Genomic DNA, 72,089 nt, shown 5'->3' on the forward strand with positions numbered 1-72,089 from the left:
TATTCGTTGTTAAAAGTAACCTAAGAGTTGGCGGTATGTGGTGATGACTAAAGTATGGACGGCTAGCGCAGATAGCCCTCGTGTAGCTCTGCGCAACATCCAAAAACAAACACTTTGGTATATTAAACGTTTTGGATTACGTTTCAAGACTGTATTACGTGTATTCTTCTGAATCCAGGACACTTTAAATAATCCATTTTACTGTATTTCGCGACATTGCGTGAAGAACAGCTTAGTCCGAAACTTTGTATTTAACAAAGTGGTTCGCAACTTTGTAAAGCCGTGACAGCGTTACAAGTGTGACTGTCAGATCCCACAAAAGTTGACGGTGGGTGCTTTGTTGACTATCCTGCTTTTCTCCCTCTAGTTTATCAGTTTAGAATTAGGGATGACTAGCACAGACCTCCACTGGTAGAATGGCAAGCCTGAAGGCTTATGTCGCTGATAACCGGCTTTCGATACCCCTTGTGGGCGCAGCGTAGACAGCCCTTACATATGTGTTGTTGGAAGAAAAGATCTCATGAAATACTTGTATTAATTTAAATTTTTAAATAAATTTTATTAACTAAAGACGAAATAGTTTGGAAAATCGATTAAAATATGTCCGTTTATTTGTATTTTAAAATACGAGAGTTTGTTTTGTTTGGACTTGCGCGAATCTATATGGAGGTTATCTGTGCCCTAATTTAGCAGAGTAAGACTAGAGGGAAGGCAGCTTGTCATCACCATCCACCGCCAACACTTGGACTACTCTTTTTATCAACGAACAGTGGAACTGGCCGTTAGATTATAACACACCCATGGGCGAAAGGGCGAGCATGTTTAGTGTGATGGGGATTGGAATCCGTAAATTGTGAGTCGAGCGCCCCCTAACCATCAGACCTTTAAGATACGAGAGATGTATTCAGTTTTGTTACGGAACGTGAGCTGGGGTTAGACCGTCGTGAGACAGGTTAGTTTTACCCTACTGATTTAAATTTTTACGAGTTTTATGTGCGCTTGTGATGTAGTGGTTATCACGTCCCCTTCACACGCGGTAGGTCTTGTTCGATCCCTGACAGGTGCAGGTGTGATATTTAATGACGGCTAACGCAGATAGCCTTCGTGTAGCTTTGCACGAAGTTCAAAACAAACAAACGAATCACTTCGTGAATGGTCTTAATCGAATCACTTAGTGTATGTGATACTCAGTGGTCGGTGCTGGTCAGTTTTCTGATGCTGCTTGTTTGCCTACAACTTTAAATATAATGTAATTTAACCAAATCAGGTATTGAGAATGTTTGTGTGTGCGCGTGTTTTTAAACGAGTTCGAAATATTTAGATCGCCGAAAAATCACCACCACGTGCGTGGCGAAGTGAAAGGAAATTTCTGAGCGCCCCCGGTTATGTCTGATACTCCAGCGTCGGCTCGAGGACAGGTAACTTTAAACCGAAACTCGTGCCACGTTCTCTCCTCTCTCAGGTTTGTTCAGTTACTCTGTGGACTGCCAATAAAAACATTTGGTTTGTTGTTTTATAAGTTACAAGTTTTTCTTTTTAATTTGCTCTATTACCCTCGTCAACGTGTTCTCTCACTGTTCGCTTTGATAGTTTTTGTTGTTCGTAATTCATTATAGAGTGCACATTATGACGTCATGGGTGCTATTTGGTAAATCCCATGCAGTATTTTAAAATCCACCCACCCGATATTTGCTCAGTGGTAACATTTGAAGTCTTATAATGGTAAAATTTGGGTTTCGATACCTATGGTAGGCACGGCATGGATAAACGGCCATGTAACTTTGTGCCCAACTAAACCAACTAACAAAGACAACTATAATACGATATCAACCTTTCCAAGACTGTTTAATTACATTTTGATTATTTCTTTACAAGTAAGCAAAAGCTGCGCAAGGCTATTTGTGCTCTGCCCACAGGTATCGAAACCATATTTCTAGCAGCGTGGGTCCACACACATACCTCTGTACCACTGTTATGCTTTGAACTTAAAATATTGTACAAGTAATGAAACTTCAAATTATTATTATATCTTAAGATTTGAGACGGGTTGGATGACATATCCTTAATTGAATACAATAAAGAAATCAAATTGTGTCATAACTTATTCATGTTTCATTTTCAACTTTATTGTTGTTTATGGTCAATAATTAGATTGACTGAGAAATACAAACTATTAATAAATATATATTGTAGCGATATATGTAATTGTCCATATGATGGTGGTAATAGAATTAGATACAATATCCTCGAATCTCCCAAATAGTTATTTCAAAGTTGCTTTGGTTGCTTCTCTGGACTTTGGAGTTGTGGGTGTATTTAGAATGACGTTCAAATTGTGTTACTCCTCTAAACAAGAGTCGTTAGCACCTCTTTAGCCCAAGTTGGAAATTAAGGACGGCTAAACGTACGTGTTCTCGGACTTCTTCATAGGTTATCAACTAACCGTATCCAGTAGTTATTGTCCTGCGACGGGTCATCTACAAATGTGAGGGCTTATAACGGAGAAAAGTGGGTTTCAGTGACCTTTGCGCTTGGCGGCTCTTTAGCTGACTTGTGTTTTTCATTTCCGTTATCGATTGCTCAGTGAAACCGAATTAGTTTGACACCCATATCTATCTGTGTCAAACCGAATTAGTTTGACACCCATATCTATCCGTGACAAACCGAGTTAGTTTGACACCCATATCTATCCGTGTCAAACCGAATTAGTTTGACACCCATATCTATCCGTGTCAAACCGAATTAGTTTGACACCCATATCTATCCGTGTCAAATCCGTGTCCTGAATTAGTTCGACACCCATATGTATCCGTGTCAAACCGAATTAGTTTGACACCCATATGTATCCGTGTCAAACCGAATTAGTTTGACACCCATATCTATCCGTGTCAAACCGAATTAGTTTGACACCCATATCTATCCGTGTCAAACCGAGTTAGTTTGACACCCATATCTATCCGTGTCAAACCGAGTTAGTTTGACACCCATATCTATCCGTGTCAAACCGAGTTAGTTTGACACCCATATCTATCCGTGTCAAACCGAGTTAGTTTGACACCCATATCTATCCGTGTCAAACCGAGTTAGTTTGACACCCATATCTATCCGTGACAAACCGAGTTAGTTTGACACCCATATCTATCCGTGTCAAACCGAGTTAGTTTGACACCCATATCTATCCGTGTCAAACCGAGTTAGTTTGACACCCATATCTATCTGTGACACTTGCGACACGTCATCAAATTTTTCTCTTCTACAAAACTGTCAAGTGACTGACCTCCATGTTTACTGTAATGTCAAAATATTACTTTAATAAAACTCAAACTGTGTTCTTAATTAATATTATCATAGATTTGAGTTAAAACTTTTTCTTGCCTTGAAGATGAATAAATCGCTCAGTTTAACCTGTTTGTGTGCACCAGTTTCTGTGAAGAATGTTACCTAACTAGACAAAATAAAAATCACGTTCTGTGTCAGGCCATGGGGTTAGAACCCTTGATTAGTAATCTGAGTATCGCGGGTTCGAGCCCCCGTCACATCAAACGTGCTCGCTTTTTAAACCATGGGGGCGTTATAACGTTACGGTCACTTCCACTATTCCTTAATAAAAGAGTTGTCCAATAGTTGGCGGTGGGTAGTGATGACTAGCTGCCTTCCCTGTAGTCTTACATTGTTAAATTAGGGACGACTGGCGCAGATAGCCCTCTTGTAGCTTTGCACGAAATTCAAAACAAATTGTCATGGATCTCATGATTTCAAAAGAACAATCGCCGAATCTCATTTTAAATGTTGTTTTGTTGTAAATCTGTTTCGGAAATCGACTGTTTCACCTGAACACACATTTTTCTTGTTTACCTTACAAAGTTTTTGAAAATTAAGCCAGCCCCCTCTCTTCAAAGGAAGAGTGGGGGTTCTAACATCGAAATGTGTGTGTATATTCACTGACGTTGTGTCATAAGTGTTTTGTTTTGTGGTTTTCCTTTCGTTTACCAGTAAATCTCCTTCTGACCGTCAGTTATTTCAGATATTGTTTCTTTGTTTTTAAATTCGCGCAAAGCTACATGAGGGCCATCTGCACTAGCCGTCCCTAATTCAGTAGTGTAAGACTAGAGGGAAGGCAGCTAGTCACCACCCACCACCAACTCTTGCGCTACTCTTTTACTAATGAATAGTGGAATTGACCGTAAAATTATAACGTCCCCACGGCTGAAAGGGCGAGCATGTTTGGTGCGACGGGGATTCGAACCCGCGACCCTCGGATTACGAGTCGAGTGCCTTAACCACCTGGCCATTTCAGATATTCATGTATGGTATTTTGTCTTGGTGACATAAAAGAACGTTTTTAAAGCTCTCATAAGTGTCTTTTGATAAGTTGCTGGAAGCTGATCAACTCTTGAGTTAGTTAAAACTGGTGTAATATAAAACAGTTACGAGCAGTTTTAAGCCTTGCACATAACTTAGAAAATAAGTTGTATATTTCTGAGATATACTGAGAAACGTACTATTACACAATGGAGAAACAAAGATTGTCAACCCATCTGTAACGCTTAAAATCTTTTATGCTTGTTGATGACATCAGTCGTTTCTCAGGAAGGTTTTATCATTTCTCTGAAACTAGTTAAAGTAAAGATCACGTGGAATTCGAACCCCCAGTTTCTGTTATTTTACGTACTTGCGCAGTAGAGACTTGTTAGTGTAGATTTCCTGAAACCGTTTGTCGTAAAACACGAAACTCGCACAATGTTGATAACAGATGTAGTCGTCTTTGGAAGTGTCACAGGTTCGAATTCTGATCGCATCACAAACTTTTCAAATACATTCACTACGTATTAATAATTTGGTCGAAGACAGTGAATTTATAAAACGCGTAATTTGCATCATAGTTTTATTGTAAATGTATTGACTTCATTTGACAAGTATGATTTTGGAATGTATTTGGTTATCGTGTATCTGTGTGGAAGAATCATAGATTCGAATCCCGTCCGATATAAATTTCCATTTCTTAGGGAAAATTATAACTTCGTAGGACAGTGTTTTCATCCTGAATAGAATTCTGGTTGTACAGCTTCCTTGTCTGAAACCGTAATTAAACTAAAGTATAATTGAGCACTTTACCACAGTGTGGCGCTTGACGAATAGCCTAAATGTCACCTGTACAAGGAACACTCGTATTTACAGATTTCCGAGATAGTCCGTTCACCTGATCGAAAATATTAACGTCAGGAATCAGGTCGCACGTTTATCGATTGGTTTTCCATCTTCTGTTGTTCTCTAAGTTTATATGTACAACTCTAAGAAAAAGAACAGAATAGATATCCATAGAACTTTCATATAGCATTTTCCCGTGGGTAGCTGTCATTTTGTATTTAGATAAAAAAGTTTTAATACGTTTGTTATTTCGTGATGATTGATTCTTCAGGAGGTATTACATGCGTATTCAAGACGTTTGAGATTTTCGGTTCTTTTAACTTCAGTCATGAAGTGTTTTGTAACGAACGTTTAATCCATTTTAGTGTTAAGTGGAAGTCCCACATCGTACACAACTGGTACTGAACGTACAATAGCTCTGCAGTGTAGTGCTCGAGTCCATTGCGGGTGTGAATAAACATTACAAACTCTATGGCTGTTTCAGTACGGCTGTTTTTAAAGAAAGTATATTAACTGTGTGGGCCCGGCATGGCCAGGTGGGTTAAGGCGTTCGACTCGTAATCTGAAAGTCGCGGGTTCGAATCCCTGTCGTACCAAACATGTTCGCTCTTTCAACCGTGGGGGCATTATATGTGACGGTCAATCCCACTGTTAGTTGGTAAGAGTTGGCGGTGGGTGGTACTGACTAGCTGCCTTCCTTCTAGTTTTACACTGCTAAATTAGGGACGACTAGCACAGATAGCCCTTGTGTAGCCTTGCGCGAAATTCAAAAGAACCAAACAAACAGATTGTGTGTTTGGTGCTGTTTCATAATGAAGGCCAGGTGTGGGGACATGTTGAACCGTAAAAGAAGTCAACTGTTGATGACGTAACACAGTTGGGAGTCCGTACATTAAGTGTAGTTGTTTCGAATGAATCGCAACATTCCGGTAAACAAACAAACATAATTATATTTCGACTTTTTCATGTATTATATAAACTTATGAGTTTCCGTTAATAACTTGTGAAAACAAGAATAACGTGGGCAGCTGCTTCCCCATACCCATGATTAGCACCACTGTATATATTAACCCTTAAATTTATTACTTGTTTAACGAGTGTACTTTCAGAATACATTTGATTTAAAGTGTGTTTGTGTGTGTACTGCTTTAGTTTACTGCAAGTTCATTACTGTGGTTCAAACAGGGACATACAGGTAGGAAGAGTTATTACTGATCGGTTTTGTTTCTCTCATCTCTTCCTTATAGAAAAACAACAACAAAATCAGTTGTCAGAAGTACAGTACGTATGAGGAACGTTTCTAATATAGTTTGTTCTAAAGTGAGAACTTGTTGAAGAAAAATTAGTTATATCTAATGCTTAACTTCATGAAAGACCTTTTAAGAATTATAAAACTCAAAATTCGAGTCATTTGTGCGTTTTTGTTATTTAGTAAAACCGTTTTTGTAAAATAGTAAGTTGCTTTATTTATGGTTACGGATAGCTTACACTTACGATAGAACTCTGTAGTCTCAAATAAAATGATAAAAGAGCATATGATTGAATGAACTATATTAATAAACTAGGTTGTAGAAATCTTAAGTTTATTGAAATAGTAGAGGAAACTCTGTCTGTACACCCAGAGAAACAAGGAAACTTCAACAATTGACAGTTGTTTAGTTTAAGTCGTCTTTTCGTGGCAAGACCTTTCGATCACGCACTGATCCTTGTCGAATTTTCCTGGTGGTTCGTTCCAACCTGCTGTTTGTAGTAGTCTTGGTATGTTCATAGACCAGGAACATTTAGTCAGTCATATTGCTAAATAGTTTGTGTGTTATTTCTTGTAAACTACACACTATGCAGCCTTGTGCGTATGAATACTAGTTATAAACACTACACTATACAAGTAAATTCAGTTTATTTGCAGTGGTACATCTTACAATGTTTCATTTCTTTTGTGTACGATTAATTACATATTGTGTATAGTTTAAATTACTGGACAGGGGGCATACATAGAATTTCGGCCTTTTTTGTGCTGTAATTTGTTCATATTTGTATTTTATAGTTGGAAAGTGTTTTATATAAGGTTTTATCGATTTAATTGTAAATTAATTTAAAATATCTGAAAGTTTACCTTCGCTGGGTTACTGGGAGCTCGAACCTTTTTCAGGCGACTGTGTAGGGGTATAAATGGATATTCGCACCTAGCAACAGCACCTGATCTCTACAATAAGAACGTGATCCCTTGTAAAAAGTTCAACACGTATTGTTTAATAGAAGCTTCGTGTACGCGTGCATACGTGGTGCACACCTTGGTTGGGCGTTGCGGTTTGTGCAAGCTGTGACGCACAGCTAGAGTTGGGGCTGACCGCCTCGTTTCGTACCTAAAATATGGAAATATAAGAGAGGGAAGACGAAGTAAAACTCTTACTGTCCACTAACGACGTCATGATGTAGCTAGCATAGAGCAATAGAACGAGAGAGAAAATGTAAGCACTTTAACGGTTGGAAGGAAACATCGGTATGTGCTGTTCTGGAGAGAAAGCTGACTCCTATGTTTGTCCTACTGGTAAGGAGTATTGACGAAGGGTAAGAAAACTTTTATATATTGTAAACTTTATCACTTGTGTTCCTCCGCGTTTCGTCGGCACAGACATGGAAAAAAATTAAATAAAACTTCTAACTTGAAACATACCCGTGATGTAGTATACGTACGTGGCCTTGGTTGATAGATAAATAAGGCGTTTTAATTGGCTTGCGTGTGTGTTAGTGACACTGCACCAGTGCATCCATTTTATTGATAGAATTCACTTCTGGTGCCAGTTTTTCCTGGTGGAATAAATCGTTCATTTATTTATTTGTTTTAATTCACTCTCAGTTACGAATTAGGCGCACGTGGTTAATTAAGTCCATGAGTATTGGTGATCATTTGTCATAACAAATCTACCTTTGTCTCCTTACATGACCTGCTGTTATCTGTTGGCCGGGTGACAACAACGTTCATACATGGTGGTTTCACACATTCGATTGGAAGGTCTACAGTTTGTGCAGTAAATAACAGATATGGCCTCTGATGCTACTGAAAGTGAGTAAATCGTGAGTCATATGTATGAAAGAGGTCAAGGTACTGGAAACGCGACATTATAAGGCTTGTGGAATAATTATGATGCGACCGAATGCATTCTTCTGTGATATACCACCCATAAAATAATCACGTGGGCTCCTTAGTGCATATATATCTTATTAGGGCTTTAAAACTAAACACTGTAAATATATTAATAAAAGTTTTTGAAAACAAAACCAAAGAACAGCGCACTTTTGGCTTTTTACTAAACGAATGATAGATTATAATGTATTTATCTGCCATTCTTCGTTATTATATATAAAGTTAGATAAATTGTTGATTATCCGCTAATGACCCCGAGTCGTAAGAAACGCGTGTTACTAAACGTGACCCACCAAATAATTTTATATCTAAATACAACCTAAACATGAAAACAAACGTATATAAGTATGAACCATTGATACTGTTCTAAAGCTATCAAACCAGATGTTTTATTAAAAGTTAACATTTTTATGTTTAAAGGAAACTGATTCAGAAATAAATACAAGTTCGAAATATGGCTGTTGGGTAATTAAAACTATGTCATGTAAGGATTGACACCTCTCACTCTTTCTAGCTATGGAGACACGTACGTGATGCGGCAGTAAGTTTACTAGCCTTATTAAAAAGTGCCTTGACTATTTGAGATGATTTCCAGTCTTAGGGTCGTAGTTTCAAATTCCTGTTTCACCAACAGTGCTCATCCTTTTTATGCCATGAGTACGTTATAATATTACAATCAATCCCACTATTCGTTGGTAAAAGAGTAGTTCAAGAGTTAGCGGTGGGTGGGTGATGACTGGATGCCTTCCCTCTAGTCTTGCACTGCTAAATTAGGGACAGCTAGTGCGGATAGCCCTGGTGTAGCTTTGTATAAAAAAACAAACAAGACAAAATTGTACAGATCTTGTCTTGTTGTCACAAGCATGTGCTCCATATACTGGGTCAAGTGTATGCTATAACAGTGAAAGATAAATTATAAGTTGATTAAAAACAAAATGCTTTATTAAGCTTCTTGTCAGCAATGTTTTGATGTAGTGTTGCACTTAAGTACTACTGAGCAGTGCTGCTTTGGTATGTACTACTGAGTACATAACAACACTACATGCCATAAGACTGATAATGGTATACATTTTACTGTGTATTCCTTATTGAAACACTTGTTACTTCACTTAGTTTAATTGGATGAAACCTTCAGAACGCCTGTTGTTATAAACATCTCAGGTCCGAATATTGAAATTTTAAAGGGAATCATTTTAACATACAAAAAAAGTTCAAATATTTGTTATTCATGTAACATTTTTGTATGTTACTGATGCATGCTATTGTGTAACATTTTTGTATGTTACTGATGCATGCTATTGTGTAACATTTTAAGGATAATTCATAAAAGTTCGTTTTCTGTGATTAAAAGTTACTAGCTATTTTTGGAAAGAGTACTTCTCCGTAATGTCTGTAGCATCCCCAATTCCAGCTCATCTCTTTTAGGAGAGCCACTAGAATTTTATTAACACTTTTATTGATTTAAAAAAAAAATCATAAGATTTTGAAATGTGATAAAAAAATTAACCAGGATGGGCATTAGTGAAATATGGGCATGCATGGCCCACCTCAACACCCATCTAGTCCTATCCTTGGTTTATGGTTATCATGCATGGCCCACCTCAACACCCATCTAGTCCTATCCTTGGTTTATGGTTATCATGCATGGCCCATCCCAACACCCATCTAGTCCTACCCTTGGTTTACGGTTATCATGCATGGCCCACCTCAACACCCATCTAGTCCTATCCTTGGTTTATGGTTATCATGCATGGCCCACCTCAACACCCATCTAGTCCTATCCTTGGTTTATGGTTATCATGCATGGCCCATCCCAACACCCATCTAGTCTTATCCTTGGTTTACGGTTATCATGCATGGCCCACCCCAACACCCATCTAGTCCTGTCCTTGGTTTACGGTTATCATGCATGGCCCACCCCAACACCCAACTAGTCCTGTCCTTGGTTTATGGTTATCATGCATGGCCCACCCCAACACCCATCTAGTCCTGTCCTTGGTTTACGGTTATCATGCATGGCCCACCTCAACACCCATCTAGTCCTATCCTTGGTTTATGGTTATCATGCATGGCCCACCTCAACACCCATCTAGTCCTATCCTTGGTTTATGGTTATCATGCATGGCCCATCCCAACACCCATCTAGTCCTACCCTTGGTTTACGGTTATCATGCATGGCCCACCTCAACACCCATCTAGTCCTATCCTTGGTTTATGGTTATCATGCATGGCTCACCTCAACACCCATCTAGTCCTATCCTTGGTTTATGGTTATCATGCATGGCCCATCCCAACACCCATCTAGTCTTATCCTTGGTTTACGGTTATCATGCATGGCCCACCCCAACACCCATCTAGTCCTGTCCTTGGTTTACGGTTATCATGCATGGCCCACCCCAACACCCAACTAGTCCTGTCCTTGGTTTATGGTTATCATGCATGGCCCACCCCAACACCCATCTAGTCCTGTCCTTGGTTTACGGTTATCATGCATGGCCCACCCCAACACCCATCTAGTCCTGTCCGTGGTTTACGGTTATCATGCATGGCCCACCCCAACACCCATCTAGTCCTGTCCGTGGTTTACGGTTATCATGCATGGCCCACCCCAACACCCATCTAGTCCTGTCCGTGGTTTACGGTTATCATGCATGGCCCACCCCAACACCCATCTAGTCCTGTCCGTGGTTTACGGTTATCATGCATGGCCCACCCCAACACCCATCTAGTCCTGTCCGTGGTTTACGGTTATCATGCATGGCCCACCCCAACACCCATCTAGTCCTGTCCTTGGTTTACGGTTATCATGCATGGCCCACCCCAACACCCATCTAGTCCTATCCTTGGTTTATTATATTGGACAATGAATGTAAAGGGTCATAATGCTTCAAATTTTGGGGTCAGAGGTGGGGTTTATAAAAGTAATTATATTCCACTAGTTGGTGGTTACTCTCGACTTGATACCTTCCAGTATATCAGTTCAAGATTAAGCTGGCTGATTCCAATAGGCCATGTGTAGTTTTGCTTGAATGTTTAAAACTATACACTACCACTGAGTATTCATTAATACCTTTTGCAGAGTTTCATTTTGATAATACCTCTTAAAATATTATTTAATTAAGTTCTGCCATAAAATCTGAAGCTTTCACACTGTGTCTCTGAAGATGAAATATCTGTTAGATTAGACTTTGCACAGTAAGTGGATTTGTTAAGAGTTGCCATTCATTTTATTGTGTATGGAAGTATGTGTAGTAATGAAATATCATGCATATGTCTTGAAGATTGAAAATGTTTATTACCCGATGTGAAACACAGTTAACCCAGAAGGGGTATTAACCACATATAAGGAATTAACCTTTGTTTTTGTATCCATTTAATATAAAGCCAGTGCTGCTAATATCTGTTTTTAGTGCTCACAATCATAGGATTAACAAGGACTTGAATTTGAGACAGTTGTTTAACTGTTAACATTTCAGTAGGAAGGTCACCATGTACCACGTGACCTGACATATCTGTTACACAAAGATGTAAAGTTTTGATATAATTTCTTATTTGAAGCAAGTGCTAATTATGTAGCACAGTGTTTGCCATGTTTTAGACATCAAAGTTATTATGTATATTCTAATATCCAGACAAAAGAAAGTAGAATACATTGTGATATTAAGATGAGAGAAGAAACATTACTTTAGGAATATCTGAAGAGTTTTTGATGGATTGCACCGTAAAAGTGTTTAAAAACTGTAGAACAGCAGTAGTTATATTCAGTAGTTATATTCAGTTTGTGAGTTGTTATGTTAGATAAATAAATACAAGTAAAAATTATAAATAATTAGTTTAATGAATTGTTCACTAAATGTCCCTTGGTGATACCATATTCTGGAAATAAATTTGGTAGGTACAGTTGCAGAAGGAGGTATCAGAAAGAGTTCTGGGAAGAAATTGTGCCCTAACCTGGACCCTGCTGAAACTTTTCAATATGGAATTTTTACCTTCTATTCCAGCAGCTGTCCTCCCTCCCTAGTCTGTATTACTATGTACAGTTTACAATCTTCTGTACCTAATTACTTATATTTACAGATAAATGAAAGAATATAGTTGGTTTTAACTGTTGTATCACTAACTTTTGTATGTGTGACTGTGGTAATAAAGAGAAACTTCATCATTGTGGCTTCTCCAGGACTTAGCAGTAAAGAATGATTTATCTTTTACAAATCATTCTGTTGTCCCTGATGAAGCCACAGTGATGAAAAAAAATATTTTATTATCTGTAGAATGAAGTGGATTTTTCTAACCTTGTCATCAGAATATCTGAACCACTCCAGTGTGCAGTACAAGTTCTGAAAAAGAGATATGAAGATATGTCTGATGCATTTTACAACAGTTGTTATAGGATTGTGCTCTGGGTAGGAATTTATTAACTTGTGGTGGACATAAATAAAAGTAAAGCACAGTTTTCATATTTGACTTGTACAAAAACAGTAAATGTGGCCTGGTATCTGAATGGGAGTCAAGGTCATGAGGATCTTTGTCACTGTCTCAGAAACAGGAGATAAACTCAAATTCTGTATATGTTTCTGTTATGAGGAGTTTAATATAGTTCTGAATTGTGATAAACATTTGTTTTTATTATTATTCCTGTGAAAGGTTTTGCAATTTCCTTGTGTTATTATCAACATGTGTGAAGATTGGCCATGTTTCGTGAAGACTAGCTCACCACATTATCGTGTTTTATCTAGTTGTACAACACCACTGTTTTACCATGTTTCATGAAGACTAGCTCACCACATTATCGTGTTTTATCTAGTCCTACAACACCACTGTTTTACTATGTTTCGTGAAGACTAGCTCACCACATTATCGTGTTTTATCTAGTCGTACAACACCACTGTTTTACCATGTTTCATGAAGACTAGCTCACCACATTATCGTGTTTTATCTAGTCGTACAACACCACTGTTTTACCATGTTTCGTGAAGACTAGCTCACCACCTTATCGTGTTTTATCTAGTCCTACAACACCACTGTTTTACCATGTTTCGTGAAGACTAGCTCACCACATTATCGTGTTTTATCTAGTCGTACAACACCACTGTTTTACCATGTTTCGTGAAGACTAGCTCACCACATTATCGTGTTTTATCTAGTCGTACAACACCACTGTTTTACCATGTTTCGTGAAGACTAGCTCACCACATTATCGTGTTTTATCTAGTCGCATACAACACCACTGTTTTACCATGTTTCATGAAGACTAGCTCACCACATTATCGTGTTTTATCTAGTCGTACAACACCACTGTTTTACCATGTTTCGTGAAGACTAGCTCACCACATTATCGTGTTTTATCTAGTCCTACAACACCACTGTTTTACCATGTTTCATGAAGACTAGCTCACCACATTATCGTGTTGTATCTAGTCCTACAACACCACTGTTTTACCATGTTTCATGAAGACTAGCTCACCACATTATCGTGTTTTATCTAGTCCTACAACACCACTGTTTTTCCATGTTTCATGAAGACTAGCTCACCACATTATCGTGTTTTATCTAGTCGTACAACACCACTGTTTTTCCATGTTTCATGAAGACTAGCTCACCACATTATCGTGTTTTATCTAGTCGTACAACACCACTGTTTTACTATGTTTCATGAAGACTAGCTCACCACATTATCGTGTTTTATCTAGTCCTACAACACCACTGTTTTACTATGTTTCGTGAAGACTAGCTCACCACATTATCGTGTTTTATCTAGTCGTACAACACCACTGTTTTTCCATGTTTCATGAAGACTAGCTCACCACATTATCGTGTTTTATCTAGTCGTACAACACCACTGTTTTTCCATGTTTCATGAAGACTAGCTCACCACATTATCGTGTTTTATCTAGTCGCATACAACACCACTGTTTTTCCATGTTTCGTGAAGACTAGCTCACCACATTATCGTGTTTTATCTAGTCGCATAACACCACTGTTTTTCCATGTTTCGTGAAGACTAGCTCACCACATTATCGTGTTTTATCTAGTCGTACAACACCACTGTTTTTCCATGTTTCGTGAAGATTAGCTCACCACATTATCGTGTTTTATCTAGTCGTACAACACCACTGTTTTTCCATGTTTCGTGAAGATTAGCTCACCACATTACCGTGTTTTATCTAGTCGTACAACACCACTGTTTTTCCATGTTTCGTGAAGATTAGCTCACCACATTATCGTGTTTTATCTAGTCCTACAACACCACAGTTTTACCATGTTTCGTGAAGCTCACCACATTATCGTGTTTTATCTAGTCCTACAACACCATTATTTTACCATTTACAAAATGTTCAAGGCTTCAATTTAAAGATTGTTTTACTCAGAATTACCAATAAGAAAATTATACATTTAATACAATGTTATGTTTCATAATTGTTACCTAAGTAACTAATAACATACATTACAATATCAAACACAGTATGTCATCAAAGGCATGGACAGCACTTCAGATCAGGAGTTATTTTGTCACTACGAAATGTGAACCGTTTATTGTGCACAAAATAGTGATTTACCCTAGCTGAAATAAAACGTGAGGTGAAGGCATTCAAAATTCAAGAGAGCTATATATTTATATTTTTAAATTCTGGACCTCTTGGACTTAATTTTCACTCTTTTTTTTCTCTTTTTTGGTCCTTATAGATATTAAAGCAGTCCAAGTTTTTTGTCCGTGTAGATAGCTTTTATAAAGTTTTGTGATTAAATAATTTTACCTCAATACATTTTAAACAAAAATTACAGGAAGTTAAAGGTTGTAAAAAAATGAGTTAATAAACATAAGATTACATCTTTTGATATTTATAAAAACCAAAGATGACTTTTAATGCTTGGAATAACTTTATATCTGAATTATTGACAATTTCTGTACCAGAAAAAAAATCATGTTACTTAAATAGCTGATTTAAAAGTGATTCTTACATTAATGTAGGTAATCCTGTATAGTGAATTGACTAGATATATTAGGGAATGAATCAATAGATACCTTTTTAATGAATAGAATATATTTTTACCACCAGGTGGATATTCTCACTGTTAATAATATTTTTTTGGCTGTAATATTGATAATGAGGTTTAACTTATTTTAAATGTTAAGGTTCGGTAACATATTTGTGAAGATGATAATGCAACAATAAAAAAATTCACAAGTATAATTAATCACAAGCATAATTATAATTATGTAGTTGATCATGTTTAATTAAAATAATATCATTACTTCAGTGATAATAACTAGTTTACATTCTGACACTAACCAGTGGGTTCTACATTTACCTAAGGATATCTTGTAAAATAATATTTATTGATTATCTATGTTATTGATAAAAAGTAGGAGTGATGTATGGTGGATAGGGTGCCTAACTTGCAATCTGTGGGTCACAGGTTTGAATCCCTGTCTTTAAACATGCTGACCTTTAAAGCTTTGGGGTATTATAATGTGATGGTCTATTCCACATTTCATTGATAAAAGAGTAGTCCCATGGTTGATAGTGGGTGCTTTGACTAGCTGCCTTCTCTCTAGTTTATCACTGCTAAATCATGATGGTTAGTACAAATAACCTTGTTGTGTTTTCACAAAATAAATGTGATATTATTCTTCAAGTTTTTACTGTTAGGTGCTATGATACGTAGCAACTCTGTCCATTCACATGACTTCTTAGCTTAGAAATCTTAAAACATTTTAAAGAGTATATGTTCATTTATCTTCAATCAACCAAGGTTGAAATTCCTCAGAAAAGCCTAATTTTTGGTAATATATTAGGAGCCATTTATGATGTATATGTTCCACATGTTTCATCATATGACTTCAAGCTGTGAAGGTAATTTCATATGTGCCTGATTTGAAAATATTCAAAACACTGAAGACATTTGTTTCTATATTTTAAAGTAAAACTTGTAATAACTTATTGTTGTGTACAGATTACATCGTAATGTGTTTTTCTCATCTAGATCTTTTTTATTTAATTTTTAGTCAAAACTTTGAAGTGTGAGTAATGGACAATCTTCAAGGAAACCTGGACCCCCGTAAACAAGAACTTCTGGAAGCTAGGTTTTTAGGAAACAGAGTAAGAAATAACAGACGTAGCACGCCTTCATTGTGTCTTTTTTCAACGTATTTGCATTTGAATTAAAGCTAAAGAAATTGAGTTTTTTTGGTATATCAAAATAATTAGAACTTAAATAAAAATATTCGTTAAGTATGATGCTCACAGTTATATGTTGATAGGAAATGTTTTGTTTTGTTAATACAACTAATTGTTGTATTAATTTAATTGTTTGTGATAATTCAAAAGCCAAACTAATCTAGCATTCTTCTTCCATTTATGTAAACATGGCTAGAAGTTATCAAATATTATAAAGATTTGTCAAACATGCTTAGATCTGGGTAGATTACCTGTTGGTATAATGCCAAGTTAAGTAATTTTCAAGCTCTGCTTTCCATGGGAGTTAACTCTTTTGTAACAGGTTTGGTATAATATATGTGGGTTAAGTATGTATATTATAACATTAGATACTGTGTATCGTCATAAAATTTGATAAGCTTTGAGTAAAGTTTACAAATCTTTTGTACACAGAAAAATCATATTTTTAGTGAAATATTTTTACTAAAGATTTGTTAGTGAAAATATTGAATCTGTTTTGTTACCAGTGTGAGTGTGGAGTGATTTGTTAACTAGTGTGAGTGTGGAGTGATTTTTGTTATGATTTAAAAAATATTCTTTGTCCCCAAAATCTCAACTATTATTTGTATAATCTCCTAAATGCATTTGAAATGTTTGTTTTCAGCAGAACTTTGTTTTGTCTTATTTTTTTACCCCAGCTATATGGGGTCTACCAATTTGACCAACCGTGTAACCACCATAAAAAATTAGGAAATAAATATACATTATGCTTTTTTCATTCTAGAATGACTACAAATTATAATACAAATGTTTAGTGTAAGTACTTTAAATCTTGTAATATTATATATTTATTATTTTTCAGTTGTGCCTGGCTAACTTAACTTAGATTGAAAGAATGAGTTAACATTATGTTAATTCAAAATGGCTATGAAAGCCAGTAGAGGGACATTATGATCTTTCAGTCAGTTATTCACATGGCACAGACAGAAGTGTGCATACACAAGGATGTGTTGGCCACTGTATATATGTGTGTTCTATATGTCTCAGCATATAGAAAAGATAGGAGATTCTTATATTCTAGCTGTTAATATCAGTAATTTTGTGTTCCTAATTCATACACAACTAAAGACTTTGTGTTTACACATGATAAACCTCTAATTTGAACCAATGTGTAATCTCCTTAAGGCATTTCAAACATCTTATTTTCTCTATCCTAACTATATGTGACATAAAAGTTAATATTTATGTTAATTTTCTTTTAAGAAATTAACCAACATATATAACATTAATATATAATTCAATACCAAACTTACTGATAAAAATTCATAAAATAGTAGTTCAATAAATTTTGAATGGAAGCCAACAAACAAAATGACATAACCTTTGACGTGTGACCTATCATGATAGGGTTAAATCAGCTGTTATTATCAGCATATGACCCTTCATCTTCCAACTATATTTTGGTCTGTTGATCTAAGTGTTTAGTGTTAAATTGTTTTCCCTTGGTTAGTGTTGTTTAGGTGGATTTCAGGTTATTGTGTTGATTAAACACTTGCTATTGTTATTGTGTGGTTTTCAAACTCTGTGTCTTGGTTAGAGTACCTGAGATTATCTAAGTTTTTCAAGCTTCTCTAATTTTTACAAAGTTGGAGTTTCTAAAATGTGATCATATAGTTCCTGTAACTTCCATGGTTAGAAAAGTTGATGCTGTTCTTTGCATATGTAAGTTTGTCATCATGCTTGTGAAGGTTGAAGTGTGTTACTTCCTTGTACTAATCAAACATTTTGTCATCATGCTTGTGAAGGTTGAGTGTGTTACTTCCTTGTACTAATCAAACAGTTTGTCATCATGCTTGTGAAGGTTGAAGTGTGTTACTTCCTTCTACTAATCAAACATTTTGTCGTCATGCTTGTGAAGGTTGAAGTGTGTTACTTCCTTCTACTAATCAAACATTTTGTCGTCATGCTTGTGAAGGTTGAAGTGTGTTACTTCCTTCTACTAATCAAACATTTTGTCATCATGCTTGTGAAGGTTGAAGTGTGTTACTTCCTTGTACTAATCAAACATTTTGTCATCATGCTTGTGAAGGTTGAAGTGTGTTACTTCCTTGTACTAATCAAACAGTTTGTCATCATGCTTGTGAAGGTTGAAGTGTGTTACTTCCTTGTACTAATCAAACAGTTTGTCATCATGCTTGTGAAGGTTGAAGTGTGTTACTTCCTTGTACTAATCAAACAGTTTGTCATCATGCTTGTGAAGGTTGAAGTGTGTTACTTCCTTCTACTAATCAAACAGTTTGTCATCATGCTTGTGAAGGTTGAAGTGTGTTACTTCCTTGTACTAATCAAACATTTTGTGAAGGTTGAAGTGTGTTACTTCCTTGTACTAATCAAACAGTTTGTCATCATGCTTGTGAAGGTTGAAGTGTGTTACTTCCTTGTACTAATCAAACAGTTTGTCATCATGCTTGTGAAGGTTGAAGTGTGTTACTTCCTTCTACTAATCAAACATTTTGTCATCATGCTTGTGAAGGTTGAAGTGTGTTACTTCCTTGTACTAATCAAACAGTTTGTCATCATGCTTGTGAAGGTTGAAGTGTGTTACTTCCTTGTACTAATCAAACAGTTTGTGAAGGTTGAAGTGTGTTACTTCCTTGTACTAATCAAACATTTTGTGAAGGTTGAAGTGTGTTACTTCCTTGTACTAATCAAACAGTTTGTCATCATGCTTGTGAAGGTTGAAGTGTGTTACTTCCTTGTACTAATCAAACAGTTTGTGAAGGTTGAAGTGTGTTATTTCCTTGTACTAATCAAACATTTTGTCATCATTTGTGAAGGTTGAAGTGTGTTACTTCCTTGTACTAATCAAACAGTTTGTCATCATGCTTGTGTAGGTTGAAGTGTGTTACTTCCTTGTACTAATCAAACAGTTTGTCGTCATGCTTGTGAAGGTTGAAGTGTGTTACTTCCTTGTACTAATCAAACATTTTGTCATCATGCTTGTGAAGGTTGAGTGTGTTACTTCCTTGTACTAATCAAACAGTTTGTCATCATGCTTGTGTAGGTTGAAGTGTGTTACTTCCTTGTACTAATCAAACAGTTTGTCGTCATGCTTGTGTAGGTTGAAGTGTGTTACTTCCTTGTACTAATCAAACATTTTGTCATCATGCTTGTGTAGGTTGAAGTGTGTTACTTCCTTGTACTAATCAAACATTTTGTCATCATGCTTGTGAAGGTTGAAGTGTGTTACTTCCTTGTACTAATCAAACATTTTGTCTTCATGTTTGTGAAGGTTGAAGTGTGTTACTTCCTTGTACTAATCAAACATTTTGTCATCATGCTTGTGAAGGTTGAAGTGTGTTACTTCCTTGTACTAATCAAACATTTTGTCTTCATGTTTGTGAAGGTTGAAGTGTGTTACTTCCTTGTACTAATCAAACATTTTGTCATCATGCTTGTGAAGGTTGAAGTGTGTTACTTCCTTCTACTAATCAAACATTTTGTCATCATGCTTGTGAAGGTTGAAGTGTGTTACTTCCTTGTACTAATCAAACATTTTGTCATCATGCTTGTGAAGGTTGAAGTGTGTTACTTCCTTGTACTAATCAAACATTTTGTCTTCATGTTTGTGAAGGTTGAAGTGTGTTACTTCCTTGTACTAATCAAACATTTTGTCATCATGCTTGTGAAGGTTGAAGTGTGTTACTTCCTTGTACTAATCAAACATTTTGTCATCATGCTTGTGAAGGTTGAAGTGTGTTACTTCCTTGTACTAATCAAACATTTTGTCATCATGCTTGTGAAGGTTGAAGTGTGTTACTTCCTTCTACTAATCAAACATTTTGTCATCATGCTTGTGAAGGTTGAAGTGTGTTACTTCCTTGTACTAATCAAACATTTTGTCATCATGCTTGTGAAGGTTGAAGTGTGTTACTTCCTTGTACTAATCAAACATTTTGTCTTCATGTTTGTGAAGGTTGAAGTGTGTTACTTCCTTCTACTAATCAAACATTTTGTCATCATGCTTGTGAAGGTTGAAGTGTGTTACTTCCTTGTACTAATCAAACATTTTGTCATCATGCTTGTGAAGGTTGAAGTGTGTTACTTCCTTGTACTAATCAAACAGTTTGTCATCATGCTTGTGAAGGTTGAAGTGTCTTACTTCCTTGTACTAATCAAACATTTTGTCATCATGTTTGTGAAGGTTGAAGTGTCTTACTTCCTTGTACTAATCAAACAGTTTGTCATCATGCTTGTGAGGGTTGAAGTGTCTTACTTCCTTGTACTAATCAAACAGTTTGTCATCATGCTTGTGAAGGTTGAAGTGTGTTACTTCCTTGTACTAATCAAACATTTTGTCATCATGTTTGTGAAGGTTGAAGTGTGTTACTTCCTTGTACTAATCAAACAGTTTGTCATCATGTTTGTGAAGGTTGAAGTGTCTTACTTCCTTGTACTAATCAAACAGTTTGTCATCATGCTTGTGAAGGTTGAAGTGTGTTACTTCCTTGTACTAATCAAACATTTTGTCATCATGTTTGTGAAGGTTGAAGTGTCTTACTTCCTTGTACTAATCAAACAGTTTGTCATCATGCTTGTGAAGGTTGAAGTGTGTTACTTCCTTGTACTAATCAAACATTTTTAAAACTGTGGACTTGTTGGAAAGAAAGGTTTGTAATCTGTTATTTGCACTTTTAGGGATTCAACCTACCTCAGGGCCAAATTGATCAACAGCAACGGTTGTCTCAGACGTGCGGAGCGTCTGCTCTTCAAAGTTCCATTAGTAATGTCAGTCAATCTCAACAGAGTCAAATGGTACAGAACAACTGTTTTCAAAATCATAATGAAGGATCCAACCTCAGTACAACATCTCTTGGTTCCACTCCTAGTGACAAAGAACCAGAGGTAATTAGTGTGGTCTTTCTGAATTTGTTCTCTTAGAAACTAATTCAATAATAATACTTTTGTTTATAGTGAATAGCTCAGAAACTTTCATATAATCTGCAATCTTTTTAAATAGTTTTTTTCTCCATTAAAATCAAAAGGTTCAAGTTGACCTTTTTTATTTAGTGTAGAGAGAAACAAGTTTATAATAAACTGTTTAAACAAATGTGTAAAATTAATCAAGGTAATGAAATATTGTTAATTTTCATAAACATTTTCACATGAGGAACAAATCAAACTGGTCATGCTCAGCTCTTTGTGGTGGTCAACTAATATGATTAATGATTTAAAAACTGGTTTGGTCATGGTGAAGAAAAGAAAGCGAATGGTCTATGTTAAAGAAAAATGTGAAACTTAAAGAGTGTTGGTTACACTGACTCTTTTTATGCTTGATACAAACAGTTGTATATAAGAGTTAAAAACAGAATGTGTGAAGAAATAATTATTTTATATTATTAGATTTTAATGTTTTAAAGGAAAGGTTTTCTGGGTCTGAAGTTTCCCAGTTGGATTTGGTCATTGAAAAAGAAATTAACGTAAAACATTTCTTAGAATCATAACTCGTTTAGTATTAATCTGTATTAGTTGCATAGGATGGTGTGGCTTCATTACAGTGTGGTAGACAAAATGAAGCCAGATAGGAAGTAAGATGGTGAAAGTTATAATCGTTTTCTTCAAACTTGTCTGAAATAAACGTTTTCTAAACAAACTTAAAATGAGTTTCAACCAGGGGGCTAAAGTTCTCCTGAATTTCCCACTGGCCTTTGATACCTCCTGATAAATTTTCAGAGAATTCAACTTCTGATAATCATGTGTTTGATTATTAAGTGCTTTATTATATCAGTAACATGAGAAAGATAAATTACTTTCACCTGGCTTGATTTCAACTAAAATAGTTGTCTAAATAAAAATAATTACTTCGTGTTGAAGCTTTGTTTAAAATATTTATTGTTCCACTTATCACTGGTATCGTGTACGGTATTGAGTTGTTTTCGTGACATAAAAGGACTTTTTTTCCAAAGTTATAAGTTTCTTCCAATCAGTTACTGTAAGCTAATCAAATCTATTTTTAGGTACAGCTGATGTGTCATAATAAAACAGTCTTGATACAGGTACTTTATACATGTGGGAAGATAAAACAATTTATACAACAAAATATAATCACAACATAAGAGTTATTAGAGGTTAATTATGTTAAAAATGGAATATTTGTGTTGTTGTATAAAGATAATCTATTATCTCACAATGGAGAACTGATGGAAGCTGTCTATTCTAAAAGATGTGCTCGACAAAACCATTAAAAGTTGCATTGGATCACCTGATAACAATAATATCAGTTTAAATGTTTCAACACGTATATTATTTAGACCCCAGAGAAACAGTTGTCTCGAACTCCCACTGAGAGGAAAAGAAAAAGAAAGGAGGAACAATTATCAGGTAAATAAATACCAGCCATCGGTATACTATATAAAGTTTATTACTAGTTTTCTGTTATTATCTTATGGTAATTGTACGTAATAAATAAATACCAGCCATCGGTATACTATATAAAGTTTATTACTAGTTTTCTGTTATTATCTTATGGTAATTGTACGTAATAAATAAATACCAGCCATCGGTATACTATATAAAGTTTATTACTAGTTTTCTGTTATCTTATGGTAATTGTACTTAATAAATAAATACCAGTCATCTGTATACCATATAAAGTTTATTACTAGTTTTCTGTTATTATCTTATGGTAATTGCACTTAATAAATAAATACCAGCCATCGGTATACTATATAAAGTTTATTACTAGTTTTCTGTTATTATCGTACGGTAATTGTACTTAATAAATAAATACCAGCCATCGGTATACTATATAAAGTTTATTACTAGTTTTCTGTTATTATCGTACGGTAATTGTACTTAATAAATAAATACCAGCCATCGGTATACTATATAAAGTTTATTACTAGTTTTCTGTTATTATCGTACGGTAATTGTACTTAATAAATAAATACCAGCCATCGGTATACTATATAAAGTTTATTACTAGTTTTCTGTTATTATCGTACGGTAATTGTACTTAATAAATAAATACCAGCCATCGGTATACCATATAAAGTTTTATTAGTATTTTTGTGTTATTATCTTATGGTAATTGTGCCTAATAAATAAATACCAGCCATCGGTATACTATATAAAGTTTATTACTAGTTTTCTGTTATTATCTTATGGTAATTGTACCTAATAAATAAATACCAGCCATCGGTATACTATATAAAGTTTATTACTAGTTTTCTGTTATTATCTTATGGTAATTGTACTTAATAAATAAATACCAGTCATCGGTATACTATATAAAGTTTATTACTAGTTTTCTGTTATTATCTTATGGTAATTGTACCTAATAAATAAATACCAGCCATCGGTATACTATATAAAGTTTATTACTAGTTTTCTGTTATTATCTTATGGTAATTGTACTTAATAAATAAATACCAGTCATCGGTATACTATATAAAGTTTATTACTAGTTTTCTGTTATTATCTTATGGTAATTGTACCTAATAAATAAATACCAGTCATCGGTATACTATATAAAGTTTATTACTAGTTTTCTGTTATTATCTTATGGTAATTGTACCTAATAAATAAATACCAGTCATCGGTATGCTATATAAAGTTTATTACTAGTTTTCTGTTATTATCGTATGGTAATTGTACGTAATAAATAAATACCAGTCATCGGTATACTATATAAAGTTTATTACTAGTTTTCTGTTATTATCGTATGGTAATTGTACGTAATAAATAAATACCAGTCATCGGTATACTATATAAAGTTTATTACTAGTTTTCTGTTATTATCTTATGGTAATTGTACTTAATAAATAAATACCAGCCATCGGTATACTATATAAAGTTTATTGTTAAATTATATATTGTTTGTAAAATCTGTGTATTTGTATTAGTTTCAACTTAAGGTGATCACTAGGTGAAATGTTAAATTATATATTGTTTGTAAAATCTGTGTATTTGTATTAGTTTCAACTTGAGGTGATCACTAGGTGAAATGTTAAATTATATATTGTTTGTAAAATCTGTGTATTTGTGTTAGTTTCAACTCCAGGTGATCACTAGGTGAAATGTTAAATTATATATTGTTTGTAAAATCTGTGTATTTGTGTTAGTTTCAACTCAAGCTGATCACTAGGTGAAATGTTAAATTATATATTGTTTGTAAAATCTGTGTATTTGTGTTAGTTTCAACTCAAGGTGATCACTAGGTGAAATGTTAAATTATATATTGTTTGTAAAATCTGTGTATTTGTATTAGTTTCAACTTAAGGTGATCACTAGGTGAAATGTGAAATTATATATTGTTTGTAAAATCTGTGTATTTATATTAGTTTCAACTAATTTTGAGAAAACTGTGTCTGAAAGTGTAATGGTAAATGGAAGTGTTTCATTATGTTCTAGATAGTTTATAATGATCTTCGTGTTAAAAGACTCTAGAAACACTTTTCTTTATAGAAGGTATTGGCAAAAAGGTATTTGTGACAACTTACAAGATTAAAGAGTCCATCTTTTTGTTTATCATAATTTTATATATGTATTTTTGATTTTAATGTAATTTATTTATTAGATGTCTTCCTTAAATATATCGGTAAACTATAGTTTACCAGTGTTTGCTGTTAGGTGTTCTGAATGTTCATAATCAACAAATATTACTATTTGTTACCACCATCAGTACCTGTAACTTGAAAGTACTGAAAACTCTGTGTAGCGTATTACTTTTCTATCTCTTAAGTGAAACATACAGTTTCTTGTTCTTACTACAGCAGGAGGAAAAGGTGCTGTGAGGAATGAGTCAGGGAAGAAGATAAATGAATATTTCAAGGTATCACATTTTATTTTACAGTTTATCATTTATCAAGGTATCACATCTCATCTTACAGTTTGTCATTTATCAAGGTATCACATCTCATCTTACAGTTTGTCATTTATCAAGGTGTCACATATCATCTTACAGTTTATCATTTATCAAGGTATCACATCTCATCTTACAGTTTATCATTTATCAAGGTATCACATCTCATCTTACAGTTTGTCATTTATCAAGGTATCACATCTCATCTTACAGTTTGTCATTTATCAAGGTGTCACATCTCATCTTACAGTTTGTCATTTATCAAGGTGTCACATCTCATCTTACAGTTTGTCATTTATCAAGGTATCACATTTTATTTTACAGTTTATCATTTATCAAGGTATCACATTTTATTTTACAGTTTATCATTTATCAAGGTATCACATCTCATCTTACAGTTTGTCATTTATTAAGGTATCACATCTCATCTTACAGTTTGTCATTTATCAAGGTATCACATTTTATTTTACAGTTTATCATTTATCAAGGTATCACATTTTATTTTACAGTTTATCATTTATCAAGGTGTCACATCTCATCTTACAGTTTGTCATTTATCAAGGTATCACATTTTATTTTACAGTTTATCATTTATCAAGGTATCACATTTTATTTTACAGTTTATCATTTATCAAGGTATCACATCTCATCTTACAGTTTGTCATTTATCAAGGTGTCACATCTCATCTTACAGTTTGTCATTTATCAAGGTATCACATCTCATCTTACAGTTTGTCATTTATCAAGGTATCACATCTCATCTTACAGTTTGTCATTTATCAAGGTATCACATCTCATCTTACAGTTTGTCATTTATCAAGGTGTCACATCTCATCTTACAGTTTGTCATTTATCAAGGTGTCACATCTCATCTTACAGTTTGTCATTTATCAAGGTGTCACATCTCATCTTACAGTTTGTCATTTATCAAGGTGTCACATCTCATCTTACAGTTTATCATTTATCAAGGTATCGGATCTTACCGTACAGTTTGTCATTTATCAAGGTATCACATCTCATCTTACAGTTTGTCATTTATCAAGGTGTCACATCTGATCTTACAGTTTGTCATTTATCAAGGTATCACATCTCATCTTACAGTTTGTCATTTATCAAGGTGTCACATCTCATCTTACAGTTTGTCATTTATCAAGGTATCACATTTTATTTTACAGTTTATCATTTATCAAGGTATCACATTTTATTTTACAGTTTATCATTTATCAAGGTATCACATCTCATCTTACAGTTTGTCATTTATTAAGGTATCACATCTCATCTTACAGTTTGTCATTTATCAAGGTATCACATTTTATTTTACAGTTTATCATTTATCAAGGTATCACATTTTATTTTACAGTTTATCATTTATCAAGGTGTCACATCTCATCTTACAGTTTGTCATTTATCAAGGTATCACATTTTATTTTACAGTTTATCATTTATCAAGGTATCACATTTTATTTTACAGTTTATCATTTATCAAGGTATCACATCTCATCTTACAGTTTGTCATTTATCAAGGTGTCACATCTCATCTTACAGTTTGTCATTTATCAAGGTATCACATCTCATCTTACAGTTTGTCATTTATCAAGGTATCACATCTCATCTTACAGTTTGTCATTTATCAAGGTGTCACATCTCATCTTACAGTTTGTCATTTATCAAGGTATCACATCTCATCTTACAGTTTGTCATTTATCAAGGTGTCACATCTCATCTTACAGTTTGTCATTTATCAAGGTGTCACATCTCATCTTACAGTTTGTCATTTATCAAGGTGTCACATCTCATCTTACAGTTTGTCATTTATCAAGGTGTCACATCTCATCTTACAGTTTATCATTTATCAAGGTATCGGATCTTACCGTACAGTTTGTCATTTATCAAGGTATCACATCTCATCTTACAGTTTGTCATTTATCAAGGTATCACATCTCATCTTACAGTTTGTCATTTATCAAGGTGTCACATCTGATCTTACAGTTTGTCATTTATCAAGGTATCACATCTCATCTTACAGTTTGTCATTTATCAAGGTGTCACATCTCATCTTACAGTTTGTCATTTATCAAGGTATCACATTTTATTTTACAGTTTATCATTTATCAAGGTATCACATTTTATTTTACAGTTTATCATTTATCAAGGTATCACATCTCATCTTACAGTTTGTCATTTATTAAGGTATCACATCTCATCTTACAGTTTGTCATTTATCAAGGTATCACATCTCATCTTACAGTTTGTCATTTATCAAGGTGTCACATATCATCTTACAGTTTGTCATTTATCAAGGTGTCACATATCATCTTACAGTTTGTCATTTATCAAGGTGTCACATCTCATCTTACAGTTTGTCATTTATCAAGGTATCACATCTCATCTTACAGTTTGTCATTTATCAAGGTATCACATCTCATCTTACAGTTTGTCATTTATCAAGGTATCGCATCTTACCTACAGTTTGTCATTTATCAAGGTATCACATCTTACCTACAGTTTGTCATTTATCAAGGTGTCACATCTCATCTTACAGTTTATTATATATCAACTTCTAATCAATTAGAAACAGCAGGTTTCTACTCTGATCTGTTGTTAAAAAATGATTTTATAAATAATTTTTTTTTAAGTTCTCTATTTTTTGTATTTTGGATCACATATAGTTCAAATATTTTGATATTATTGGCCAAGTGAAATGTAAACAATACTACTAGATTCAGAGTGACTTATGCATGATTTTGTAATGAAGTATTTAATTATTATTAACCATAACATTACAACTACTGACACGTGTGATACAACAGTATATTAATTTGTTTAATGCTAGTTACAGATCTAAAAATGTCTCAAGTTATTTTTTAGGAAAAGCTGTAATTTATTTTCTCTTTTTTTGTATTTTTTACTAAACAGTAAAACATTTTAATATGTACAAATTTCTCTGATCCAGCATAGCCAGGTGGTTAGGGCACTTGACTCGTAATCCGAGGATCACGGGTTTGAATTCCCATTACACCAAACGTGCTTGCTCTTTCAGCTGTGGGGGTGTTATAATGTGACAGTCAATCCCACTATTCATTGGTAAAAGAATAGCCCAAGAGGTGACAGAGGGTGGTGATGACTAGCAATCTTCCATCTAGTCTTTTACTGATAAATTAGGGATGACTAGTGCAGATATCCCTCGTGTAGCTTTGCTCAAAATATAAAACCAAACCATGTTTCTCTTACAGCATCAAGGCCTCAGTCCTAGTCGGTATGGTGGCTCTAAGTCTCCAACCTCTCAAGGTATTTTTATGGTATGTAGGTTAAAATCCAGTTTTTCCCATTCTTTGGGTCTAAAGATTGAATACTCTTAGGACAGTCAATATTTGATTTAAAAATTTTTTTTAATCATAAGAAAATAATTCGTTACTTATAGAATTCTGAGAAGATTTTTCATTTTAAAACATGAATTTCACACACATCCATATAATTTTATAGATAAATAAATGTACATGTTAATGAGAATAGTTATCAGTTTGAGCATATAAAAGTTTATAATGCAGTCAATTTCAAGAAATTTTGAACTTGTAGAAGCTTGTTATAGTTATTTTTAATTCCAGTTTATTAATATTAAATACCAAGATCCTCTGGTTAATTACACAGTTATTTTACCTGGTGCTTGGTATTTTTTAATTTGTAATAAAACTTCATTGTAGAATCAGAAAACAAAATTCTCTGAGTGAATTAATATAAATTTCACAGGATTCTTAGTGTGTTTAGGGTCAGTTTTATTATTCTTAACATTTTACTTTCAGAACTTGAGAAACAGTTTAACAGGTGAGAGCTTTTATTGGTAGTAAATAGTAGATGAAACTCACGTTACTACAATTAGATACTTGTGGTGTATTTTCTTTTAATGTTTATATATATATATATATTTTTTTTTTATTTTTTTTTTTTTACACACAAGGTGGTTTAAATTAATCTTTTCATAACAGCCGTTAATAAAAAAAACAAAGCCATTATACAAAATTAGTTATTACTAAACTCTAAGTTGGTTTTTTGTAAGTGAAGAAATTACTGGTATAATTAAGTTACTTTTTGTGTAGATAGGATACAATATCTAAACCATTGTTACTTTGTTAAATATTGTATTCTGCCATCAGTTTTTATATCCTTTCTACATAGTAAAGAAAACCGATTTTAATTAATTAATGACATAGACTTTACATTTAATTAACTCCGATGTTCATTCTGTTAGAATTACTAGGATATAATATCTGTGGTTTACTGTAAAATACCTTTAGTTGTTTAATTAAATATTTTTGCAGTGTTGTCTTTCAGCAGCGCCTGTTGAACTGTGCAATACCTTAGAACTCATCTGCCTGATTAGTTTAAAGGCTATTAAACAAGTGGATTTATAACGCACTCTTTCAGGGTTAGATCCTAAAACAAACAAGGGAGAAATTTCAATTGTTTTCACCTCAAAGTTTGATGTGTAACATCTTTCCAAATATTTTACTTAAAATAAATAAACCTGATTTCTTTACTGAGAAAGATGTAGAATAGTTTAACTCATTTTTTCTAATGATTAACTATACAGTTATTGGTAGGAGGTTTGTATGAACCCTTCACTGTACGGCTCTTGGTAGGAGGTTTGTGTGAACCCTTGACTGTACGGCTCTTGGTAGGAGGTTTGTGTGAACCCTTTACTGTACGGCTCTTGGTAGGAGGTTTGTGTGAACCCTTTACTGTACGGCTCTTGGTAGGAGGTTTGTGTGAACCCTTTACTGTACGGCTCTTGGTAGGAGGTTTGTGTGAACCCTTGACTGTGCAGCTCTTGGTAGGAGGTTTGTGTGAAATCTTGACTGTGTGGCTCTTGGTAGGAGGTTTGTGTGAAATCTTGACTGTGTGGCTCTTGGTAGGAGGTTTGTGTGAACCCTTTACTGTACGACTCATGGGAGGAGGTTTGTGTGAACCCTTTACTGTACGACTCATGGGAGGAGGTTTGTGTGAACCCTTTACTGTGCGGCTCATGGTAGGAGGTTTGTGTGAACCCTTGACTGTACGACTCATGGTAGGAGGTTTGTGTGAACCCTTGACTGTGCGGCTCATGGTAGGAGGTTTGTGTGAACCCTTGACTGTGCGGCTCTTGGTAGGAGGTTTGTGTGAACCCTTGACTGTGCGGCTCTTGGTAGGAGGTTTGTGTGAACCCTTGACTGTGCGGCTCTTGGTAGGAGGTTTGTGTGAACCCTTGACTGTGCGGCTCTTGGTAGGAGGTTTGTGTGAACCCTTGACTGTGCGGCTCTTGGTAGGAAGTTTGTGTGAACCCTTTACTGTGCGGCTCATGGGAGGAGGTTTGTGTGAACCCTTTACTGTGCGGCTCATGGGAGGAGGTTTGTGTGAACCCTTTACTGTGCGGCTCATGAGAGGAGGTTTGTGTGAACCCTTTACTGTGCGGCTCTTGGTAGGTGGTTTGTGTGAACCCTTTACCATTTTAATGACATTTTTCACTTTAATACGTTAGGTTGCTAATATGTCCCTGACTGTTCGTGGGTCTCTGATAATTAAATCTAAACAAAAGTAACGTCAATATTTCAATTCCACTCATTTCTGCTTGAGTTTCCTATATGGTCAACATTTAAATTAAAATTGTGCACTTCTTTACACAGACAACGTAACTATGTTGAATATTTGGCACAGATTTACAAAACATGCAGTCTAATTAGCATCCTTATTGTAATAGCACTTCTATAAATATAAGATTTCTAATAAAATACAAAAGAAATCCAACTGCAAACATCAAAATCTACAAGACCACTAAACTTAGGCCTAACATTACATAAGACTTTATTAAGTACAACTTGTATTTGATAGAGAGATAAAATGATAACTTGTGTGCATTTTTCGCATGTGTTTAATTGGAAGCAAAGTTTTATAGTACTTAATACAATCAATATTTAATCCTGTAATAATATTGTATGACCTGCCATTGGACCTTTTTAAATCCACTGATAGATTTTAATATTTTATTGTACAAAATGTCTACCAAAGTATATTTACATCTGCCCTCCATTTCTCTTCATTGAAATAAAGTACCACATATGTCCATTTAAATAGTAAGGTGTATTTATTTGCAGGGCAGACAACAGCTGAACATTATTATAATAGATAATGTGGAACTCTCTGGTAATAAATAGCATAAGTAGGGTTAACAGTTACTTTAATATCTATGAAAATCCTGCTCAACTCCAAACGTTTATACTGTCAAGGATTATAATTTTGATTTGTGGGTATTTGTATGACAAGAGAAATGTTATTTGTTGACTATAATGAGAAGTGATGTTATAACTCTTTGTATAAATTGTACAACAAAAGACGTGAGATCTTATACCAATTATTTTTGACTGTCTACATCTAGGGTAACCAGTTGAGTTCACCCTCTGTAAATACCAGTTTAGATTTTTCAAATATGGTTGTTCCAGTACAAAGAGCAGGTCAGGTCTGCCACAGGTCAATTCAGACGGATCTCACTATAAATAAGATAACAGAATTAGAAAGCAAGTCAGCAATGGATTTAGAAATGAAGGATAAGAAAATAGACGAATTAAAAAGGGTAAGTTGTCGGTTGGTATCTTTCTGTTACATTAACGTAAATAGTTTGTTGAATAATAAACTTAGCTTCAAGTTGTCAGTTGGTATCTTTCTGTTACATTAACGTAAATAGTTTGTTGACTAACAAACTTAGCTTCAAGTTGTCAGCTGATATCTTTCTGTTACATTAACGTAAATAGTTTGTTGAATAATAAACTTAGCTTCAAGTTGTCAGTTGGTATCTTTCTGTTACATTAACGTAAATAGTTTGTTGAATAATAAACTTAGCTTCAAGTTGTCAGTTGGTATCTTTCTGTTACATTAACGTAAATAGTTTGTTGACTAACAAACTTAGCTTCAAGTTGTCAGTCAGTATCTTTGTTACATTAACGTAAATAGTTTGTTGAATAACAAACTTAGCTTCATAATGAAAATCAACTCACTGATAGGTTTAGCTAATTAAGTATTACTGTTCTTACATATATAAAGATTAGGTGCATTGTTTTGTCTGTTAGCAATACTTGCAGTCATAACATTGACTGACTCTTTTGCCACTATGGTTCGGTTTTTGTGCTCTAAGAAAGTTTTTTATTCAAGAATTTTGATTTACCACTAATAATGGGAATTATTTTAGTTGTTATTTGTAACAGTTGTCATCTTTCTCTGTTATTTGTGTTTTTATCTTATTTTGGAAATTTAGGATTATTATTATAAATCCTTCCTTCTTTTGATAACATTAAAGTTACTTAACAATGATTGTTACAGGCTAGTGAAGAACTGAAAAGACAAGTACAAGCTCAACAAAAACTTATAGAAAAACATAAAGAACAAATCAAAAAGAGTACAGAAGTAACTAAACAACTACTTATAGAAAAGGTAAGTGTATTCCAACATCAAACATTTTGTGTTAGATAAACACCATAATGAGCAATGGTACTACTATACTTCGATGGTTGTATATTAATTCTGTTGAACTTGTGACTCTGTATACTGCATGGGGTGTTCATGTTGCTCATAAATATCACTCATTTGAACAGCGAAATTCGATTGTTTTTTTTTATGAAACTGAATGTTACGTTTTATATTAAAATGTTTGTATTTTTTAATCTATTTCTTTTCTGGTCTGTGGAGTTACAGATGGTTTAAAGTCAACATTTCTATGCTATGTTTTACCATTTTATAAAGATTCTTAATTTAAATTGTAAATGTTAGGTCTAAATGAAGTTAGATTTTCAGGAGACAAGGTAAACATCTATTAATTTTGTAGTTTCCATCTTTAACTATACTTTCATGTCTTCAAAATTGAATGATTGGAAACTTCATTTTATGTCCTCACTTGGCAACTTAAGAGTTAAAACAGTTTATTAAGTTTAGAACTACAAGTTATGCTTTTAATCAGTAACATACAATTTCAAATTGAAATAGTTATTATATTACAAAATAAACGTTTTAAATTACTAAATTAATTTGACTGCTCCCTGTATTTGAAGAAAAAAAAAAAATTCCAAAAATGACCATCCACTTTTTCATATTTTTTTTGTTCAAGAATGTTTGTGTTATGATAATAACTTCCTTTGATTGTATATTTCATATAGAAAACAAGGAATGTCCAGCTTCATGATGTAATTTCTTTTTCCCTGTTAATTTTAAATTTGTTTATGTCAACCAAAATTTATAATGATTTTGGTTTCTAACTCCATAGTCCATGATTGAGAAGAAACAAGCCAGACAAAGATGTATGGAGAATAGGCTAAGACTAGGTCAGTTTGTACCCCAGAGGCAAGGAGCATCTTTTGTAGAGAACTGGGTAGATGGTCATGCCTTCACTGAGTTGATAAAGTAAGAGCTAGGATGTGTATTACTTGCTTGTATTCTAAATGTATGTTTGTTTGGTAAGGATGATTTCCTGGTACCTATTTTTATCATTATATTGAGTTTTGGTAATAAATTAGCAGTGAATTGTGTTGTTTTCTTTACTGTTTTAAGTAACTATGAGGTGACAGTCCCAGAGGTTGTACCACTAACATGGCACTTAAAAGTTTAAAATTTAAAATTGCTCATTAATTGTGTAGATATAAATAAAATTGAACCTTGTTTTAGTGGAAATTATTAACAATGTATCCAGTGAAACTAATAGCCATGTAGCTTCAGGTAGTTTTTAACTGTTCTGACCACTGGTTACTACACTGCCAACCTCTTTAGGAAACAAGAGCACATTACAACGGAAAGAGAAGAAATGGAACGTCAACGTAAGTTGCTATGTAAGAAGAAACCGAGTACAGCTCAACAGAAAGGAAAGAGTACTAATGGGAGTTCCACTAGTCTGACCAATGGGGATTTCTTGAAACCAGAGCCACCAAAGGAGTGAGATATACTCATTTATTTTTTAAACAGTAATAACATGTTTCAAGGTTTAAAACTATGTTATAAGGAATGACTGTATAAATGTAAGTTCATGGTACACACATGAAAAAAATTGTAGAAATGTGACACTTGAGGTAACTTTCAAAACTATCTGATAATTCTACAGTTATTTGTAACACTCTGATTATTTACTCTGCTGTCTAGAAAACCAATGTTGAATAACACATCAATACCATAGTTAAAATTTTATTCTGTAATGACACAGTTCTTAATGACACATTGTTTTATTCTGTAATGACACAGTTCTTAATGACACATTGTTTTATTCTGTAGTGACACAGTTCTAAATGACAACATTGTTTTATTCTGTAATGACACAGTTCTAAATGACACATTGTTTTATTCTGTAGTGACACAGTTCTAAATGACACATTGTTTTATTCTGTAGTGACACAGTTCTAAATGACACATTGTTTTATTCTGTAGTGACACAGTTCTAAATGACACATTGTTTTATTCTGTAGTGACACAGTTCTAAATGACACATTGTTTTATTCTGTAGTGACACAGTTTTAAATGACAACATTGTTTTATTCTGTAATGACACAGTTCTAAATATTTATAAGATTGTATTTGTAATATAAGAACTGGTATCTCTTCAATGGCCCTCACCCCCTCTGGGTTTCAGTACCCATGGTGGGCACATCATAGATAGCCTATTGTGTAGCTTTTCTCTTAACAACAAACAATCCTTGTTTTCTTTTAGTTTATTGGACAATATATATGAAATATTTACAATGGTTATTCATCTTTTAGTGGACCACCTGCGATACCTCAGTGGATCACAATAGAACCTATATGTTGTGCTTTCTTTTTATAATTATGCAGCCTTCCCAGGGACCACAACCTGGGACCTGTTGTTTTAATATTATTTCTAATCTTCTAATTAAAAAATAAATTAGAACAATATAAATCCAGTGTACTTATAAAAACTGTTTCACAAAATCTCCAGATGATAACCACTTAATAAACAACAGAAATAGCAAGCTTGATAAATTGAAACCCAAATATTTTAGGCTTGAAGCTGTGATTTTTCTTTCTGTAAAGTATGCTGTGGAATAATAGTTGAATTTATAAAAACAGTTTGATAATAGCCATTATAGCAGCATAACAGTTGACTGGTCAACACAACATTACTGCAATGATTATTAACTTTGTACATTGACTTGAAAGTTAAGTGTCTGGTACAGTCTCTTGACTTGTGATAATTGTATTAGCTGGAGTTACAACTGGTGTACAATGTCCTCCTTTCTTGTTTACTAGTTTGTAACAAGAGTTTAACATATTCTTGGTAGGAAGGAATTTTCTCTCTCGCAAGACAGTGTTGCTTACTTAAGTATTTTCCATACAATCCTATGGAACAATTATTATTATTTTGGGTATATTATTATAAGTGTTAGAATAAGGTATGTAGGATTTGAATATGATATTGTATATTGTGTAAGTAAATAAAGTTGTTCAAAGACAGGTTAGTTCAACATGAATTATTTTACTGGTATAGAATTAGATATAATGAAGATCATTTGCATATTGAATACTTACAAATCATTGTTCAGACCTCTCCTATTCACCATTTGATGATTGTGTTTCTTACATAAACTGCCACAGAAATAATTTGAAGCTGTCCTGTCTTTATAATAACTTTGTGTGATATTAATGAACCAGGAGACATTTCTGTACATTTCAGACTGAGTTGGTACAATTACTACGAACAAGAGGAGATATTAAAATTACGACAGGCAGCACTGAAGAAGGAGGACACAGATCTCCAGATGGAGCTGGAGAAACTGGAACGGGAACGGAACCTCCACATCCGGGAACTGAAGAGAATACACAATGAGGACCAGTCGAGGTAGGAGTTAAGACTTGTGTAGTGTACTAAAGACATTAAACTATTTTGGTAACAGTTACTTACATACATATATGGTACTGTAGATTGTCAAATGTATGTGTGTGTGTTTGGTTTCATTTGTATGCATATGTTGTATGACAAAACTTGGACAGAACATTTGAATCTGATCAGTATATCTTAGTGAAAACCACTGTTGTTTCATGTTATGATGCATGTGTTAACCCACTGATTTCATTGTTTTTGTAATAATAATACTTTTTACCAGCTTGGCATTGTTTTCTTATCTTATAAGCCAGCAATTCAGACTAGGACAGTAGTTTTTATATACAAGTTATTAAATCTGTTATTTTTCTCACCTGATCTGTTCTAGGCTCATGTTCTGTCTTGATCATATGACTAGGTTTATTCTCTCATGTTTGGAGATTGCTGATAAAAACACCACTAGATTTATTCAGTTATGTGCAGAAATTTTCTTGACCTGTTTTGTGAAGCAAACTGTTGGCATCATGGCTGGTTGTCACGTGCTTAAGATTCTGTTTTTACTTACATTAAAAACTGAAATTTAAACTGTTCCAAAAAAAAAAAAGATTTATAAAACACAAGTGTAAAATAACTTAAGGATTATAATCTTTGAATCTGTGGAATATTAAGGTACATTTTCTAAAGAAATGTGTTTGATTTGAAATGAGTGTGTGATCTTTATTTACAGTGTGAGGTGATGACTAAACTTTCATGTGTTAGTAAAACAGTTACTTGTGTTTGTTTTTCAGGTTTAGTAACCACACTGTTCTGATAGATAAATATTTACTGCTGATCTTGCTGGGAAAAGGAGGCTTCAGTGAAGTACACAAAGTAAGAATAGAAACCTGGTGTCGTTAAGTTTAACCAGTTTGTTAATACTAGAAACCTGGTGTCGTTAAGGGTTAACCAGTTTGTTAATACTAGAAACCTGGTGTCGTTAAGGGTTAACCAGTTTGTTAATACTAGAAACCTGGTGTCGTTAAGGGTTAATCCAGTTGGTTCATGCTAGGAACCGGGTGTCGTTAAGGGTCAATCCAGTTGGTTCATGCTAGGAACCGGGTGTCGTTAAGGGTCAATCCAGTTGGTTCATGCTAGGAACCGGGTGTCGTTAAGGGTCAATCCAGTTTGTTCATGCTAGGAATCGGGTGTCGTTAAGGGTCAATCCAGTTGGTTCATGCTAGGAACCGGGTGTCGTTAAGGGTCAATCCAGTTTGTTGATGTTAATACTGAGGGTAATCTTATAGATCTAGTTCATTGATATATTTTAGATTTAAAAACAAGAATGAACAGAGTAGCTTTCAAAATGTCATGACTACCAAATAAAACTTCACTAGAATTGTCATGAGAGCACAAGGTAATAGTGTTCAGATAATGTAGTACTGTAACAGAAGGTTTTTTGTTTACACTTTGAATTTTACACTTGTATATAATTATCCTTTGTTTTTAAATCCCTTTGAAAAAACAGTCTTCATAGAGAACCAATCAGAAAATACTTAATTTAGTGAGCTTTCAGTGGTTCTCTCTCTGTTCTTACTTAATTATCCAGTTTTTTAAAAAAACTAACAAAAAAGCATAATTATTTGTTTTATTTCTAAATGTGTTGAGATTTTGAGGCAGGTGGGAGATAACTTTTTGTTGTAACTCTCAGGATTGACCCATAAATATTTCAGAAAATCTGTACTCAACTAACAAGTTGTAATCAGAAAACCTGTACTCAACTAACAAGTTGTAAGGAAACATCTGGAACTAATTTATGATTTTTGGTGTTAGTTTCTTAAATTTTCTACAAAGTAACTGGGTGTTAAAAAACTGGGTAGGACAAATGAAAATTCAAGTAAATTTTATTACAGAAAACTAGATCCAGACAATCTAAATAGTGAATATTATGGGTTAGTTTCACTTGAACAAACAAAGAATTCTTAGACCAGGAATAATAAAAATCGTAATTGCATACAGCACCACAGAACACCAGAATTCTTTTCCACATGTTTGTGTGTGAAGAAAGAAAACATTACATTATTAAACTCTTCAGTTGAGAATTATTAGGAGGTAGACCTTTCTTCTGTGCAATGGACCTTAACTTAAAGATAAACCAGTTGAAAATTGTTAGGAGGTAGACCTTTCTTCTGTGAAATGGACCTTAACTTAAAGATAAACCAGTTGAAAATTGTTAGGAGGTAGACCTTTCTTCTGTGAAATGGACCTTAACTTAAAGATAAACCAGTTGAAAATTGTTAGGAGGTAGACCTTTCTTCTGTGAAATGGACCTTAACTTAAAGATAAACCATTTGAGAATTGTTAGGAGGTAGACCTTTCTTCTGTGAAATGGACCTTAACTTAAAGATAAACCATTGAAGAATTGTTCTGATTTGAATATGTTTTTAAAGTTATATTTTATAATATGCATGTTGTGTTTCGTACGTTATGAAGGTTTTGCTGATTTAAAAAAATGAAATATATGTTTTGATATCAGTTTTCACTGTGACAAGACTTGTTTTATATATCAGTTTTCATTGTGACAAGACTTGTTTTACATTTGGATTTGTATAAAATACCATATTATTACATTTTTTGTGGGGTTCTTATGTAGTGTATACATAGTTACAAGTTTTGTAAGTGGCCTCATTTAATTGGTTGTTAAACAATCACCCTTGTTTTTTTTCTATCAGGCTTTTGATTTGAAAGAGCAGCGATACGTAGCTTGTAAAATACATCAACTCAATAAAGACTGGAAAGATGATAAGAAAGCCAACTACATAAAGTGAGTTTATACTGACAATGTTAATGTGAAATGCATCGACTCAATAAAGACTGGAAAGATAGTCAACTACATAAAGTCAGTGTATACTGACAATGTTAATGTGAAATGCATCGAGTCAGTAAAGACTGGAAAGACAGCCAACTACATAAAGTGAGTGTACACGGACAATGTTAATGTGAAATGCATCAAGTCAGTAAAGACTGGAAAGACAGCCAACAACATAAAGTGACTGTATACAGACAATGTTAATGTGAAATGCATTGAGTCAGTAAAGACTGAAAAGACAGCCAACTACATAAAGTGACTCTATACTGACAATGTTAATGTGAAATTCATCGAGTCAATAAAGACTGGAAAGACAGCCAACTACATAAAGTGACTGTATACTGACAATGTTAATGTGAAATTCATCGAGTCAATAAAGACTGGAAAGACAGCCAACAACATAAAGTGACTGTATACTGACAATGCTAATGTGAAATGCATCAAGTCAGTAAAGACTGAAAAGACAGCCAACTACATAAAGTGACTGTATACTGACAATGCTAATGTGAAATGCATCAAGTCAGTAAAGACTGAAAAGACAGCCAACTACATAAAGTGACTCTATACTGACAATGTTAATGTGAAATTCATCGAGTCAATAAAGACTGGAAAGACAGCCAACAACATAAAGTGACTGTATACTGACAATGCTAATGTGAAATGCATCAAGTCAGTAAAGACTGGAAAGACAGCCAACTACATAAAGTGACTGTATACTGACAATGTTAATGTGAAATTCATCGAGTCAGTAAAGACTAGAAAGACTGCCAACTACATAAAGTGACTGTATACTGACAATGTTAATGTGAAATTCATCGAGTCAGTAAAGACTAGAAAGACAGCCAACTACATAAAGTGACTGTATACTGACAATGTTAATGTGAAATTCATCGAGTCAGTAAAGACTAGAAAGACAGCCAACTACATAAAGTGACTGTATACTGACAATGTTAATGTGAAATTCATCGAGTCAGTAAAGACTAGAAAGACAGCCAACTACATAAAGTGACTGTATACTGACAATGTTAATGTGAAATTCATCGAGTCAGTAAAGACTAGAAAGACAGCCAACTGTTTAAAATGCATGTTTTGAATTTTTAAAAATTTTAATGAAGATGAAAGAGATATGTGTATTACAGTAATGAATTTTGTTAAAAATTGTAAAGAGAAAATGTAAAACACCTAAATTAATTTAGTTTACTATAAGGTGCAGTAAAATAGACCCTTCAATATGATAATGATATTTATTTGTACTGTTACATATCTTGTTGATTTGGGTAAATTACTTGTACCCAGCCCTTGACAAAACATTTAAAACAAACAAAAACTAAATGGCTATTCATTTTCAGCTATTATGATTTAACTGTAACATAGTATTCTAGGCAGTTCTTTGTAAACTTTTTGTGCTGTATCTTTGTGTATGTGTTATCCTAGACACGCTCTGAGAGAGTACAACATTCACAAAGCCCTTGACCATCCTAGAGTTGTGAAGCTTTATGACGTGTTTGAAATAGATGCTAACTCGTAAGTAAAACACATAAGTATTTGTAAAAATGTCTGAAATGATGAAAGTGAGTTGTGTTGCATAACCTGAACCTTGTTTTGAAATTGTAGTCATAATATCTGTATGTTAGGCCTACAGTTTCTCTAAGTAGGTAATGTTTCTACTGCTAGGTATCCTGTGAATGTATGCATGTTTTTAAATCCATATAATTACTATAAAGTGGCTGACTGTTTGGAATAGATTTAACTTGGATGTAACTTGAATGTACATATCAGTTGTTTGTATCATTTGAGTAGATTTAAAGATTTAGTTTTATTACCTCATTTTGGCTACAGTGTTTGATAATTATGTTTTTACTTTGTATTATATTTACTTTATATAATAAATTCAGGCCTTTCATGAGCTATTTTCCTGTTCATTCACTATAATCGTAAATAACACATTCTTCATACATTGTCTGTGGTAGTTTCTCTTTTAAGAAGTGTGAATCTAAAGGTACTGACATTAAAAAGTAAAAGTGCCTTGCAATCAGTGGGTTAGTAGAAGGTTACACTGGGTCATCATCATGGGTCAGGAGTGGCCTAGTGGTAAGTATGCCCAGACTGTGAATCTGAGGATTTGTAAGTTGGAACCTGTTTTATAAACAACCGCCACAGTGTGTGAGACTTGTAAGAGTGACAGTAAACTATATCTGTTTGAATACAAATATGCAAGAGTAGGTATTGGATGCTGTTAACTAGCTATCAGCTCAATGTTACAGATAGCTTTATATAAAATGTTAAAACAAATCCTTATCAATAAATATTTCTATTACCCCTGCTTTTGTAAATTTTATATAAATTATGTTGAGTTGACTGCAATAGTAAAGGTTGTTTCATGTGGGTAATTGAAGTGCCATCAATGTTGGTTCTTCATATTAAAACTTTTCACTTCAAGACTAGTTGCAAACACTATTGGTAAACTTCATCTTAGACAGACAAGTGAGGAGTATTTCCTCGAGAGTTCCATTAGCTTCGTAAGTAAGACTGAGTAAGGATGAAGACATTTATATTTCATTTGTACTTTCACTAGAATGTGTTTTACCACAGAGGAAAGCTCTGATTACATCTTCGTCTGTTAGATATATTAAATCATACTTCTTGTTCATGTGTTTTATTATTATTTTAAGATTTTGGTCAGTCCTGATGTGATTATGAGAACTTTGAGTATGTTACCAGATCATAATTGTTTTTACATAAAATATTCTTTTATGGTCTGAATTGGATATCTTCAAGCAAAACAAGTACGCTGTAATTATAAATAATTATCCAATAGTAATAATCACTATAATAACCATAATACGTGAATTGCAAGAGAAAATAAAAGTTTAGATGATAAGAAGTTGATAATATCTTAAGTTTTAGATGGATTAACATTTTGATTTTTCATAGATTCTGCACAGTGTTGGAATACTGTGATGGTCACGACCTTGATTTCTATCTGAAACAGCACAAGAGCATGCCAGAGAAAGAGGCTCGTTGTATCATTATGCAGGTGGTGCATGCCCTCAGGTACTTGAATGAGATCAAACCACCAATTATTCACTACGATCTCAAACCTGGTGCGTGCTTTTCTTTGTCTAATTCTCAAATGTCTGGTAATTGTTTATTTCTGCATAGCATTCATCATTATAAATATGTTGATGTAAAAAATGTTAGTTAAAAACAATCTTTAAATGTCTGGAAGATGAGAGTTACAAAAAACACACTTCCATAACCATGGTGATAGCTGATAGTCCTTGTGCCCTAGTCCCACAGGTAACGGTGGTGATAGCTGATAGTCCTTGTGCCCTAGTCCCACAGGTAACGGTGGTGATAGCTGATAGTCCTTGTGACCTAGTCCCACAGGTAACGGTGGTGATAGCTGATAGTCCTTGTGACCTAGTCCCACAGGTAACCGTGGTGATAGCTGATAGTCCTTGTGCCCTAGTCCCACAGGTAACCGTGGTGATAGCTGATAGTCCTTGTGCCCCAGCCCCACAGGTAACCGTGGTGATAGCTAATTGTGAATAATAAGCAAAGCAATTTTTGTTGCTTTTTTTATGTAAAACTTAAGTTAGGGATTAAGGAGGGCTGATGTTGAGAAGGAAACAAATTACTGTCAAATAAACTTGTAATCAGGTCTGTGTGATGAGTGCTTTTGGTACAAAATGTAAGAACTATGGCTTACTTAAACTGACTTAGTGTTTGTGATATTTTAGGTAGTACTTCCAAAACTTTACCTAATGTGTATTTATTATCTTAAGTTACTTTAAAGCATCAGACTAGCGACTGGAATAGAGTTAGCATTACTGATGATCCAGTAAATATGTACGACTTCCCGATTTCCAACTTTATTATCATTGGTAATAGGCTTACAGGATAAATCACTATAGACTGACTCTAGTAAAGATAAACATTCAGTTTATATGTAAGTGATGTGTTTATGATGTTTCTAAACATTCAGTTTATATGTAAGTGATGTGTTTATGATGTTTCTAAACATTCAGTTTATATGTAAGTGATGTGTTTATGATGTTTCTAAACATTCAGTTTATATGTAAGTGATGTGTTTATGATGTTTCTAATTTTGTATTCACAGGTAACATTCTTCTGGGAAGCAGAAGTGGAAGTAATGAAATAAAAATTACTGACTTTGGATTGAGCAAGATCATGGATGATGAAAACTATAGTCCTGAATATGGAATGGACTTGACATCTCAGGGAGCTGGAACTTACTGGTTAGTTCGTGCAGTTTTCACCCAGATAATTATCTTGTTTATGGTGATTCTTTTAACTTCAAGTGTAATTTACATGTTAAATTTTACTTAAATGGTAAGACTTGTTTTACAAACAGGGCTGATGTCTTTGTAATTGAGCTGAGACATTTTATATAATTTATGTATTTCAACCAACTACTTTATTAAAAATAATAATAGAATAATCAAAAGCTTTATCTTCCTAAAAACCATTTTTAATTTTCCAAAGAATTTCTTGTAAAAAACCCGTTTATTAGATACTTGTCTTTCTGCTGCTATGGGCAATAACCACTGTTCCATACTTCCAGTTTTGTTCCATTTCATATGTATATTGCTCATATAATAGAAGTGTTACATCGAATTACTTGCAAATAACAGTAAAACTTGTTACTTGTAGTTTTAGCTGAGACTTGCCAACTTTTAAAACTGTTTACTGTTTTGTGTTGTAGGTACTTGCCTCCAGAATGTTTTGTAGTTGGAAAGAATCCACCTAAAATCTCCTCAAAAGTTGATGTATGGAGTGTAGGAGTGATCTTCTACCAATGTCTTTATGGGAGAAAAGTAAGGATCACTTTCAGTTGGGTGTTTGGGAAGGCAAATGCTTCAGTTAATCTTAATTTCTCCAAATAATTTGTTTGTTTGTTTGTTTTTTCATAGAGAACTGACTTGTGTATCTCAAAGTTTTTGTTTTGTTTTTCCTGTTAGCCATTTGGTCATAACCAGTCTCAGGCTACTATCTTAGAGGAAAGCACTATTCTTAAAGCCACAGAAGTGGACTTTCCAGCTAAGCCTGCTGTCAGTAATGAGGCTAAAGTAAGTTGTTATTTGTGTGTGTGTAAAAAAGTTAGAGAAATTGGACTAATCTAAATAACATTTGATTGAATATTATTATTAACTGTGTTATCTATCACCTTCATTTATATTGAGCTGTTAAGTGCCATAATAAAGCATTGACAATTTCAGCATCTTGTTGTACCAGTTGAGTGATCTCAGTTTTACCTTCTTATGGTAAGACTTGTACCTGACTACTTTGACCAATACAGCCATTACCTGATACACCTAAATTAAATGGTCAAAGATGTATTCAGTACAGATTTTAGTAAGTATTGTAAGATTATAACATTGTACAAGACCGGGCTTATTCATTGTAAGATGTAACCATTGTCAAAATCTAACATTTTCAACGTGAACATGACTGTCTTAACCATCATTAGAATCCAACATTTTCAACCTGAACATAACCAATTTAACCATCATTAGAACCTAACATTGTGAACCTGAACATAACTGACTTAACCATTCATAGATCATTATGTGGCAGGCTTTTACTTAAATAACTTGCTATATTGGGTATTCTCTGTAACAATCCCAGTTTTAAATAGAAAACATGAAGTGATGTTCAGATTTTTGAAACTCAAGAAAAGAAAAAGTAGATAGAACTTTTATAAATATCTATTTTTGTTACTGACAATATTAAAAACCAAAACTGGAATACGTTCTATGGAACATTACTGTTTTTATACGTAAGGTTAAATTTATCGTAATGGTACCTGTAAAAATTCTTCTTTTACAGAATTTATCTCCATGTAAATAATAGTAATTGATTTTTACCTTTTACAGAACTTTATACGTCGCTGCCTGCAGTACCACAAAGAAGATAGAATAGATGTGTTCTCATTATCCCAGAATGATTATTTGAAACCTAATTATGGAAAACACAGTCGGCAGTCTAGTTCAACAGAAAAATCGTAGCACTTATAAACTGTATATGGAAAAAAATTAGTCTTGTGTTTCCTTGGTGGTCAGATGGGGTCCTTATAGCCCTAAGAGTGATATGAAATGCAAGTTGAAGCTTCAACGCCTGTATTTGTTTAGTTTTTTTCCTTTTTTTTGACCTCTGAAGGCTTAACCTCTGTAAAAAAAAAAACACCGATACTGAAGAGAAACAACAGTGTGTAGGATTTATTATAATTGTTCAAGTACCTTTGTCATGTGCTTCGTTACAGTTTTTTAGTGAACGTTGCAAAGAGAATGGCTTTTTTTTTTTATATACAATGTTGGATCAGAAATACTGTACAAAGAAGGGAAGACACTAAACTGTTAATTACAGGTTTTCACAGAAGTAGAGCAAATGTATATTCCTCAATGAAAGCTCTACACAAGTTGTGACAGTATCCATAGTTAACTATAAACCAGTAATTTTGAAGTGTTTTGTTTATTTTAGGTATAATTCAGTTACTTGAATTGAAAGTCATTGTGATACCAAGGCAGCAATGCCCGATGCAGTATTTTGTTTATCAACCAAACGTTTTAAATCGAGACTCGTTTTAAATGTTCCCCAATGTCCTCCATGAAGTCACTATAACAAAGATGATTTATTGTTGTTTCTTATTGTTTATTCATTCCACGGAGGTGTAGTTTTTAATAACTTCTTATTATCTTAGTTCCCTATACAGGCAGACAAATAATTAACCCTCCGTGATTGTACCGAGTGCTTCGTCAGCTGTGGCACCGAACAGATTTGATAAACTCTTCTTACAGAAAGATGTATTTGCCTTGCAAATCTTTTAACCTGGTCCTTTGTACAGAAGTGTAAAATTTTGTATGTTGCTGACTTGTTTTTTCAGCCAGCTAAGGGAAACATTCCTTAAATGGAACGTGACTTTTGTTTATGAAACATACTCGGAAACACTTTGTATTGAGAACAAATTACTGTAACTTGTGATAACGTTAGTATCTGTAGTATTGACTGAGATCAGAAATGTACAGATTTTCTTTGATAGAAGAAACAAAGTCTGTGGGAAGAATTATCTGTGAAGTTTCAGTTCAGTACCTTGGTTTTCTTTTGGTGGTTATGTTAAAGTAGAGGTGGTCGTAATGCAAAACATGAACATAAAATACAATTAGATTAATAAAACTGCAGCTGTAGTTACAGAAGGTTTGTAACAAGGTAACTAGCCACTAATGTTTGTGTAGACTTCCCCCAAATGTATGCCAAATGAAAATTTTAGTGTGTCAATGTGTGGCAAAATCAAAATGAACTGAAGTGAGAGGAGAGAGAAAAATAGTGTTGTTAGGCCTGCATTAACATAAAAGAGGTGAGGTCCTGTAGTGGACTATGGTCAGTTTAGAGGTGCTTTAGTGGAAGAGGTAGGAGTCTCTGGTTTATTGTGAAGTTAATAATAATAAAAGTTGTTCCTTCCCTAGTACAAACTCATTTTGTATAAATAAGAGAAACCCTGAGGCCAGCACACAGCCCTTTTTAAGTGTTTTCTTCTCTTAAGAAACATAATTTGAAGCTCATATAACAAAAAAATCATTGGATAAGTTTGTGCAATATATTTATGGCTTATCACAGTTTTATGAACTATGATTTATTAACACAGATGAAAATATTCTCATACTAATCTTGTTAAAAAATTTTAAATAAATAAAGCTATGCCACTTAAATTTTTTTTATACTGTAATTGTTTTTAAAACATTACACTGTTACATGTTTATTATCCCAGAAAACTTGTCATATCTCAAGTATATCAGGTTTCAGTACATGGTTTTCACGTCGAGTTCAAGCAAACTTGACGTCTAACTTAAATTAATTGAGATAGAATAAAGCTCAGAAATAACTTGGCACTATCTTATCAATAACATTTGTAAAACAGACCGACTCCTTGTGGACTGTGTTTTCTTAAATTGGAATATGCAAGTTTTCTTATGGGAAATGTGTGGCTTAAAACCTTCTATTGAAACGTTAGGCATGGTATGATTTTTCTTTTCTGTACAGAACTAAGCTGAAACCCACCTCTAATGAACACAAACTTGATGAATATTTGCAATATCATAATATTTATACAGATCTGGGAACCTCTTGGCTGAGTCGAGCCATAACCTGAACAAGATTTGGATTGTTTTATGTATATCTGGATTTATTTAGTACCATCACCAAACAATATACATGCACGAACGGCTGTACATATATTTTCTAGCCTAATCATGTAATTATATGTTTATATTGCATTCTTAAATTAAATTATTTTATGTCGCTGGTAGGACAGCAGTAACTTTGTAGACTACAACTCTCTTTCTCTCCATTGTCGGGGTGCAATTATGACGTCATAAGTACGTCACACATAGATATAATGCACTAGCGCCATCTATACAAATATAATAGTACTATATGTGTATGTCCATCTAAATACTTCGCAAGGTGTGAATGGATTTTCACTACAATTAGTATGGAGATTCATTAGGTCCATAAATATATACACAAATTTGCATTTGCGGTTTTTTTTTGGTTTTTACCACTACTTTGCCCTTCACCAAATTTGGCATGAACGTTTCTTGAGCCCATGAAACAATACATGCAGACTTAGTTTCACATTTTGTTTTTATGGGCGTCTTTTTAAATTATATATGAAGGAAACAACTTTTAGTGTTCTAAGATAACCTTTTATTAATCAACTAATTTACACAACTTCCATCCAGAGTACGGGTACCACAGTTAGTCGATGTAATAAGATAAAAGGTGCAAAATAATAGGAGGCTTGACAGAGAATGCTTTTAAGAGCCAAGTCCGAGTTCTCTTTACCTCGTCTGAATTTGAGACAATGAAAGACAGTAGATAAAAGTCTAGCACAACTGCTACTTTATCATAAAGTATAAGAACAAATGTATTTTGTGGTGGCTTTACTGGAGAGCTTTAGATACGTTCAAAGTAACTCCAGTCAGTCAACGTGTGCCAGGGGCCTGGCATGACCAGGTGGTTAAGGCACTCGACTCGTAATCTGAGGGTCGCGGGTTCGAATCCCGGTCACATGCTCGCCCTTTTAGCCGTGGGGGCGTTATAACGTGACGGTCAATCCCACTATTCGTTGGTGAAAGAGTTGGCGGTGGGTGGTGATGACTAGCTGCCTTCCCTCTAGTCTTACACTGCTAAATTAGGGACGGCTGGCGCAGATAGCCCTCGTGTAGCTTTGCGAGAAATTCTAAACAAACAAACAACGTGTTCCAGACCGAGAAAACATCACTACGAGTAAGTAGGTATCCAATTGTCGTTGCATGAAACCAGTTGTTGAAACGGTTTCAAAATTGTCTTGAACTATCCTAAGATTATGTGGTTTCAGAAAAATAAGACGTTTTTTTCTACTGTTTATAATAAAACGATAATTATTTAATGTTGGTATATGCACTCAGAATCAAAATAGTTCACAGGCAATGCGATTTTCATTTCGAGTATAAAAATATTTTATTATCATATAACTTTCAAATTTTATTTACGTTATCTCTAAAACCTACTAAATGAATATTAAATGTTTATGTTTATTCCACGTTTTCTCTTTTATATTATTACATATTACCATTAACGTACAACGAAGTGATCAAACTTAAGAAATATGTATTTATATGTTCATAGATTATTTTGTAATATTTTTATAATTTCACGTTTTTATCTTTTCATTTACAATCTATTTTTGATTTTCTTTCCAATCCGTTGTCTTTTACGCTTGATTCAGTTATGCCAACGTGACCCCATGGTTGTAATAGCTTTTACAGGTCAAAGGTTGCCCATACGTAAATGACGTCATCTTGCTTAGATATTACCACAAGTCAAACTACATCAAGTTAAATGTAATGTACACGATCATAAACTATTCATTTATGAGCACAAATAATCCATAACTTCGTGTTTGTTTGCGTTTCTTCTTATAACAAAGCCACATCGGGCTATCTGCTGAGCCCACCGAGGGGGATCGAACCCCTTATTTTAGCGTTGTAAATCCGGAGACATACCGCTGTAGTAGTGGGGACTAATCCATAACTACTTAAAATCTAAATGTTAAACCTAAATCCAGTCTAACTTTAATAAACTAATACTTATAAGGTGAGAAACACTTTGTACCTTTCGAAAGAATAATGAATTCTTTTCTATCTCATGCTACAAACCCATTCATTGGTAGAACCTTTTTTAGGTTATAATTGAAAAGTGGGAAATATGTTGTTTTTGGTCGTAAGCGTGTCATTCAAATTCAGTCGCCTAGTAACAGCTTTGACTTGCAAGTGGGCGTGGTTGACCTTAAGCTTAAAAATATTAGAATGTAAAACTTTGTCGATAAATTCTCGGAAATTTTCCAGATGTTAATGAAAAATGGGTGGAACTTTAATTTGTCTTTGTACGCTGATACTTTTTATTTTATTCTCGCAGCTTGTAAAGTTTAGACTTGTAACCGCAAGTGACAGTAAAACCTGTAGTTGTACTTGATGTTTTAAAACTTAGATAATATAATGCTTAAGTTATAGTGTACTCGATATTAGTAATTAAAATAAATTCCTTTTAAAGTAGTTTAATTAAATATTAAACGTGTACATAAGGAGATTTTAAAAACAGCAACATTGAAAATTACAAACCAATGGGAACAATACGTTTTGTCTCAGGAACAATACCTTTTGTGTCAATAAATAGTCTCTACCCACCGTCACTTTCACTACAAAAGTGACTTGCTAGTGGGGGAAAGTCATTTCATTTTCTCTGTATACCATGTTTACGTTACGAATCTTTCCTAGGATAAAATTCGTGATATCCTAGATGAATGACCTACTTCTCTAGATAACGAGGATACGGGAATTTCTTGGTTCCCTTAATATATGCTGTTTATTAAGACTGAATATGCAATATGTAGAGAAATTTTGAACACATCGTACATTAACTAAGAGGTAGGAAACACATAGTATGGTTACGTACCACAATGAACCTATTTGGTTTCCCAGTACAGTTTGTAACTTGATCACTAAGTTTATATAACTGATATTAAAAATTATATAAATATCGTTATCGAAATATCGATAGTTGAAGCTCCCAACACTAGAAACCGGGTTTCGATACTCGTGGTGAGAAGAGTACAGATAGCCTATTGTGTAGCTCTATAGTTCAAACGAACAAATAAAAAGCAAGCATTTTTAATGTCGAAGAAAGAGAGGACCCTAAAGTAATTTATTAGATTAAATCTACTACTGATGGTGTATTTATTTAAATGAATGGGAGGTCATATGCTGTTTGGGGCCCTGTACTTATAAAGTCATGTTTGTTGGAAAAGCTACATAACTATAGATAGCTGCCCCCTGGGTAGAGGGGTCCAATCAATGTAGCTAACTGTATGAATAAAAATACACTTTTTATATTGAAACAATTCGTTTAACCGAAACTAGTTATGTTGTTTTAACGGTTTTAAATATTTTAATTCTCTGAAGCAGAGAAACGTCCTTTCACGAAAATAAGATGGAAGGTGGTTGGAAAACAGTTTCAGTGTAGGTTAACTGCGAATGTTTCTACTGTCTGTTCTTCTTAGATAAAATTAATTATTTGAAGTATATTCGTGGAATTAGGCGTTCTGCTATACTCATGTCTATTATGCAGTGAAAATAAAGAAATATTCTGAAATATTTGTTTTTAAATGTAAAATTGCATAATGTGCACACATGGATCGAATTCCAATGTTATAAAACCCGTGAAGTTGTTTTGAGCTCATGGTGAGTGAGAATTTCTTTGTTAAAGTTCGCGCAAAATTTCAAGAAGGAATTAGAGGTCTGGGAAGAGAGAGTCGAGGGATTCCCGAAAGAAAGTACATATGAAATATTACGTCTTGGCATTTCTTGTCCACAGCTACAGTTTGAGCTTACATAAGATTATTTGGCTAGTACCAACATATAAAACAGGCTTAGTACAAACATATAAAACAGGCTCATACAAACTTGTTTGTTAAAATCCTCTAGAACAAACTTCCACTATAAATGTCTTTTCTGCTGAAGAAATGCTTGATTGTCTAATGTGAAACATTCCAAGTTCTTAGTGGTTAAAAAACGTTTCAAAACTATTACAGCGATATTCCGCGATAATGGCCAGGTGGTTAAGACACTCGACTCGTAATTCGAGGGTCGCGAGTTCGAATCCCCGTCGCGCCAAACATGCTCGCCCTTTCAGCTGTGGGGGCATTATATTGTGAAGGTCTGTCCCACTATTCATTGGTACAAGAGTGGCCCAAGAGTTGGCGGTGGGTGGTGATGACTAGCTGTCTTCCCTCTAGTCTTACACTGCTAAATTAGGGACGGCTAGCACAGATAGCCCTCGAGTAGCCTTGTGCGAAATTCAAAACAAACCAAACCACGACGATATGTACCTACAGTATATTTGCTACTAAAATGTGCCAGAAGATGGCGCTGTGTCAACATGATAAGTTAAATCGTATCCGTCCGTAATTCGATACTATTTTTACTAGCTTCTCTACATTCCACCGACGAAAATATTATATATTTCACTTTCGACGTCAGTTTTATAGGTCATAGTTATAAAACAGCTCTTGGGTTAATGAACTTGGCTGACAAGCTTGCAAAGGTAAAAACGCGTTTGTTTTTGGTTTTACGAGGTTTTTTTATGTTATTACAATGAAGAAGCTTGCAGTCGAATAAATTTCTAATCCTAAAGCAAACGTTTTAGTAAAACTAAGAGGCCTGGCATGGCCTAGCGCGTTAAGGCGTGCACTTCGTAATCTGAGGGTCGCGGGTTCGCGCCAAACATGCTCGCCCTCCCAGCCGTGGGGGCGTTATAATGTGACGGTCAATCCCACTATTCGTTGATAAAGGAGTAGCCCAAGAGTTGGCGGTGGGTGGTGATGACTAGCTGCCTTCCCTTTAGTCTTACACTGCTAAATTAGGGACGGCTAGCACAGATAGCCCTCGAGTAGCTTTGTGCGAAATCCCAAAACAAACAATCAAACAAGTAAAACTAGGCTTATTAAATTATTTGAGACATACGCGCTAACAACTAACTGTTAGGCTTAACAAAACATTAAAAGTGTTAATGCTAACCGTGATCTTTCCGATTTTGTGGCCCATAATATAGAATATAAACAATGAGTAACAAAATAAATAGTTTTTCATGGGCGAAACATTCCATCCCGAGGTACTTGGGATCTAATCTTGAACTGCAAGACTAGAATCATGGAGTCAACCTGTCGTTTGCACTCCCCTTGGGAAGTTGAAATTTTGAGCATTCTAATTAGGGCCAGCTGCAAATATAATTCATTTATTTAGTTTATTTCATGGCATAACAGCTGTTGATTGTACATAATTAACGCTTCTACCACTGTTCTATCTGTCGTATCCCAACCTATGTGGTGAGGCTTGATATTGGACAAAATGCTTCGTCGGTACTGAATGTGGAAGATATAGTGTGGTTGTTTTTATATTACATGCTACCGTTAAAAATAACGGGAAAAGTTTACCACCCCACCCCATAGTATACCCTGACGTCACATTTAACAGCTAACTGAAAAAAACATTTTGCGAAATCAAACTTGACTAACAAAGAAGCAGAAAAGTGGAGTCGAGACAGTCAAACGTCGGTAAATTACTTTGTGAACCAATCAAAATTAAGATAATTCATGAAACGAATTCGTGGCGTATTCATAGAATAATTGATAAAAATCAGATGAACAACTCATGATACACAAAAGCCATTTGCGAATTGGTAGCAGTGGCTTTTATGTGATGTTACTTAGCAACAAAAGTATAACCTATATTGGTGTTAGTTTGTGCACTGAAATAATCAAGTGAAATTCACAGAAAATAAAACTGTAAAAATAGCTGATGATTTCTGAACTTAGAGTTTCCATAGGTTGAAGACGCTCGTTTTTTTTTTATTTAAAACGTTGATACAACAAAATAACTTAATTCCAAAAGGATACAAGTTTAAAAGTTAATTAATATTTTTTACTTTTATAATTTTATGCACTCGGCTCCAGGGTAGATGATCCACACTAAGTATTTAGTTTAAACTTGTTATATCAACATTCATTACACTTACAAGGTTTCATATCACATACACATACGGCCCTCTTGCATTCCCGTCTCTGAAGTGGGCAGACACTACGCAAACTATTCTATCTGAATAAATACAGTTTAGCTTTTATGATCCTCCTATTTCGAGAGATCAAGCGTGACGTAAAGTTACGCACAGGCTTTTATGTAGGAGTAATTTCTTTCTACTTTCTGTTATGAGTTCTTCAATATTTCCAAAGCTTCTTAGATTGAGGCTCTGGTTGCTTGACCCGCACCAGGAATATGAAAACTATCTTGCTGGTTAATTTAAGAAAGTAATAACATATAAATGTCTGCCGCATCCCTGGTATTAATAGATTGAACTCTGTGGTTGTAGATTTGGCAGGTGTGGTGTGGCTTACGTATTGCTTTCCACACATAATTTTTTCCTTTGACTTGTAAGTTTTTGAGTTAAGTATTACTGTGTACTGATGTGTAATATAAAACTATTATATTATTTGGGGCTCAATATACGTTTTAAAGTGTTTAGATTTTAGAACATTCTGATGAAAGTTAACAAAGTTTATCTGGTGAAATTAGGGCAAAACTACTGGGTAGCTTTCTCTGTCTAAACTACTGGATAGCTTTCTCTGTCTAAACTAGCCGTCCTTAATTTTCAAGTAATAATAAGCTCGTGAGAGTTTAATGTCCCTCTTATAACACACTCATGACTCTAAAAAGTGAACAGGATGCTTTTGTCTGTGTGTGTGTGAGCCACGAAATCTCAAGTCTACAGTCCGACAAGTTAATCAGGTGACTATATTCGATCTTCATAAATACACTGCTGGACATAATCTTAAAACCAATGAACATAAAGAAATATTATGCATTTTGCGTTGTCAGATTCAACCACTTATTTGAGTAGAGCTTCGAAATATGGCAATAAGAAAAGAGAAAATAAAAATAAAAAACGTTTTTGGCATTTAATTTCATGGTGTTCACATTTTCCTTATTCAATGCTAAAAAAGTTTTTATTTTTAACTTCCCTATTCTTATTGTCATCTTTCGAAGCTCTACTGAAATATGTGGTTCAGTCTAACAAAACAAAATGCATATTTTTTCTTTATGTTCATTGGCTTCAAGATCCAGCAGTATATATACGAACACTGTGAGATTACAACATATAAAACACTGTTTACAGATTTATCTTCGTTAAAACACTATGATTCAACAAATCGGCAAATCATGTGCGAAACTACCCGAGTGGTTTCTGCGCTAGTCGTCGTTAATTTATATGATACACAAGAGAAAAGGCACCTAGTTAACAATACCCACCGGCAACTATTGGATTATTCTAATCGCATACGGGACTGGTCGTCGCATGATATCACCCACGTAACTAAAAGGTCAAACATCGTTGGTGATGGAACTCGAACCTGCGACTTGCAGATTACGAGGCAAGTAAAGAAGTCATACGTAGAAAGCTGCAGGAGTTAATATGTATACAAAAGTATTAGGCCCAGCATGACCAGGTGGTTAAGACACTGAATTCGTAATTCGAATGTCACGGATTCGAATCCCCGTCACACCTCACACGCTCGCCATTTCAGTTGTAGGGGCGTTTTAATGTAATAGCTAATCCCACTATTCATTGGTAAAAGAGTAGTCCAAGAGTTGGCGGTGGCTGGTGATGACTAGCTGTCTTTCCTCTAGTCTTACACTACTAAATTAGGGTCGGCTAGCGAAATTCATTAAAAAAAAAAAGTATTATATTCATATAAACTCAGAGTACTGAGGACTTATGTTTTCTAAGACTAGAGAGCTTGGACGTGGCCTTGTTGTTTGCCTACATGAACTATTAAACAGAAGATTCATGGCTCGCGTCCCGTTGTTGCACGAATGGATTCCGCACCTCGGAAACATGGACGTGCTATGAACATGACCGTTAAATCACACTGTTCCTCTGATAACTAACCAAAGGGTTGAGTTACTAGCTACTTTCTCTCTAGCCAATGTGTTCTTAAACCTCTCAGATCAGAAAACACACACCCTACCCAACACAAAATACAAGAACTAACTGTATTGCTTGTAGTATAGTTGAATCATGTATTGAAATATATAATTTTTGGCAGTTCGTTTTCTTCTCGTATCTCTTCATGACCCCTCCTGACACCTTTCGGTGCAGCCATGCGGGAAAAAGGTTAACACAATTCAACAGGTAGTCACTTCTTAGAACTGTAAACTTCAAGTTGAAGTCTCAAGATTTAATATATCTCACGTTTAATGTGCGTTGTTCATGATTACTGAGCAAACATGTTACTCTCGATTCCGTTATCTTCCAGATGTACTGCAAAGTGAGAGCAAATACTTAAATAGTCAGATTATTACGACAGTCTGATCTGATTATTAAGTAAACCAGTGCTTGTCTTGAAGATGTTGTACGTTCTTCACCGAGTCAGATATGATGAAGGTTTTACTGATTCTGAAAGTTGGGTCTAATTACATGTTTTACGTTCCTCAGTGAACCAGAGAAGAACGTTCTAATTACATGTATTACGTTCCTCAGTGAACTTGAGAAGAACGTTCTAATTACATGTATTACTTCCTTACTGAACCTGACAAGAACGTTCTAATTACATGTATTACGTTCCTTACTGAACCTGAGAAGAACGTTCTAATTACATGTATTACGTTCCTTACTGAACCTGAGAGGAACGTTCTAATTACATGTATTACGTTCCTCAGTGAACCAGAGAAGAACGTTCTAATTACATGTATTACGTTCCTTACTGAACCTGAGAGGAACGTTCTAATTACATGTATTACGTTCCTTACTGAACCTGAGAAGAATGTTCTAATTACATTTTCTAAAATTGTTGTGAAAACTGGTTGCTGTAAGAACTGTAATTTCCGAGGTTTCTGTTATCATCATATCCTATTTTGATCATACATTCAAGTGTACGATATTACAAGTTAGATTTAATAGGATTGTTTCGTATCAAAAAGTTAATGAAACAAAAGACTGAAGTTTCTAGACGTCTGGTGGCTTACCTCTCACATGTTGGTTACGACACACTTTACCTAAAAACAACAAAACCAATATTTAATCTGCTCTTCTAGTGTTTATCGCTGTGTAATGGTGATGAATTATGTTTTCAGGGATTTCAAAGAAACTACTTTATGCCATTGGTCAGTCGGACTGCGTAAGTAACCCATAACCTCGGGCAAGGACGTTAGGGAGAGAGAGGAAAATGGAAGCACATGAGGGAGGGAAGTTGGCACCTTGTAGGTGCTGTTACACGTGAGGGTGAAATGAAAACAAAAATCGACCTTCTGTACCAGTGTTTTGTTAATGTTTTATATTAAGCATTTTTATTTGCTGATGTGGTCGGAAGAAATCTCCAATTGATAAATAAATAATGTAATAGACCTTACTAAAATATTTGGTTTTGTTAAAGTTAACTTTCAGTGTGACTGATAAAGTATATTATGGACAGTTTTACTAAACATAGAAAAAAGTTTCCATTCTTCCTAACTTCCTACCCAATAACATTAGCAAAAGTAATTTCTGACTCACAGTCTTATATTTGATAAACGAAACCCTAGAATTACCAATGATGAACAAAGTGGCTTGAATCTGTTGTGGTTTTTTGGAGGAAGTAGATTAGGAAGTGACTCGGATATATTGTGGTTTTTTTTGAAGGAAGTACATTGGGAAGTGACTCCGATATAATGTGGTTTTTTGAAGGAAGTAGATCAGGAAGTGACTTGGATATAATGTGGTTTTTTGAAGGAAGTAGATTAGGAAGTGACTTGGACATACTGTAGTTTTTTGAAGGAAGTAGATCAGGAAGTGACTTGGATATAATGTGTTTTTTTGAAGGAAGTACATTAGAAAGAGACTTGGATATATTGTGTTTTTTTGAAGGAAGTTTTTATTGACGCTCTTTTACTGCCCGGCATTGCCAGGTGATTAAGACACTCGACTCGTAATCGGAGGGTCGCGGGTTCGAATCCCTGCCACACCAAACATGTTCGCCGTGGAGGCGTTATAACGTGACGGTTAATCCCCTTATTCAATTGGTAAAAGAGTAGCCCAAGAGTTGGCGGTGGGTGGTGGTGACTAGCTGCATTCCCTTTAGTCTTCCACTACTTAATTAGGGACGGCTAGCGCAGATAGTCCTCGTGTAGCTTTGCGCGAAATTCAAAACAAACAAACAAACCAAGAATAGTTTATGTCAAAATATAAATCAACCAAAAGAAGGGTGATCAGTGAACTGACCATACACTAACGTTCAATACTGACTTGTAGAATGACTTCCCGGGACTGCCCACTGATTTTAGATTGGGGCATACTTCCATATATATTTTTTTTTTGCACCCTAGTGGCTCAGCCTCATGTCTGCGGACTCACACTGCTAGAAACTGGATTTCGATACCCGTGGTGGGCAGAACACAGATAGCCCATTGTGTATGCTGGTGCTTTATTCTGAATAGTCAATCAATCAATCAATCGTTGTTGTCGTTTGTTTGTTTTTAGTTTCTGGTGCACCACCACGAATAAGGAAAGAGCGCTGTAACAAATACTAATAAAAATAAATAATAAAAGCTGTAATGAATGACAGCTGGGGTAAATTAACCCCTAGAAAATTGGAAATCACAAAAAATAATACATTTGGTATAACATAAAAAGGTTATTTTTTTTCTTACACTGTTATGGTAATGTTTTGCTGTTAAGCGCAAAGATACATTACGAGTTATCTGTATTGTGCCCAGAACGTGTATCGAAGCAGTTTTTAGTGTTATAAGGTTTCAGACTTACCACTAGGAGGCATAGTTATTTTTAATCTTTTATTTTGTCACGCTTATATGTAATCACATTGAAAATCGTGTGCACTGTTTTCATTTGTTTTATAATGTCCCCCCCTCCTCGGAAATAAAGAATACGGATCATTTTACTTCCCTTCCTGTCATTATTCACCTGCGGGGGACAGACAGACAGCCCATGGGTTAAATAGGCAGAGTGTCTCTCTCCCATGTCGTTAATTCAGGGTTTATTTATTAGAGTCATGTCATCCCTCCTTGTCTTCCCTCTTATCCAGCTCCTCCCTATGTGGTAGAATCCTGTTGAGATGTGTTTACAAAGAGCAAGCTGTAGTGAGAGAATCAACTTAACAACCTCTTGTTGTTGTTCTTAGGAAAGTTTGTGAAATTTCCCATAAGACGTTCAGAGGGTTCTATTTTAGGCTTAGCATAACCAGGTGATTAGGTTAGTCGTGGGTGGAATTATAATGTGACAATCAATCCCACTATTAGTTGGTAAAAGTAGCCCAAAGGTTGGTGGTGATGACTAGCTGCTTTCCCTCTAGTCTTACACTGCTAAATTAGGGACGGCTAGCGAAGATAGCCCTCGTGTAGCTTTGCGCGAAATTCAAAAACAAACAGACCAAAAACACGTTCTTCTACCTTGACATTCAAAATACGAATTAATCAACCGGATATAACTTTTCACATTAAACAGTCCCACGTCACTGTGGGAAATCCTGTCTTGAAGCCGGATACGGAGGTGGACACAGAACCATCGTCTCCGTGTTACTTAAAGCTCAGGAACACAAGACGAGAACCATTTCCAAATTTAAAACTTTACGAGACAAAAATCTTACTTAAAACTAATAACAATCAAATTACAACATGATCTTTGTATGAATTATGATGCCGAAATATGGGTTTCGATACCCGTGATGGGCAGAACATAAACAACCCCATGTATAGCTCTCAGCTTAAGAACAATAAAAATGTGGTTGTTTTTCTTATAGCAAAGCCATATCGGGCTATTTTCTGTGTTCACCGAGGGGAAGCGAACGCCTAATTTTAGCGTTGTAAATCCGCAGACTTACTGCTGTCCCGGTTGAATATTGTAATCTAATAAACATATTAAAACTGAAAATAAGAAAGGTTCGAATTACAGAAATTGTCACGCGAAGGTATTCACAACGGTAAGTCTGAAGGCTTATAACATTAAAAATCGGTGTCGATACCCGCGGTGGGCACAGCATAGATAGCCCACTATGCAATTTTGTTTAACAACGACAGCAAAAAAAAACAACAAACTTTCCGTGCAATAAGTTAAATAAATGTCTCACGGGTGTAAAATATGAAAAAGGACAAGTTGACAAATGTGTTTATAAAATTCCTTGTTTCTCGGTTCAGTTTTTATTGATCAAATGTGTTGAAAACCGAAATATCGAATTATTAAAATGTTGAACTGACGAATGAGGTTTCGTTTAAATGGCGAATAATTGATAGATATTTGTTAGAAATTAATATAAAAACACAAAACGTTTGGCCAAGTGTGTTAAGACGTCGTGCGACTCGTAATTCGAGGGTCGCGGGTTCGAATCCCTGTCGCACCAAACATACTCGCCTTCTCAGCCGTGGGGGCATTATAATGTGACGGTCAATCCCACTATTCGTTGGTAAAAGAGTAGCCCAAGGGTTAGCGATGGGTGGTGATGACTAGCTGCCTTCCCTCTAGTCTTACACTGTTAAATTAGGGACAGCTAGCGCAGATAGCCCTTGAGTAGCTTTGCGCGAAATTAAAAAAAACAACACAAAACGTTATTTTAATTAATTATTATTACCCTGATGTTGTATAAATGAAGCACCGAAATCTCTTTTGTTTTTTTGTAATGATGTGCGAGTTGTTTTCGAGGTCAACATGGCGCCGAAGGTTGTGTTGGTATTTATCTAACTTCATTGTTATATAAGTCACTGTGACTCTACTGCTGATAACAGCGTTGCATGTAATAAGTCAACACCGTGTTTACATTTTTTAAAATATTTTGTCTGTTTGTAGTCAAGCACAAAGAATGCACAATGAGTCGTCAGTACCTCTGTCCACCGCTGGTATCGAAACCCGATTTTAGCGTCATAAGCTATCAGCTCTCACACTTGCCACTGGGCAGGGCGAAGAAATAGAATATTATTTAGTTGAGTTAAGCATTCTTCGGTAACTACTATTTATAACTGCGTGCACGTGCACGTAAGGAAGCGAAGTGTTACTCCACGAAGTTTCCAGTGACATTTTAATGATTCTAACCCTAAAGGGAGATGTATTTCAGTAATACTAATCAGTTTTCTAAGTAAACCTACCCTCGACACCAGTGCCACGAAGACATTCTTAAACAAGAGTTGTTTAACTTGTTTTTTTCTCAAGGTTGATTGGTGGCCGTTGCCAAGAGCAATACGAACTAAGATTGAACGTCACGAAGTAAGCCATCATGTTGCTATGACGACACGTCTTGAACTCAGTAAGTGAACTATACGTATTCACCAAATTTGGTATCAATAGTGTATTTCTGATACCGTAATTTCCATCTTTCTCTGTCGGTGTCTATTACTTCTTGTTGTTCACTCAGTTTGAGAAACTTTAATGTAATGGTTTCATAAAAATACATATTTTATTATATTAATATTCTGGAACTACAAATAACTTCCAATAAAAAAAAACAACTCATAATTGTTAGCTGTATTTGTATTTTCGTATAGCAAAGCCACATCGGGCTATCTGCTGAGCCCACCGAGGGGAATCGAACCCCTAATTGTAGCGTTGTAAATCCGTAGACATACCGCTGTACTAGCGGGGGGCTGTTGTTAGCTGATAGACAGAAGGAAAAAGAATTCAACAGTGACCTCTGTCAACTTTTGGGCTAATCTAATCGAAAATTGAAATTTTATCTGTCTCTTTTATAATACACCAACCGTCCTAAAGAGCGATGCGCCTATTTGAGGCAGTGGGCTGCGAACCATGCACTCTCAGATTAATTACCCTCTCACTAACTTTCAGGCTTCGCTAGGTCTTTATCAGTTATTAATTATTTTGATTTTGTGAGATAGACATACAACTTTGTGTTGAAGAATCAGTTTTGTACACCTTTATGAAGACTGAATGCATTATACTAAAACGATTTTGAGGCCTTTACACGTCGTTTTCGTTCGTGTCGCCACGTTCGGCCATACTTCATTTATCGACTGTTCATTCTGGCAACAGCTGCAAGATATCTTTCTTTTCAAAAGGCTCCGCCCTAAGGCTGTCCTGTCCGAAGCACACCACTCCTCCTTGATGACTTTCATTTTCCAACTAGTTTAAGAAATCGACGATTTCCCAGCGCCAGTTTCAATATTCTGATTATATAACATTCCCAGGTGCTACATTCGGTAATTTGAATGGTATGTCTTTGTACGGATTTATATTAGTATTTTTTCCGGCTGCTTGAGGAATGCAACGGTTCAACGATATGTGATAGAAGCGATTTACACACACATAATTTGTTGACTTGTGGCGTTGTCACAAATAGAGATCTTTCTTGATTACGTGGAGCACGTGGACAGCTTTTGCTTCACACGGCTGAGGTAGGATTTGTTTCTCTTTCTAGATAATCTCGTAACCCAAGCCGATCCATATTCCTTTGTTATTCAATTAAGTGCAAAGTGGTATCAACGCCTTTTAAATTCTGAATCTCCTTTATGATCTCATCTTTGTGATCCAAGTGTATAAATGGTTTGAACAGCAAAGGGTTGTTACATACAAAACCAGTCAATTTTATCTGACGTCACTCTACTTATAAAACCTAAACAATGCCCAAATGTAGTTCTGATACATTCCGTTCCATCACGACTTTACATCGGCTGTTGCTGTCATGTGACTCATTGATTCGCATACTCAAAATCGTTTTAATATAACCTAGTAGCCCTCTATACATATCTAAATGTGTGGAAAGACAAGGAATATGGACATGTTCTTGTCTCTCACAAGTATAAGCAGAATTATCAATATTATATTCTCAGTCACGTGAAAGCGCAAAACAGGACTTCCATATCCAACAGAAACCTCATCCAGAAGATCCCTCGGAGACACGGTTGATACAAAAGTGGAGACTAGAAATGTGTTAGATAAAGTACCTTTCCAAAACAAAATCTTTATCCTATAAAGAACTGGGAGAAATGTTGTTGATCCATTTCCTTTGGGAGTAGAGAACTGCTAAATTCCGAAAAAACTGGACTCTGATTGTCACTTACTTCAGTAGTCGTGTCGTCACGTGCAGTTTGTTGTAATTGATCAAAATTATTCATCGTAACTTTAAAAAGCTGTATTGTAGAATCGAAACCAAAACATTTCATCCGTGATACAGAAACACAATACGTGTCTTCAGAAACCTAAAAAAAATATTTTCCTCACAACGTGTTTACGTACATACAGAAATAAGATGTCTTTCTAATTCAGACCTGTGCAGTGTTTGAAGTACCTACAACTAAGGGGAAAGGGTGAACCTAAAGGAACCCTGAATCGTGTGTGTGTATGTTTTCTTATAGCAAAGCCACATCGAACTATCTGCTGAACCCACCGAGGGGAATCGAACCCCTCATTTTAGCGTTGTAAATCCGTATACATACCGCTGTACTAGCGGGGGACCTGAATCAACCCGAACGTAACTGCAATTTATAGAAAATATTTATGTGGGCAGAGGGGAGGTCATCTTTTGTAGTTACGTCATTATGTGTGTGTCTGCAACTGTTTAAAGGCTGCTATTAGCTTGTTTGTTTAGAATTAAGCATAAAGCTGCACAATAGGCTATCTGTGCTCTGCCCACTACGGGTATCAAAACCCGGTTTTAGCGGTATGAGTCCACAGACATAACGCTGTGCCACTGGGGTCCCGCAACTTATCCAACAGTTAACTTATCGTGGGGCTGTTCTTCTTGGTTTTGTCCTACCTCAGAGACGATAAATTATGTTGTTGCCCACTCAGTAGATCTTTGTAAGTCTGAATGAGGTTCAGCCATAATTATTATTATTTCTTTTTAAAAAGAAAATAATATAGTCAAGCGAGTTCCAACGGGGTTTTCTCTAATCTTCCAGCAAACTTTAAAAGGCGATGCACGGCCTAAAACTTCAAATAGTCCCTAAATATTTGTAGGTCAGGGGGAGGCAACTTTTTCAAAGAAAAATAACTTTTTTTTTTTTTTCTCTCTCTGAGACCAAAACATTTCGAGAACTACAATATGATCAAACGGTTTAACCTTTCAAGTGCGTTAAGAAATATCCCCGGGACAGCGGTAAGGGCGTCCGGCATGGACAGTTGAAAATAACCCAATAAATGATGTATAAAGAAACATCTCTATTCTGACATTTCGAATTCCTTTAACCTTTGGTCATTAATTTCTACTTAGTAGTTTTGAAGTTCCTTGACCTTTGGTCAGTAATCTCTACTTTAGTAGTTTTGAAGTTCCTTGACCTTTGGTCAGTAATCTATAGTTTAGAAGTTCCGTTATTGTAGATATTATTTTTCGGACTTCCTGCCTGACGAGATAGCGACTATAATCCGGGGTTCGATTTCTCGCGATGGACACAGCAGATACCCCAATGTGTTTTTGCTATAAAACAGACATACGCCGACTTCTGTTAACTGTGGTCAATTGTCTATAGTTTGTCCTATTATTTTTAGGTAATGCCTGTAATGGTTCATCAGCATGTCTGAGGACCTACAACGCTACAAGTTGGGTTTTGATATCCGTGATGTACAGAGGAAGCGCAGACACCCAATCGAGTCACTTTGTGATGAATGACAAACAAATCTTGGGTCTTACTTTTTGATTTCTTAACTACCTGACCCCCAGTGGTACAGCAATTTGTCTACAGACTTACAACGCTAGAATTCAGGTTTCGATACCCGTGGTGGGCAGAGCACAGATAGTCCATTGTATTACTTTGTGCTTAACTCCAAAACAAACAAATTTAAGTCCACATCTTTAGTTTTCATTATTTCTTCTACTTTTGGACCACACGTTTCGTTTTCAATGGTTTAGTTGTCCTTCAATGATATCTAAAGTTATCTTTAGTTCAAACTTAACGTTTCAATACTTCTGTTGCCCTTGGTTCAGAACCTTACGTTTCATCACTTCTGTTGCCCTTTGGTTGACAGGGGTAAGTCTACGAGCTTACAACACTAAAATCCGAGATTCGATTCCCTGTGATATACACAGCAGGTAACCTAATGTGGGTTTGTTTTACAGATAACAACAAATAAACGAGATCTTTCATACTCTTGTTTACATGAAACTGACTTTTCTCTGAAGGATTCTTTAGGTAATGTCGTGCAGAAAGTGACGCTGTTGTCTAGTGATGTAATGTCGTGTAGAAAGTGACGCCGTTGTCTAGTGATGTAATGTCATAAAAAGTGACATTGTGGCCTAGAGATGGCTGTTAAATATATAGCATTTTGATGTGTCAGAAGCTTGTTTTATATATTAATTATACTTTAGGGGGAGGAGACAATCTCTGTATTCTAATAATACTAGTTTTACACAATGTTTAAGTGAAATGAGATATAATAAAAAAAAGCCAACAAGAATTCATGGAAGGGATCTCTTATCTTACTGATTCATCCAGAACATTCTACATGAAATGTATTTAATACATTCAATAGAAAACATCTAGAGATTTGGATAAAAATGAATTAGAAAACCGAAATGAGTTTATGATAACACTATAACTATCAGTAAGTTTTTTAAGTATATTAAAGTTAAATAAAATATTAAAATTAGGTTGGACATTATTCAAATGTTGATGGTAAAGTTTGGGTTAAGGTCGATGAAATGGCTGATATTATCACATGTCTTTCTTTTGTCTTCTGTTGTTATGTAAAATTATATTAACAGTATTCCCTTGAGCATTCTATATGAAATATTGAGTTTTATCTGAACAATGTAGGTATTAATACATTCTATATGAAATATTGAGTTTTATCTGAATCATGTAGATATTAATACATTCTATATGAAATATTGAGTTTTATCTGAATCATGTAGATATTAATACATTCTATATGAAATATTGAGTTTTATCTGAATCATGTAGATATTAATACATTCTGTATGAAATGTTGAGTTTTATCAGAGCCATGTAGACATTCTGTATGAAATGTTGAGTTTTATCTGAATCATGTAGATATTAATACATTCTGTATGAAATATTGAGTTTTATCTGAATCATGTAGATATTAATACATTCTGTATGAAATATTGAGTTTTATCTGAATCATGTAGGTATTGATACATTCTGTATGAAATATTGAGTTTTATCTGAATCATGTCTTTCTTTTGTCTTCTGTTGTTATGTAAAATTATATTAACAGTATTCCCTTGAGCATTCTATATGAAATATTGAGTTTTATCTGAATCATGTAGGTATTGATACATTCTGTATGAAATATTGAGTTTTATCTGAATCATGTTGGTATTAATACATTCTATATGAAATATTGAGTTTTATCTGAATCATGTAGATATTAATACATTTTGTATGAAATATTGAGTTTTATCTGAATCATGTAGGTATTAATACATTCTGTATGAAATATTGAGTTTTATCTGAATCATGTAGATATTAATACATTTTGTATGAAATATTGAGTTTTATCTGAACCATGTAGATATTAATACATTCTGTATGAAATATTGAGTTTTATCTGAATCATGTAGATATTAATACATTCTGTATGAAATATTGAGTTTTATCTGAATCATGTAGATATTAATACATTTTGTATGAAGTATTGAGTTTTATCTGAATCATGTAGATATTAATACATTCTGTATGAAATATTGAGTTTTATCTGAATCATGTAGGTATTAATACATTCTGTATGAAATATTGAGTTTTATCTGAATCATGTAGATATTAATACATTCTGTATGAAATATTGAGTTTTATCTGAATCATGTAGATATTAATACATTTTGTATGAAATATTGAGTTTTATCTGAACCATGTAGATATTAATACATTCTGTATGAAATGTTGAGTTTTATCTGAATCATGTAGGTATTAATACATTCTGTATGAAATATTGAGCTTTATCAGAACCATGTAGATATTAATACATTCTGTATGAAATGTTGAGTTTTATCTGAATCATGTGGGTATTAATACATTCTGTATGAAATATTGAGCTTTATCAGAACCATGTAGGTATTAATACATTCTGTATAAAATATTGAGTTTTATCAGAACCATGTAGGTATTAATACATTCTGTATGAAATATTGAGTTTTATCAGAACCATGTAGATATTAATACATTCTGTATGAAATGTTGAGTTTTATCTGAATCATGTAGGTATTAATACATTCTGTATGAAATATTGAGCTTTATCAGAACCATGTAGATATTAATACATTCTGTATGAAATGTTGAGTTTTATCTGAATCATGTAGGTATTAATACATTTTGTATGAAATGTTGAGTTTTATCAGAATCATGTAGATATTAATACATTTTGTATGAAATATTGAGCTTTATCAGAACCATGTAGATATTAATACATTCTGTATGAAATGTTGAGTTTTATCTGAATCATGTAGGTATTAATACATTCTGTATGAAATGTTGAGTTTTATCTGAATCATGTAGGTATTAATACATTCTGTATGAAATATTGAGCTTTATCAGAACCATGTAGGTATTAATACATTCTGTATGAAATATTGAGTTTTATCAGAACCATGTAGGTATTAATACATTCTGTATGAAATGTTGAGTTTTATCTGAATCATGTAGGTATTAATACATTCTGTATGAAATGTTGAGTTTTATCAGAACCATGTAGGTATTAATACATTCTGTATGAAATATTGAGTTTTATCAGAACCATGTAGATATTAATACATTCTGTATGAAATATTGAGTTTTATCAGAACCATGTAGGTATTAATACATTCTGTATGAAATGTTGAGTTTTATCTGAACCATGTAGGTATTGATACATTCTGTATGAAATATTGAGTTTTATCAGAACCATGTAGATATTAAATTGGTGTGGCATGGCCAGGTGGTTAAGGCACTCGACTCGTAATCTGAGCGTCGCGGGTTCGAATCACAGTCACATCAAACATGCTCGCTTTTTTAACTTTGGGGTCGTTATAATGTGACGGTCATTCTCGCTATTCGTTGTTAAAGGAGTAGCCCAAGAGTTGGCGGTGCGTGGTAATAACTAGTTGCCTTCTCTCTTGTCTTACACTGGTAAATTAGGGACGTATAGCGCAAATAGCCCTCCTGTAGCTTTGCATGAAATTATAAAAAACAAAGTAGATATTAATTAATGTATTCTATTGAAAATATCGAGCTAAGTCTGAATCGTGTAGATATTAATTAATTTCTCTATGGTAAGTAGAAAGAATCAGAGATTACGAGTTGTAGTAACCCAAGAACCAGATAAGGTTTTCCCCACCAAAAGGATATCACGTATGCGAATCCCTCTTTCTCATGTTGTGTGGGTCAATAAACAGCGGGTACATGCCCGAGGGTTGGACAATTACTAACGTGACACTCCTGTTTTTTTTTAAAAAAGTTGCCTTAGAATTTATAGGTCAGTTGGTCTTACGTGTGTGTAGTAAGAAAGTCTAACAATAGAACCTTTACTAAAATAATTGTTCGTCAAAAAAGCGAACAAGAATTCACAGAATGGAGTTCTTGCTTCACTAAATTAGTATATTATCCCTATAGTGGAAGCGAACAGTTTACGTTGGTTGACAGGTAGTTTTATGAAAGCTAAAAGGGGGGGTCTAAATATTTCTTTTTGAAGATGGCTTGTAAGAACAGTTCTGGACGACCAAATGACCCTTCTTTTTGTATTCCTACTCTTGTTGAGAGAGGACATACATATCAGTTTGTGGAATTACTTGTTGTCGGAGATACAAAAGTTTAGTTGTTAGAGAACACAAGAACATGTGGCTTGTTTGGAGAAAACGTGTAAATAATTAAAGGTTCGTGTAAAGGCAGTTTTTACTTTTTATAGTTCTTTGTGACTTGTTTAGTTGGGAGAACGTGTGAATAATTAAAGATTCGTGTAAAGGCAGTTTTTACTTTTTATAGTTCTTTGTGACTTGTTTAGTTGGGAAAACGTGTCAATAATTAAAGGTTCGTGTAAAGGCAGTTTTTACTTTTTATAGTTCTTTGTGACTTGTTTAGTTGGGAGAACGTGTCAGTAATTAAAGATTCGTGTAAAGGCAGTTTTTACTTTTTATAGTTCTTTGTGACTTGTTTAGTTGGGAGAACGTGTCAATAATTAAAGATTCGTGTAAAGGCAGTTTTTACTTTTTATAGTTCTTTGTGACTTGTTTAGTTGGGAGAACGTGTCAATAATTAAAGATTCGTGTAAAGGCAGTTTTTACTTTTTATAGTTCTTTGTGACATGTTTAGTTGGGAGAACGTGTGAATAATTAAAGATTCGTGTAAAGGCAGTTTTTACTTTTTATAGTTCTTTGTGACTTGTTTAGTTGGGAGAACGTGTGAATAATTAAAGATTCGTGTAAAGGCAGTTTTTACTTTTTATAGTTCTTTGTGACTTGTTTAGTTGGGAAAACGTGTCAATAATTAAAGGTTCGTGTAAAGGCAGTTTTTACTTTTTATAGTTCTTTGTGACTTGTTTAGTTGGGAGAACGTGTCAATAATTAAAGGTTCGTGTAAAGGCAGTTTTTACTTTTTATAGTTCTTTGTGACTTGTTTAGTTGGGAGAACGTGTGAATAATTAAAGGTTCGTGTAAAGGCAGTTTTTACTTTTTATAGTTCTTTGTGACTTGTTTAGTTGGGAGAACGTGTGAATAATTAAAGGTTCGTGTAAAGGCAGTTTTTACTTTTTATAGTTCTTTGTGACTTGTTTAGTTGGGAGAACGTGTCAATAATTAAAGGTTCGTGTAAAGGCAGTTTTTACTTTTTATAGTTCTTTGTGACTTGTTTAGTTGGGAGAACGTGTGAATAATTAAAGGTTCGTGTAAAGGCAGTTTTTACTTTTTATAGTTCTTTGTGACTTGTTTAGTTGGGAGAACGTGTGAATAATTAAAGGTTCGTATAAAGGCAGTTTTTACTTTTTATAGTTTTTTGTGGCTTGTTTAGTTGGGAGAACGTGTGAATAATTAAAGGATCGTGTAAAGGCAGATTTTACTTTTTATAGTTCTTTGTGACTTGTTTAGTTGGGAGAACGTGTGAATAATTAAAGGATCGTGTAAAGGCAGATTTTACTTTTTATAGTTCTTTGTGACTTGTTTAGTTGGGAGAACGTGTGAATAATTAAAGGATCGTGTAAAGGCAGATTTTACTTCTTATAGTTCTTTGTGGCTTGTTTAGTTGGGAGAACGTGTGAATAATTAAAGGTTCGTGTAAAGGCAGTTTTTACTTTTTATAGTTCTTTGTGACAGTACTAATAAATGATCTCTCAAAACAAATTTTCATAAAATTGCAGATTTTACATACAGATGAAGAACAGAAGTGAAGGTTTTGAGGTTACTGATTTATGTACGAGGCTAATATGACTTGACCTCAGCTCCTGATGGAGAAGTGAATAAGTCAGCTGTTGTAGTTTGTACGTATGACTTGACCTCAGCTCCTGATGGAGAAGTGAATAAGTCAGCTGTTGTAGTTTGTACGTATGACTTGACCTCAGCTCCTGATGGAGAAGTGAATAAGTCAGCTGTTGTAGTTTGTACGTATGACTTGACCTCAGCTCCTGATGGAGAAGTGAATAAGTCAGCTGTTGTAGTTTGTACGTATGACTTGACCTCAGCTCCTGATGGAGAAGTGAATAAGTCAGCTGTTGTAGTTTGTACGTATGACTTGACCTCAGCTCCTGATGGAGAAGTGAATAAGTCAGCTGTTGTAGTTTGTACGTATGACTTGACCTCAGCTCCTGATGGAGAAGTGAATAAGTCAGCTGTTGTAGTTTGTACGTATGACTTGACCTCAGCTCCTGATGGAGAAGTGAATAAGTCAGCTGTTGTAGTTTGTACGTATGACTTGACCTCAGCTCCTGATGGAGAAGTGAATAAGTCAGCTGTTGTAGTTTGTACGTATGACTTGACCTCAGCTCCTGATGGAGAAGTGAATAAGTCAGCTGTTGTAGTTTGTACGTATGACTTGACCTCAGCTCCTGATGGAGAAGTGAATAAGTCAGCTGTTGTAGTTTGTACGTATGACTTGACCTCAGCTCCTGATGGAGAAGTGAATAAGTCAGCTGTTGTAGTTTGTACGTATGACTTGACCTCAGCTCCTGATGGAGAAGTGAATAAGTCAGCTGTTGTAGTTTGTACGTATGACTTGACCTCAGCTCCTGATGGAGAAGTGAATAAGTCAGCTGTTGTAGTTTGTACGTATGACTTGACCTCAGCTCCTGATGGAGAAGTGAATAAGTCAGCTGTTGTAGTTTGTACGTATGACTTGACCTCAGCTCCTGATGGAGAAGTGAATAAGTCAGCTGTTGTAGTTTGTACGTATGACTTGACCTCAGCTCCTGATGGAGAAGTGAATAAGTCAGCTGTTGTAGTTTGTACGTATGACTTGACCTCAGCTCCTGATGGAGAAGTGAATAAGTCAGCTGTTGTAGTTTGTACGTATGACTTGACCTCAGCTCCTGATGGAGAAGTGAATAAGTCAGCTGTTGTAGTTTGTACGTATGACTTGACCTCAGCTCCTGATGGAGAAGTGAATAAGTCAGCTGTTGTAGTTTGTACGTATGACTTGACCTCAGCTCCTGATGGAGAAGTGAATAAGTCAGCTGTTGTAGTTTGTACGTATGACTTGACCTCAGCTCCTGATGGAGAAGTGAATAAGTCAGCTGTTGTAGTTTGTACGTATGACTTGACCTCAGCTCCTGATGGAGAAGTGAATAAGTCAGCTGTTGTAGTTTGTACGTATGACTTGACCTCAGCTCCTGATGGAGAAGTGAATAAGTCAGCTGTTGTAGTTTGTACGTATGACTTGACCTCAGCTCCTGATGGAGAAGTGAATAAGTCAGCTGTTGTAGTTTGTACGTATGACTTGACCTCAGCTCCTGATGGAGAAGTGAATAAGTCAGCTGTTGTAGTTTGTACGTATGACTTGACCTCAGCTCCTGATGGAGAAGTGAATAAGTCAGCTGTTGTAGTTTGTACGTATGACTTGACCTCAGCTCCTGATGGAGAAGTGAATAAGTCAGCTGTTGTAGTTTGTACGTATGACTTGACCTCAGCTCCTGATGGAGAAGTGAATAAGTCAGCTGTTGTAGTTTGTACGTATGACTTGACCTCAGCTCCTGATGGAGAAGTGAATAAGTCAGCTGTTGTAGTTTGTACGTATGACTTGACCTCAGCTCCTGATGGAGAAGTGAATAAGTCAGCTGTTGTAGTTTGTACGTATGACTTGACCTCAGCTCCTGATGGAGAAGTGAATAAGTCAGCTGTTGTAGTTTGTACGTATGACTTGACCTCAGCTCCTGATGTCAAGTCAGCTGTTGTAGTTTGTACGTATGACTTGACCTCAGCTCCTGATGGAGAAGTGAATAAGTCAGCTGTTGTAGTTTGTACGTATGACTTGACCTCAGCTCCTGATGGAGAAGTGAATAAGTCAGCTGTTGTAGTTTGTACGTATGACTTGACCTCAGCTCCTGATGGAGAAGTGAATAAGTCAGCTGTTGTAGTTTGTACGTATGACTTGACCTCAGCTCCTGATGGAGAAGTGAATAAGTCAGCTGTTGTAGTTTGTACGTATGACTTGACCTCAGCTCCTGATGGAGAAGTGAATAAGTCAGCTGTTGTAGTTTGTACGTATGACTTGACCTCAGCTCCTGATGGAGAAGTGAATAAGTCAGCTGTTGTAGTTTGTACGTATGACTTGACCTCAGCTCCTGATGGAGAAGTGAATAAGTCAGCTGTTGTAGTTTGTACGTATGACTTGACCTCAGCTCCTGATGGAGAAGTGAATAAGTCAGCTGTTGTAGTTTGTACGTATGACTTGACCTCAGCTCCTGATGGAGAAGTGAATAAGTCAGCTGTTGTAGTTTGTACGTATGACTTGACCTCAGCTCCTGATGGAGAAGTGAATAAGTCAGCTGTTGTAGTTTGTACGTATGACTTGACCTCAGCTCCTGATGGAGAAGTGAATAAGTCAGCTGTTGTAGTTTGTACGTTAGTTGGAAAC

At 34.7% G+C, this 72,089-nt stretch overlaps 1 protein-coding gene across 5 annotated transcripts; it reads left to right on the forward strand.

Moving 5' to 3' along the window:
- The first annotated feature begins 7,105 nt into the window (after window positions 1-7,105).
- LOC143234608 (serine/threonine-protein kinase tousled-like 1) lies at window positions 7,106-46,727 on the forward strand. Of its 5 annotated transcripts, XM_076472079.1 has the most exons (21): window positions 7,106-7,716; window positions 8,162-8,212; window positions 12,565-12,696; window positions 16,302-16,395; window positions 21,151-21,357; window positions 22,764-22,833; window positions 25,227-25,285; window positions 28,549-28,614; window positions 31,722-31,916; window positions 32,660-32,770; window positions 33,597-33,733; window positions 34,097-34,258; window positions 36,006-36,170; window positions 36,941-37,022; window positions 38,861-38,952; window positions 40,432-40,521; window positions 41,932-42,101; window positions 43,121-43,259; window positions 43,727-43,838; window positions 43,983-44,090; window positions 44,898-46,727. In XM_076472079.1, exons 4-21 carry the CDS (start codon window positions 16,324-16,326, stop codon window positions 45,027-45,029), a joined length of 2,169 nt encoding a protein of 722 aa, XP_076328194.1. In that variant the 5' UTR covers window positions 7,106-7,716; window positions 8,162-8,212; window positions 12,565-12,696; window positions 16,302-16,323; the 3' UTR covers window positions 45,030-46,727. The 5 variants fall into 5 exon arrangements, with proteins under 5 accessions (XP_076328194.1, XP_076328195.1, XP_076328193.1 ...); XM_076472080.1 differs by lacking the exon at window positions 12,565-12,696; XM_076472078.1 differs by lacking the exon at window positions 8,162-8,212.
- Window positions 46,728-72,089: the final 25,362 nt, after the last annotated feature.

The sequence above is a fragment of the Tachypleus tridentatus genome, chromosome 12, assembly GCF_004210375.1.
Source record: "Tachypleus tridentatus isolate NWPU-2018 chromosome 12, ASM421037v1, whole genome shotgun sequence".
NCBI classification, from domain to species: domain Eukaryota; kingdom Metazoa; phylum Arthropoda; class Merostomata; order Xiphosura; family Limulidae; genus Tachypleus; species Tachypleus tridentatus.

Excerpts from the sequence above, each read along its gene's own strand:
- LOC143234608 (XM_076472079.1), top strand. The coding sequence starts at position 16,324 with ATGGACAATCTTCAAGGAAACCTGGACCCCCGTAAACAAGAACTTCTG. Across the intron at positions 43,260-43,726 it reads CAGGGAGCTGGAACTTACTG|GTACTTGCCTCCAGAATGTT; the intron begins GTTAGTTCGTGC and ends TTTGTGTTGTAG. Across the intron at positions 43,839-43,982 it reads AATGTCTTTATGGGAGAAAA|CCATTTGGTCATAACCAGTC; the intron begins GTAAGGATCACT and ends TTTTCCTGTTAG.